The sequence below is a fragment of the Dreissena polymorpha genome, chromosome 6 (assembly GCF_020536995.1).
Source record: "Dreissena polymorpha isolate Duluth1 chromosome 6, UMN_Dpol_1.0, whole genome shotgun sequence".
Classification (NCBI taxonomy): domain Eukaryota; kingdom Metazoa; phylum Mollusca; class Bivalvia; order Myida; family Dreissenidae; genus Dreissena; species Dreissena polymorpha.
This window is the reverse complement of record NC_068360.1, coordinates 57,896,315-57,968,403: the sequence shown is the minus strand read 5'-3', so window position 1 is coordinate 57,968,403 and position 72,089 is coordinate 57,896,315. Positions and strand designations below refer to the sequence as shown.

General features: G+C 36.3%; 2 protein-coding genes and 1 long non-coding RNA gene across 4 annotated transcripts in view; all 3 read right to left on the bottom strand.

Annotated features, from left to right (window-relative positions):
• Nucleotides 1-32,849: 32,849 nt before the first annotated feature.
• Nucleotides 32,850-57,308, bottom strand: LOC127835708 (uncharacterized). Its single transcript, XM_052362146.1, has 6 exons — nucleotides 57,163-57,308; nucleotides 47,296-47,467; nucleotides 45,690-45,853; nucleotides 39,366-39,483; nucleotides 33,852-34,024; nucleotides 32,850-32,872 (listed from the first exon to the last, which is right to left on the bottom strand). The coding sequence occupies exons 1-6, from the start codon at nucleotides 57,203-57,205 to the stop codon at nucleotides 32,850-32,852; spliced, it is 693 nt and encodes a 230-aa protein (XP_052218106.1). The 5' UTR covers nucleotides 57,206-57,308.
• On the bottom strand, nucleotides 48,281-48,939 carry LOC127835145 (uncharacterized). Of its 2 annotated transcripts, none has more exons than XR_008028379.1 (3): nucleotides 48,813-48,939; nucleotides 48,381-48,632; nucleotides 48,281-48,344 (listed from the first exon to the last, which is right to left on the bottom strand). It is a non-coding gene; the product is annotated as an uncharacterized LOC127835145 (long non-coding RNA). The 2 variants fall into 2 exon arrangements; XR_008028380.1 differs by lacking the exon at nucleotides 48,813-48,939 and adding an exon at nucleotides 48,705-48,766.
• Nucleotides 57,309-59,911: 2,603 nt separating the features above from the next.
• Nucleotides 59,912-72,089, bottom strand: part of LOC127836511 (uncharacterized) — a 16,659-nt gene continuing 4,481 nt past the window's right edge. The window contains exons 3-7 of the mRNA XM_052363155.1: nucleotides 66,701-66,855; nucleotides 66,290-66,407; nucleotides 63,597-63,739; nucleotides 62,126-62,225; nucleotides 59,912-60,964 (exon numbers count right to left, since the gene is read on the bottom strand). Coding sequence (XP_052219115.1) covers nucleotides 60,781-60,964; nucleotides 62,126-62,225; nucleotides 63,597-63,739; nucleotides 66,290-66,407; nucleotides 66,701-66,855 — 700 coding nt within the window. The 3' untranslated portion in view covers nucleotides 59,912-60,780. The remainder of the gene's footprint in view (nucleotides 60,965-62,125; nucleotides 62,226-63,596; nucleotides 63,740-66,289; nucleotides 66,408-66,700; nucleotides 66,856-72,089) is intronic.

Here is a 72,089-nt window from a genome sequence, read left to right as displayed (position 1 = left end):
TTCATTGAATAGACAAACGCGTATAGTTTAAATAAAACATCATAAATTTGCGTCATGAGAATCGCGTTCCTTTAGCACATTAATTTTATTTGGGTATATCTTATCATAGGTGTGAATAGTAATCTGAATGCTTATATAGCAAATTCCATTAATATGTAAATAAAAGGCCCGTTTATCATTTCATGTAATTGACCCTATAAGATTTGCCAATGCGATACAAGTTAAGGAGAAAAGCAGCGCTCCTGACATCGTTGGCGTGGTTTGCCTGCAGCAACATGCGTTCATAACGCATTTGAGATCGTGATCAGATCTTAACACCCCGACAAAAAAGAATAATATGTCATCGACATACCGATATCTTCGACGACGATGTATCCGTCGGGAATCAGATGACGTAACAGACGACTTCAATTAGGATCCAACATTGTCGACATGGATCCAAATTGTGAACCAGCATCAGTACCATACAACGAGTGGACTGTTAATGGACATTTCACGCGTCGTCGAAAATGATTTTTAAAGATACGATGATATGAATGGACTTGATGATGAAAAATCGCGCGTACTTTGTACATATATTAGGTGAACATTTTATCGTCTATGAACTTATATATATATATATATATGTGTGTTACCTTTATTACATGTACATAAACACTAATTATAATACTACAGTCATGAATGCAGTCATTCTGCAGAACTTTTTATAATAAACGTTTGAAGTATTCTAAATCGTGCAACAGCCGAGGACCAACAGCTTCTCCGACCGACCATACTCGTCTTCATTCGGAAGCCGACGTCTTCAATCGACTGCATGTTACCATCTACAACCAGATGTCACATACCGGACGTCTCATCTCTTCACCTAGACGCCACATCGCCTCCAGCAAAGATGTCAAAAATGGACACTATTCGTATCGGATTTCCCAAATCAGTGACGCATTCCACGTCATTGTGATTGACATTGACTATTTAAATATTCCGACGTTTTATTATTTCAGCAGAAACATTCGATAAAAATTTTATTAATAATATGCAGATTTTCATCATATATATGTTTTAATCACTTATGTTTTCATGTTTGCGTGTTTGATTTTCTACATCGTATGTATTAATATGTTTTCGGTTATTTCCATACTTACATTCTTAAAGATTTTTCTGTATCCTAAAATACATAAAAATCAAATTGAGAGGATAAGTTGTGTCAAATAATGATGAGAAATTGGGTGAAATATTTGGGTTTTCTTTATGTACGAAATATTGACAAAAAGATTAAATATTTGGATCTGGTGTGTGTTTAACAACAAAGGGGTTACAATACTGTTGACACATGCCTTAGGCTGTATTTGCATTATTTATTATTTGTACCACAACGCTCATTAACGTGTGCATACTTGAATAGTGACTTCTCCAGATTGTAATTCAGCCAATTAGAAATAAAGACACATAGAACACTGACCAATGGGATTCATAACTGAGTTTCACGGGCCAGATGTTAGAGGGAAACAAGACAGTTAGCGTTTAGACTTGGAGGTGTACGGATCGAGAAAGATACGATCATGTAGCTATCAGACTGTATTTGTATAACCGAAAATATTAAGTATGTTAGACATTAAATTGGACTAGAAACTGATACATGGTGTTGTTGAATATTTTATCCTATATTATGCAGAGAAACCGATATAATAGAGAGGGACCGACTTGTCCCATGCGTGACACGAGAAAATGGTAGTTAATGCAAATCTCGTCATCTTGGCAATTCGCGCATGACGAGATATCGAATGATAGGCTACATACCGGTAATTTAAGAGTAATGAACATTGTTAGTAACTATGTGTCGTCTATGAACTATGAACGATTACGGGACAAATATTTAACGAAGTCATCATTGACTAAATAAATATATACATCTTTTCAATCCATTATAAACGGCCCTTACAGCTTTCTTTCATGTAAATATATAGAGAAATTGAGTGATTTTCGGTGATTCTGTGCTGGCGCGAAATTGCTTTTCGGCGGCAAATAAAATACTATTGTGCTTAATATTTAAACTTAAATCAATATTTAACGAAGCCATCATTGACAAAACAAGACTATTGCCAAGCAATAAAAGTCCCCTACCGGCTACACCGTTGTCAGAAATTCCACCATTGTCAGAATATTTTTTTATTTGTTGCCATAGCAACCAGAATTTTTGACGTAGGAACAAAATGAAATAACGTGCATAATGTCCATATTGCCATCTATCCATATTCCAAGTTTCATGAACAAATATTAAGAACTTATAAAGTAATCGCAGGATCCAGAAAACCACCATTTTCAGCATTATTTGTAGTATATTTGTTGCCATAGCAACCAATATTTTTAATGTAGGAACAAAATTAAATGACGTGCATAATGTCCATATTGCCATCTATCCATGTTTAAAGTTTCATGAAAAATTATTAAGAACTTTTAAAGTTATCGCAGGATTCAGAAAAAAAACACCATTATCAGCAGTATTTCTAGTCTATTTGTTGCCATAGCAACCAGAAATTTTGACATAGGAACAAAATGACATGACGTGCATAATGTCCATATTGCCATCTATCCATATTTCATGAAAAAATATTCAAATCTTTTAAAGTTATCGCAGGATCCAGAAAAAAAACACCATTTTCAGCAGTATTTCTAGTCTATTTGTTGCCATAGCAACCACAGTTTTTGACGTAGGAAAAAAATGAAATGACGTGCATAATGTCAATATTGCCATCTATCCATGTTCCAAGTTTCATGAAAAAATATTCAAATTTTAAAGTTATCGCAGGATCCAGAAAAGCACCATTTTCAGCAGTATTTCTAGTCTATTTGTTGCCATAGCAACCATAATTTTAGACGTAGGAACAAAATGAAATGATGTGCATAATGTCCATATTGCCATCTATCCATGTTCCAAGTTTCATGAATAAATATTCAATACTTTCAAAGTTATCGCAGGATCCAGAAAACCACCATTTTCAGCATTATTTGTAGTTTATTTGTTGCCATAGCAACCAGAATTTTTGATGTAGGAACAAAATTAAATGACATGCATAATGTCCATATTGCCATCTATCTATGTTTTAAGTTTCATGAAAAAATATTAAGAACTTTTAAAGTTATCTCAGGATCCAGAAAAAAACACCATTTTCAGCAGTATTTCTAGTCTATTTGTTGCCATAGCAACCACAATTTTTGACGTAGGAACAGAATGAAATGATGTGCATAATGTCCATATTGCCATCTATCCATATTCCAAATTTCATGAAAAAATATTAAGAACTTTTAAAGTTATCGCAGGATCCAGAAAAGTGTGACGGACTGACAGACGGACGGCAGGGTTTTTTTTCCACTTTTTGGGAAGATAGTCCATGGCTTTGGAATTGGAAATGTTATCGGCATTTTCATGAAATTGGGAAAATAAATTCATTAGCCTTTTTTTTCACACGAAAAGTCCACTGATTAGGGAAATACTAAATTTAATATAACTCTTTATAATCATTCAAATTAAAAGAACAAAATCATATAATACTTTGTTAGATGTAAATGAATTAAAATTGAGATAAAATACGCATCAGACACTTCTTTCTAAAAAAAAAAAAGAATTTTTTTTTAATTTTTTGGGGGGAAATTGGGAATTTTCTGCCACATTTTGGAAAAAAAGTATACTTTTTTGGGATTGGGAACATAGCCGCCGAATTTCGGCTATAAAATTGGGCAAAAAAAACCCTGGACGGATACAAAACCATAAGACCAGTGAAACCGGTAGGGGACTAATAAATATATACATCTTTTCAATCCATTATAAACGGCCCTTATACATGTAGCTCTTTTTCATGTACATATATAGAGAAATTGAGTGCTTTTCGGTGATTCTGTGCTGGCGCAAAATTGCTTTTCGTTGGCCAATAAAAATACTCTTGTGCTTAATATTTAAACTTAAAACAATATTTAAGAAGTTATTATTGACTTAACCCTTTACCACTCAGATACGTATTTTCACACATTTGCGGTCCCTTAGAAAGTTACATTGAATTAAAGACCTTTCTATAACTAGATTCAAGTTTTAAAGGCTTCATTTCTAACCCTCAGATACTGATGAGCAGCAAACAGCATAAAACCTGAACAGACTGCGATTTACTCACAGGCTGTTCTGGTTTTATGCTGGTTGCAAAAGCCATGTTCACTTCTTACGGGGGAAAGGGTTAATACATATCTACATCTTTTAAATCCATTAAAATCGGCCCTTATAGCTTACTTTTATGTATATATAGAGAGAAATTGAGTGCTTTTCTGTGATTCTGTGCTGGTGTCTTTATAGAGAAATTGAGTGCTTATCAGTGATTTTGTGCTGACGCTGGATTGCTTTTCGGTGGCCAAAAATACTATTGTGTAATATTTAAACTTAAATCAATATTTAATGAAGTCATTATTAACTTAATATATACATCTTTTCAATCCATTAAAAATGGCCATTATAGCTTACTTTCATGTTTATATAGAGAGAAATTGAGTGCTTTTCGGTGATTCTATGCTGACGCGGGAGAGCTTTTCAGTGGCGTAAAAATACAATTGTGCTTAATATTTAAACCTAAATCAATATTTAACGAAGTCATTATTGTCTAAATACATATATACATCTTTTCAATCCATTAAAACGGCCCTAATAGCTTACTTTCATGTATATATAGAGAAATTGAGTGCTTTTCGGTGCTATTCGTTGCTTTTCGATGATTGTATGGACCCAGTGGGGTGTATATTTAATACATGTATATTAAGCACTTTTATGTATGCTTGACTTAAAAGAGCCGTTTTTTTCTATATGATTTTTGATTAAAGTAACAATAAAGAGAACATATTGAGTGGGATTCCAAATGTGCATTTTGTATTTGGGTTTTTAATAATGAAACCAACAATTATATTATGTATTATTTTATATTCATTTTTTATTTAAATGGATTTTATGCTGAAAATTTGAACACAAGTGCAATATTCACTGGGACTTCTATTTTGCCGTTTGGACTCCTACTTTTTCCAAGTAAGGAGTCCAGGGACTCCTGTTTTAAAATCCTAGTGAGACCCCTGGCCCACCCACTAAAAAGCTCAGAGCATTCAAGAAGAACTAGGAAATAGATTGGAATTATTTTATCCCATCAAATATTATTATTTCTACAATTTTAATTAGCTATAAAAATTAAAAAATGATGATCTTATATAATAATATGATACTGTATTATACAATATCCCATAGCTATAAAGAGAGGATGAAAAAGCTTGGTGCCGAAAGAACATGCACCTGTTTACATGCCTGAGGAAAAAGAAATTCAGCTTGTGACAAGCTTAAGATAAATCTTTTTAAATCACTGTATGTTTTAAAACTAGGACGAAACGACACAGAAATTAGGGCGAAACGACCCAGGGGCAGGCGAACGGATATTAGGGCAAAACGACTCGGGCGAACAGGAATTAGGGCGAAACGAACCGGATTCCGTTATAATGGTTAATCTTAAACAAATTTGTTGTGCCGTTGCCCGGTCTACAAAATGCGCACATACCTCGTGATTGGGAACCAGCGACAAATCGGTATAGTGCATGCTGGGCAGCACGAGTTTGTACGGTCTCTTATGCACGGGTGGCTGATGCGAGTAGACGTATTTTCCCAAGCTGAGTATTGCTTGGAGTAATTGTGAGCCTGAGTGAGTAATTGTGAGCCTGAGTGAGTAATTGTGAGCCTGAGTATAGATTATATTGTATTATATTGTATTTTATGTGTGTTCAACACGTATTTACCTGGAAGGCCATTCCCAGAAGATATAAGTGAGTCTGTGACTGTGCATGTGAGTCTGTGAGTTGCCTGTGATTGTGTCAATGACACGCATTTCCCTGGAGGTGTATTCCCAGAAGTATATGTGTATGTAAGCCGGTGACTGTGTGTTTAAGTACGTATTTGCCTGGAGGTGTATTCCCAGAAGTACATGTATAGTGCCATTTTGTGACGTGCAACCGACGAGTATAGCCGACGAGTTCCCTTGACGACGACGAGGACGATTGGTGCCATCCTGACGAGCATTCCAGTTGATGCCCATGTGAGTAGTTTAGTATCTTGTCGTTGCTAGTAATTGCTTAGTTGTTGATGAACCCCCCAAAGAGCTAACCGTGAAAACACTACAATGGCGCCCAACGGGGGACAAAGTGAAAATTGTGTTTAACGGTTAGGCTAGTTGCAAAATCAATCGGCATCGCATAATTTATTTTTAATCGACGGATCAAATTTAATTTGAAGTGTATAGAAACTGTTTGTTTCATAAAACGTGATTTCTGTTGTTAACTTGTTGAACTCAGTGTTCGTCTATTTTAAGAAGTGTGTAACAAACAGACGGCATCATAGTTTTTTTTCCATTGTTGGCATTCGTCGACCATGTTATCAGTTGGTGAAATATTTCTTAAAAAACGTGATTCTCCAATGCTGTTTGTTACAGTGTAATTGCTTGTGTAATCAACGGATGGCCACGTGTTTTTTTTTATTTGGCAATTTTTCTCCGTGATTAGTTGGCGCGTATTCTGTGTGCAGCAGTTCATGAAAAACGTGTTTGGTTGACTGTTGTATATAGCAGTGTAAATTGCTGATATATCGGTAACTTAAGTCCGAGGAAATAGAAGTTTACACGCACGAGTTTTGTCCTTGGCATTTCTTTTTATAGCAGTGTTATTGCGAAAGTAAACTGGGTCCCGGGAAATTAGTGCTTAACGTCAAGTTAAAGCGACGTGTTTCTTACTTTCAGTTTTTATTGATTATTGATAGCAACAACAGTGATAGCGATTTTGTTAATTGGTTATTGTTTGGCAATTAAATTTTAATTGCCTACCAGTAGATACAAAAGTTTTTATTTCAGAATTTCTCGGCCCATTTATTTTAGGTTGATTATTAATTTAACTTTTTCATATTTACTTGTAAAGTTCTAAATTAACAATGGATATGGGAAGTGGATATACCCCACCATTTTTACTGGTAGCCCCCAGAAAAATTCGAGTGAACTACGACACTCCCACTAGATTATGCAATATTCTGGGTGTGGGCAGACAACTGGCACAGGCCATTGTTTTGATACGGGAAAATACGGGAAATTTGTTACCACATACTTTAGAGGCAATTATAGGGCGGCCGCTGACCTTTGGTGACATGACCGAGTTGGATTTTAGTACTAACCCCGCATTATTTAGAGAAGCCCTGGGGTATGGGGATGGGGCGGAACATGTTGGGGAGGGTGGAATGGGGCGGTCAATCGCAAATAGGCCCTTGGACCCACACGAAAGGTGGATAGATATGTCTGTGCTCGAGAAGGAGTCGGTAAGTCAGGATCACGAAAGGGCCCAACTAGAAGCCCAACTTTCGGCTCTTGAGGCGGACGTAGCTCAATGGGACGATTTTCTTCCCCAGATTGCAAAGCCTTTGCACCCAAAGCGTCTGTTGTTACAGCCGGACAATATGATGACAAGCATACCGAAACCGTTTAATGTCGCATCAAGCGTCCCCGCCCCGCCCCCTTTGTTAGGTTTGCCCCAGAGTAGGGACAATGGGCCTACGGGATCCCATCGTGCCTCAAAGGGCCCTCTTGCCCCGAATGGTCTACCTGTCCCAATTCCATCTACCATCACTATTCCCATACCCAGCAATGCACCGGTTTTCAATAATTTGCCCGGACCAAGCAACCCTCCTGGCCCAAGTATTCCCCCGACACAGAAAGATCGGGATGTTCTGACAAAATTGCCTAAGAGCTTGCTATATGATGGGCAGAGCAATTGGTTTGTTTTTCAGAGCAAATTTGAGCGCTACGCAAGGGTGCAAGATTGGTCTGACGCAGAATGCGCCGATTGCCTTGGTTGGTGTTTGACAGGAAAGGCGGTCGATTTCTATGCGTTGCTTACCGAAGGGAGAGGGACGGTACCTTACGCAGAGCTAATGCAGCGACTGCAGGAGCGTTTTGGCGCCAGGGAGCTTACCGCCACCGCGCAGGGCCGTTTCCACGTTGCCCATCAGGAAGTAGGCGAGTCCCTAGAAAATTGGTCAGATCGGGCGCTGAAGCTGGCAACAGCGGCGTTTCGTGATCTGCCCTATGCATACGCCGCTGAACAGGCAGTGACGAAGTTTTGTCACGGTTTGATTGACGAGGAGGCCGGCAAGCATGTTAGTCTGCAGTTACCAACATCTATGGGAGATGCGATGAACATGCTGAAGATATATTGCCATGTTCAGTCGGTTTGCGCCGCGGCTCCGAGGTATACCCAGGAGACTGAGCAAGAAGAGTCAATGTGGGTTCACGAGGTGAAGAAAGCACCCACTGCGGATGAGGTCAGTGTGTCGGCGGTCGACAAATTGACCCAGGTGGTCGAGAAGTTGCTTGATGCTGTGGAGAGATTGTCAAACTCTTTTGGAAGTTCGGCCGTTGATCCCTTTGTCCGACAACCGGGTAAGCCGTTTCGAAATAAAAAAGGCTATGCCGAATACCCTGTGGAGTGCTCCTACCCAGGGAAGGTCCGGAACCGGTGGTACAACGACCAACGCCAGGTTATGTATCCTGCGGGTGCGGGTGGCGGAGGTGCACGTGGGCATCGGAACCAAAATTCAAAAGTCCGCCCTGAGGGATCGTATCGCGGCAGATATGGTTCCAACTGGGGACATTTTCATGCCTTGTCCTTGCCCAACCATAAGGAGAAGGAGCCCGTTGTGGTAGCTGCGACGACTAAGCAGTTGGGCCAACCGGAAGTGGATCATGTAAACCAGCTAGGTCCGGTTTCCCAGTTCTGCATGAAGGTGCAGCATGCCAAGGACGTGCACGATGCAGTTCCCTTGGTGCTGCCAACAGTGCCAGATGTCGTCAGTGATCCAAGGATGGTCATTGGCGAGAGCACTGAAGGATACCATGGAGATCCTGTGTGCGATGATAAATTTTGCGTGCAGCGCGTTGCGGTTCAGTCTGCGGAGGCGGCTAAAAGCATGGCGACCGACAGGGCCGACCAGGTGGGGGCCAAAATAGCCCAACGAAAAGCTGCTGAAACTACTCCGGCCACCGGAAGGTCAGTACCTGTCAGACGGGCGACAGAAGTTGCCGCGTGTGACCGCCGTAAGGGCGGCGCATGCGGATGCCGAGTTACCCCAGATGACAGCTGGGAAGGTGGTGTTCGAAGACTTGTTAGGCGTGGTTCCAAAGGGTGGCGACCCTCTAGTTCTCGCCGCTGGGAGCGGTCCCAGCGGTGGAAATTAGGTTGGCGACCACCAGAGCGTCTAACTTCCAAAATCTGTACCGCCTAAAATTGTAAATGGCGAGGTTAATTGTTAGTAAAACTAGGAAAACAATGCAAAATACAAAAGACCCCCAATGTAAAAAAAAAAATTACAGTAAAGTTGCAGTGACATTCTATTCGCGGTGTTGATAATGTATTACGGTGTACGCGGAGTATAAAAGTAATAGTTCTCTTAAACATTTCGATAATAATAAGCATGTGAAATTAATGGTATACTCTAGTAGTAACACTAAAAGCAGCAGCAGTAGTAGTGGTAGTGGTAGTAGTAGTAGTAGTAGTAGTAGTAGTAGTAGTAGTAATAGTGGTAGTAGTAGTGGTAGTAGTAGTAGTAGTAGTAGTAGTAGTAGTAGCAGAAGTAGTAGTAGTAGTAGTAGTAGTAGTAAAAGCTGTTGTTATGAATATTACATGAAGTACGCGGTGTATAAAAGTAATAGTTCTCTTAAACATTTTGATTAGTTTGATTAGATTGTTTTGATATATATATATATATATGTCCTATTGTCTCAGTTTAAGCCCAGTCTTTTATTGCAATATTGTTGGAACTATAAAATTGAAATTAATCTGAGCAGTGCTCTGCGAAATGGGGGTTTAATGAATAGGCATAAAGTGTCGTCCCAAATTATCTTGTGCCGTCCGCGCTTAACTTCCTGTAATTTTTGTATTACCGCGCTAAGAAGTGTTTTGCACAGTCACAGATGTGTTTGATTATTTCCCGTGAAGTCTGTTGGGTTTTTTTTTCCTTATGGTCGGGTGTGACATTGTCGGACGACCTCTGTCACACCGCACCATCGGATGTGGAAACTACGCAGATGGTGAATAGGAACCCGGTTTCCCCTGCAATATCCCAGTCTTGGCACCTCCGTCACCTTTTATCCTTCCATGTTAAGATTTGTGAGTCGATCTAACTTCAATCACTTCGTCATTGCTGTATCATGTTATTTATTTCCGTAATTTTTCTATAAATGAATTTCTTTTCTACCAACCATATGCCGAGCAATGTCGTAGAATTTTGTCGCATGAGTTTGTTTTTCATAGGTGACAGTGCTTGACGACCACTGTCACACTCAATACTGTTGGCCGGAAGTGGTATTTCCCGGAGTTGTTCTTTTAAACAATATTTGCACGTCTTTTTAAATTTGTGTGTGACCGTGCTTGACGGCAACTGTCTCGTAGCGTCATTTTAATTTTTTGATTTGCCGGAGTTGTTTCCCGGTGCATGTACACTTTTATTTTGTTTTTATTTTTGTAAAGTACATTATTTCTCAGTGTGATCACCACATTCTAATACATAAGTGACTGTACTTGTTGGACGAAAGCCAACAAGAATGTTTTTTTCTTGATTAAGCAATTGTCGGACGATAGCCGACAATACTGTTTTTTTTAATTAACTAATGTGATGGAAATTTTCTTATGCAAGAAACATATTGGTCACTAACCGCTAGAATGCAGCGGTCTGTATGTACCCCGCTATGCGCTGGCACTCCTGTGCCTGCGGGAGGGGGATCATGGTCCCATTTGAGTCTTTGTCTCTTCTGCCTTGGGTGCGACCGTAGGGCGGCGGCCCAAGAGGACAAAAGTGGGAGGAATGTAGTGGGTACAATAGTTTTATTTTAATTGTCTTTCCCTCCATATAATGTCAATGATTATGTTGCAAAATACGTTCTCTGTATAAAATTAAAAGCAATTATATGTATTATTTGGACAAAAATAAGATTATTTTTATTCTTATATTTTTAACCTTTTTGTCACTGAGATATTATTTAAACGCATTTGTAGTGCCTTAGAAGGTTACGTTTCTTGTGATTTTTATTTTAATATAACCAAGCGGATTTTTATTGTATATTATGCAGTCACATGCAGAGGGCGTAGGCCTTCTCATTTGGGCTGCGAGGGGATGTATTTGTATGATATTTTATGATTTTATTGGATAAGTTATTTTATTTCTTAAAATTTGTGAAAATAGGTTGGAAGGTGGGTACACTTGTCCAATTATTGTGCAGACAAGAAAAGGAGCAAGAGTTACCGGACCTTATTGTGAACTTTCATTTTTAACTCTTTATTAACAAAGATTATGGCTCATATGCGTTCATATTTGTGCAAAGGTGCTAAACACAAATGGTCATTTAATGGAGATGCATTAACTTTAGTTGTGGTCTATGGCAGGCGTTGCGCCAAGAGAGAGGCCGGCATGCAGACCTAACTTTGAGGAGTTGGGTCAAGGTGCTTACGCAAGGGGCACTATTACTTCATCGGTGGCGCCGGTACGATTCCTTCGCTGTGTGGCGTCGTCCCAAAAGGACAAAAGTGGGAGGAGTGTTGTGCCGGTGCCCGGTCTACAAAATGCGCACATACCTCGTGATTGGGAACCAGCGAAAAATCGGTATAGTGCATGCTGGGCAGCACGAGTTTGTACGGTCTCTTATGCACGGGTGGCTGATGCGAGTAGACGTATTTTCCCAAGCTGAGTATTGCTTGGAGTAATTGTGAGCCTGAGTGAGTAATTGTGAGCCTGAGTATAGATTATATTGTATTATATTGTATTTAATACGTATTTACCTGGAAGGCCATTCCCAGAAGATATAAGTGAGTCTGTGACTGTGCATGTGAGTCTGTGAGTTGCCTGTGATTGTGTCAATGACACGCATTTCCCTGGAGGTGTATTCCCAGAAGTATATGTGTATGTAAGCCGGTGACTGTGTGTTTAAGTACGTATTTGCCTGGAGGTGTATTCCCAGAAGTACATGTATAGTGCCATTTTGTGACGTGCAACCGACGAGTATAGCCGACGAGTTCCCTTGACGACGACGAGGACGATTGGTGCCATCCTGACGAGCATTCCAGTTGATGCCCATGTGAGTAGTTTAGTATCTTGTCGTTGCTGGTAATTGCTGTAGTTGTTGATGAACCCCCCAAAGAGCTAACCGTGAAAACACTACAAATTGATTAAAACTTCTAAAAACTGCAGATATATAAAAGAGAAATACCAATGCTTATTTACAAGGAATGCTTTTACAGGCATGTGTATAACTGCTTACCGTATCACAAAGAAAAAACTGCTTAAAAAAGCTTCTTAACAAACGTATTCGTTTGTCTTTTGTTGTTGTTGTTGTATGGAAGCGGTCAAATGGTTAAAGTCAAAACGGTCCATAAAGTGCAAGGCTCCTCTTGTATGGTGTACGAACTGGTCCAAAACTATTCTAAACTGTCCGGGACAGTTTAAAAACCGTCCGGGACGGTTTGTAAACTGTCCCGGACAGTTTGCTAAACTGGCCCGGACAGTTTACAAACTGTCCGGGACGGTTTAGAAAAGTTTTGGACCGTTCGTGCGCATAAACCGTCCGGGACGGTTTAAACTGTCCGGGACAGTTTAGTAAACTGTCCGGGACGGTTTAAACTGTCCGATACGGTATTAGTTATATCAACCAATCAGAACACTCCTTACAATAATGCTTTACTTTAGAAGTTTTACGAGCGTAATGTAATATCGTTGTCATCTCGAGCGACGCTATTTTTCTCGGACAAAACATGATTTTTAAAATATTCAATCAATAATTGCTGCCAAAAACGCCAGAGTTGAAAATGAGTATTTAAAGTACTCGAAATAAATGTATTTGCCCACAAAGTATTTCTGACATTGGTAACGAATTTCATCTTTTACAGTGCATTTTTTATACATAGAAAGAAGCAGCTTTTAAACCGAACAGGTTTAATAGACTGAATAATAATTTTTCAAGTAAGCAATTGACAAAAATACCGCAAGCAAAGCCGGGGATTGCAAATGTAAGAATTCGTTAAAGAATAGTTTTTTTTTTAAATAGATCTAATTGAAATTTTAAATTTTGTGATAAAAATATACTGCACCTAACATAAATTTTTGATCATTCTTTTTTGTTTATTTGTTTTGAATTTCTAGCAATGACAAGAAAGCAATTAACGAGTGTTCTGATTGGTTGATTGACTCCTCTTCAGAACCTATGCCGTACTATAATTTATTGCCTGAAAACCGTCCAGGACAGTTTACGAAACCGTCCCGGACAGTTTCCAGGAAACCGTCCCAGACAGTTTCCGGGCAGTTTACAAACTGTCCGGGACGGTTTAGGAAAGTTTTGGACCGTTCGTGCGCATAAACCGTCCGGGACGGTTTAAATGGTCAGGGAAAAAACGTACCTCTTTCGATCTTCAATTGTTAACATCAACGAGTCGAGAATGGGAAACGGGTACACATACGTTGTGCATTCCGGCTTAACGCTGTCAAAGTGTTTAGACTAGATTCACATAAATTTGCATCTGTATCTTGCGTCATTAAACTTCTACATAAAAAGTGAACAATGCGAGTTGCTTCTTCTCGAAAACCTTCGACGTCCGCCATATTTTTCGAAAACCGGAAATGGATTAGAAATGGATTAGACCGGTCTCAGCAGTTACTAGATAATATTCATTACATAAAACGATTTTAGAATAAATACCGTAAAGTAGATACTTATGTTCAATTCTTTTCTGTTTCAAATTTATTGTATTTTTTTCCACAATTTAAAAAGAGATTTTGAACATTTATTATGAATAAATCTGAAGGAAAAGCGATTCAAGAGACGAGTGTTTTGATTGGCTGCTCAAAAAAATTGTACGTCGACGTACAAAATTGTACGTTGACGTACAATTTGTACATCGACGTACAAATATATACGTCGAAGTGTATTTCATATTTGTACGTCGACGTACAATTTTTGTAGGTCGACGTACATATTGTACGTCGACGTACATTTCTCTTTTCACCTAGTAGGTCTTGTTGACTTTCGACCCAAATGGTACGCCATAGTTTCCTTGGTGGCGGTGACAAACAGCCTAGTAATTTTATTGATAGCTTCCATAATCACCATTTTATATGTGCCGCTCCAAAATAAGTGATAATTGTTAATTTGTGACAAACTACATTCCCTTATGATTTGCTTCTGATTCGATTCCAATTATCATTCCTGCATTATTAATCACGCAATTGTTTCTAATGTAATGTTTTAACATTTCGAACACAAACATGGCATTTTGAAATGATTAAGCCTTCCCCCATTATATTAATAACCTTCCCCATTATATTGATAACCTAAACATATGTGACATAGCCATCAGGCGAATTACAACTAAAATAATTATCTAGGCAGAACCAGATCCGCTATTTGCTGAGAACTTATGAAAATACACCAGTACTTGCTCAGAGGAGTCCCCTCAGATCAGATATAGAATAACACAGGAGCCTGACGGAAAATAAAAAGTGGTGCGATAATAATAAAATCATAATACTTGTTTAAGTAAAGGAGTTTTGATCATCGCCTCCCAATGAGCGAATTCGTTCGCGCCTTTATCGCTGATGTTTTTTTTTCAAGAGATGCATGTTGCTGTCATTTATAATCCGTAATTAAAGAAAAATAAATCACTTACTTAGTGCGTGTTTTTATTTTTTAAGCACAAATTTAGACTGTTTTACGAACATTTAATAAAGACATACGTTTAGGAAATCTTGAGAACACAATTGGAACTATTAAAGTTTATTTAAGGCTCATTATTTTTCATGTTGAACATTTCAATCGTGAATTAAGATGTTATTAAGAAAATTTAATAATATTTCAGGCAACATTTAAAACGTTATTTAAATAATAATATAAGAAAGTTGTAGACAAAAGCTGATATGTCCTTTTCAATAAAAAAGTATGACATATCCTGACATCTTACACAGTTTTGCAAGCGAATAACTCCGATACTTGTTCATTTAAATCACTAAATTCATTTCCGGCTAGTTATTTTTGTATTAGAATGAGAGCAATTTTTAAATAAAAGATTGCTAAAAACCACTTTAGTTTTAGACTAAACTAGATACATAATTTTAATTAAAAAAAATCTCTACCTGAAAATCTAACAGAGTTTCGATAACAAAGATTTACGAAACAATTTTAGAATCACAAACTTCATTTCGGCTTTAGATTCGTATATTACCTTTAAAATGACACTTACAAGGGAAATATTAATAGCGAAATGGTAACTGTTTAGACAAACAAAGAGATGTATTATTCAATTAAAGAAGTCGTCCTAAGTCTTTAATCTTACAACGTTTCTTAATGAATATCTCCGGAAAGTATAGAAAGTATGACATTTAATAAGAAATAAAATAGGCTTAAACAAAGGCAGATATCAATTTAATTGTCTACATCGATCTTAAATCTATCTAATTAATATCAAAGATCTATCCAAAATATATGGTCTGAATGGATGTTTCCAATCTTTATATATTGATAGATCTTTGTTAATATCTCCGGCACTATTTACGCTAAAATCACAACGTTTACTTCACACTTCAGATATTTCTATACCTTTATAATTATGCTTGAATAATTTTATTCCATAAAGAAATAATTAAATTTTTATACAAAGGCATTATGCTGAAAGGTATGCTTAAAAATGCCAACTCGGCCTTTAACATTACGTGTTGTCACTGAATATTGTTGCAGAGACACATATTTAATGAATCTATCGTGTATATTTATAATTTAAATTATATTGATTTACGATGTGATACATATCGACACTTGATTTCATGTTTCACATGTTTTCAATCCTAATGTGCGAAGTCATAAAGTACTGTTTATTGGAATAAAGCGTAAACTGTCCGGGACAGTTTACAAACCGTCCCGGACGGTTTATCAACTGTCCCGGACAGATTAGAATAGTTTTGGACCAGTTCGTACACCATAATTTATGCCTGGAAACCGTCCGGGACAGTTTACGAAACCGTCCCGGACAGTTTCCAGGAAACCGTCCCGGACAGTTTCATAAACTGTCCCGGACGGTTTGTAATCCACAAAATAAATCGCCCGGTACGGTTTACAGACGCACGAGCGGTTCAAAAGTAAGAAACTGTCCGGGACAGTTTAGTAAACCGTCCCGGACAGTTTAGAATAGTTTTGGACCAGTTCGTACACCATACTCTTGAGCATCGCACTGTGTCGATGCTCCAGAGATAAAATGGCCTCAAGTTGGTTTAGACGGCAACACAAATCAAGAGATTTTTTCGTTGAAGTTCGTGGCAACTGACGAGCGAGTTACGTTACGACAACGTGTTAAACATTCACTGCTCTTTAAGTCTTTTCAAAATAATAGCATTAGTTATGAGCCATAACAAATTGAACGACGTTATTAATATCCTTTAATGTAGATACTAACTTGCCAGTGATGAAGCATGAGAAAGTTTAGACAAACAACGATTTATCAATATGATGATAATCAAATTTTGAATTAGAAACGATAACCTGACTTTAACATTTGATAGACGCACATACACGGAAAGCCTTGATGTATCCGTCATATATCGACATAAAGTTTAAAGCCAATGACCCGTAACTTAACAAAGGGGCCCACACTAATCACCAATAAAATCCTAAGATTACAACAAATAGTTTATCAATAGTGATTTGAAACGTGCACCTTTCAAAAGGAATGAATTATATTTTTTAAACATTTCTTACAGTAAAAATTCTCAGCATCGTCATCAATTAAAAATTAAATGCAAACACCAATTAAGATAGTTGTGTTGTTTGTATTATGTTCTCAGTATATTGCATGACAGGTAACACCTCAACAACTAACATCTGATAAATAATAAAACATTGTGAACGTATAAATCTTTAGCTACAATGGCCTTGTGCAACTGTCGGGGATCTCGGTACCAAAAGAGTCATACATTTTTGTATTTTAATCCCGCTACAGTTTAAAAATGTTTAAGGTGATTATGATATTGCTTGTCGTTTATATAGGTGTGAATCATTACGGAATTGCTCTAGCAGAAAGCTAAAATCTTTCAACATTGGTGTGATGTGATTGAGCTGATAACTCCCGATAATATTTTGTTAGCACCATTTGTAGTTTGATCAGAGTTGTTTTACATAAACCACTATGTACGAAGTTAGCTACAGTCCTCAATTATTTACGTAATAAAGGAATTTACAAGAGTTTGGTTGCATCTATGATAGGATTTTGTCTGATATAACCTATTGTGCTTAACTGGGCTTAACACGACCTGCAAACAGAGTTCACACGTTGTTCAATATCCGTTTCGGAATCCGGAGATGCCCATAGATACATGATGATATTTTGTTTGTCTTAATATCTTACACTTTAATTGTTATGTCTGCTAGACAAACTGCATTGTGCTTGGATTTAAAGTTCACGTGCCGCGATTTAAAAAACCCGTAAACACCACTATTTGTCGAATTTATTGCATATCTAAACTATTTCGCACCTCACTTCAATTCAAATACGGTGTTATAAGCGAGAACGAATAGAACAAAGTCGCGATTTTTCACACATTCCGATGTTCTCGCCATTTTCATTCAAACCGGGAGTGACGTCACATGCACTCATCAACGAACCGGCATTATAAAGCTTTGGATGAATTATCTCTCGAACGGATGTATTATCTCTCGAAACTTTAGTTAGAAAAATTGATTATTAGGTCTGTTTTGTGTGGGTTTTTGTTTCACCGTATTGTGGGGAAATCAAAGAATAAGAGCCGCGTTCTGAGCTAACCGTGCTTAATGCATGTACGTAAAGTGTCGCCCCAGATTAGCCTTTGCAGTTCACACAGGCTAATCAGGGACGACACTTTCCGCTTTTATGGTACTTTTTGTTTCAAGGAAGTCCCTCCTTACCAAAAATCATGTTAAGGCGGAAAGTGTCGTCCCTGATTAGCCTGTGCAGACTACACAGGCTAATCTGGGATGACACTTTACGCACATGCATTAAGCCCAGTTTTCTCAGAACAAGGCTCATTATATCTTTGAGGAAGGTTTCAACACGGGTTCGAATGATAGGGTTCAGTGGGTGTTATCGGCATAGAAATACTTGGTTTGATCCGCCAGTTTATACATTTTGCACATACTGTTTGGTGTACATGATGTAGTACTTGGGTCATAACACCTAGCCTTGTGGCACTTGTATTTCATGAACATTGGATGTGAAATGCATGCAGTTTTATACAGGTAGCTCAGATATGATGGTATACAACCATAATGCTTACATGACAGTTGTGTAACATAATCTTAACAATCTTAACATTTGTTGACATAATTTTAAAGTTACAAAAATTTGGATTCGGTTCTTGTTTGCACTTGAAATTTAATTAAATATCATACCTAGCCTAACATATCTGATAAATAATGAAGTGTCTGTTTATGATAATACTATGATGGCGGATGTGCCGTTTGCCTGATTACTTGTTGATGTTTAAACATAAGCATCCACATTTGATCATTCAAAATATTAATTTATGGACGTTTCTGTTGTAACATAGTCTTCGAAACACAATAAACGTACACAACTCCATTTCAGTGTTCAAAGCGATATATTTCTATTAATCTAATTCTAAAAGCACGTGTTCCAATGTTTGTAAAACATTCTGAACTACAAGCTAAATGCAGCGGCCTATCGGCCCCTTGGGCCAGCATTTTTTTTAATTTGTTTTAAGGGAAATGTTTCAAAAAAATTGAGTCGGGGGGATAAATAAAAATAAAAGCATGAAAAGTGAGCAGTCGACCAAAAAAAATAAAACTGTCTAAACCGATTATTTTTTTATTTTTGAAAATTTAAAATAAAGCCAATTTAACCTTATGTATACTTGCATTAACCTTTAAGTGTTTTATATATCTCATTACACCGTTGAAGAAGCTTTTTATAATAATAGTTAACATATTTTTATATATATTCATAGGTAAAAGCACCTTTCGCATATATTATACTATGTTGCTATTATAGTGATCGTTAAACTTTTGTTGTGTGCATATCATATGTATGTTTATAGCAAATATAGCATGCATTTGACTTAAATAAAAATGACTTGAACACTTTTTACATTATTTAATAGCTTTAACAATCAACTTTGTAACTTTCATCCATGGGTGGAATATGCACACTAAAAATACTCTTGAACCCTTTCCCACTTAACGGCAAAGTCAAAATTGCTATGTGCAAACAGCATAAAACCAGAACAGCCTGCGAGTAACTCGCAGTATGTTAAGGTTTTATGCTGTTTGCTGCTCATCAGTATCAAAGAGATGGAAATGAAGCCTTTAAAATTTAAATCTAGTAAGAAAGGTCTTTGATTAAATTTAACTATCTAAGAGACAGCAACTACGTGAAAATACATATCTAAGTGGTTAAGAGTAATATACAACATACTTGCTTTATATCATGATATTTTGTATCAATCATGAGAAAAAAATCAGCCACGTAGGGGAAAATGGACCTTAGGGCGATTGCGACCATTTTGGCTCCAAAGCGAACAATTTGGATCCTGATCAGACTGCGCTTGAATTTATCTTGATCAAAACTTTGTGTAGTGAAAGTACATAAAAGCATGTTTAGTTCTAGTACATAAAATGTACGGTTCTCATAAAATGTACGGTTCTAGTACATAAAATGTGAATATTTTATTTAAGAAACCGAGAGTTAAAGACTTATAAAAACTGATGCACTCATTTTATATTCAGAAAGAGTTATAGTGTTTATATATGTAAAGTGAACACACAATATATAATGTTCATATCCATTCATATCCACGATTAAGAAAACTATCAATATAACGATGGCTTTAAGAACATACATATTAATTTTACTATGTCCTAAATTAACAAAACAATAAAAACACAATGACTTACAAGGAACTCAATATAAGATACCATACAACAGTTTGTGTTGCAAGCGTGCTTCCACCTATATCTCCCACATATAAACATCTCTGAATTCGTAACATTAAATAACAAAATTTGAAATACAAATGCAATAATTATAAAAAAAAATGAAAACAACATGTTTGATGACAACAATACGTCCCACAAAACAAAATCAAAGTCGAAATGTATTTAACGTTTGTATTTGTAAATGTCACACAACAAGAGTGCAAAAATGATACTAGAAAATCTAGAGAGTAAACGGTTGGACATTAATTGCATGCACATGTTTAATTATTTCACAATTTGTTTGATTGGCAACATATACTATTTTTAAATGTTATGAATAATAAGAGAATATGGAAAAATGTTACCGGAAATTATTATCATGATATGTTACGTTCTTTTTAGAAAAAGAGTTGAAGATTGGGACAGGCAGGGGAGGCCCTGACTATTCCCATTCTTGCAGACCCCTTTTGTAAACAATCATAAGGTTTAATAATATAACTAATTATATCAAGGAATAAATTACAAACAACAGTCAATGACCGCCTTCAGAAATCAATTCTTATTTAACAAGAAGGGGTAATGAAATATGAAACATCCGTCCTTCATGGTATAATGAGCGTCCTTCATGGTATATTGTTTGTTTTTTGTCAGCCACTTTATCTATTACCACGGGGACATATTTGATAGCTGTAGTAAAATTATCATGTATACATATAACTGCAATTTTATAAATAAAAACAAGAAATGAGACCATGCAACGAAAGAAAATTTTCAACTCTGTTCAAATGAATTAAGTTCAATTAAATTGACTTTGAAAGCATGGTCTGCATATATATAAGATACCTTAGCACACATTTTAATCTCATTCAAAATAGAAACCGTTTTTCAATTTTTGGTAACAGTAACCTTGACCAAACCAGTCCAAAATGCAATCCTACTTATTAAACCACAATACCTCCATCTGAAGTAAAGTTATTGTGCAGAAAATATTTTCCCAATTTAAGTATTAATGACCCCACTGGCCCAAAATGCAAGTCCTGGCTAGGTACCTGTTGTTGGCCGAAAACCTCAACTTTAATGTCTTAGTACAAAAAGTACAATAAGGGGCATACTTCTGCTAAATGACAGGTTATATATACACTTGGGGACACTTCTAACGCATAACTTTTCAATCTTGAATGTCTCAGTTAAGAGTAAAGATATTGATTTAAAATTTTACATGCGATCATTTGACCACATTCTATGCAAGCTCAAGATAAAATCATTATTCCGTGACGATTGGACGCTTTAGCACGTGGGGTAAGTGTGGTTCCTTATTTTTGCACGTGGAAATGGTATAACGCGACATTATTGTAAAGTTTTTTCAGTTTCAGCCTTCTGGAAGGGTATTTACACCAGAAAAACATAAAATTAATTTAAATAAGCAATATGGCTCGGATAAATATAGAGGCGCGCAACCGCGCAATAGACATGTTGCATGCCGGTCAGTCATTAAGACTTTATGCGGTTTATTGATACTCTGTAAAATATTAAATTTTATGTTTATGCATCCTAACTGTATTAAATATAACTATTTAAATTTGTCGTTATGTTTAATGAAGAAAGTTGTGGATGTTTTTGTTTTTTAGGTTGCACGTGGGTTTGGTAGAAATATGTCCCCCATAGTAAGGCTTTGGCAGAAATTCCAAAATACCGGCAGAGTTGCAGATGTACCAAAGCGCCTCGCAGGAAGGTTACAACGGTGTATCAAGATGCCCAGATTATTGCAAATCACATTGAAAACCGCTACAGGACTGCAGCAGATACAGCGAGGGCAACTATTCGAACGCATGGAGACCCGTATCTTCTAAAACAGTTGTAAGGCGGCTCTGCGCTCAGGGACTGCGAGCTAGGCGGCCTTTTCGGGGACTCATTCTGACAACACGCCTTCGTCAGCTGCGTTACCGATGGGCTCGTCAGCACCAGCGTATTACACGAACAGACTGGGCACACGTCCTGTTCACTGACGAGAGTCGCTTCAACCTGTATCACAACGCTGGACGGATGCGCGTATACAGACGTCGTGGTGAACGCCTAAACGATGATTGTGTGTTTCAGCGTGATCCCTATGGAGGTGGCTCCATTATGGTGTGGGCTGGAGTGTCGTTACACACCCAGACAAATTTGGTGATAATCCACGGCAATCTAAACGCTGTTAGATATCAGCAGGAAGTTTTGCTCCAAGTTGCAATTTCGCACCTACGGGCCGACGAACGCGGAATGGTTTTGATGCAGGACGGAGCACCTGCTCATACAACACACACGACGCAGGCGTTACTACAACAACAGAACGTTCGTCTGCTTCCTTTCCCTCCAAAGTCACCCGATCTAAATGTAATCGAACACCTTTGGGATGAATGGGACACGCGAGTACGCAGAAGACCAGTGGCACCACTCACTTAACGTGAATTAGAACATGCCCTTGTGGTAGAGTGGCGTTATATCCCTCAACGTTTAATTATTAACTACGTTGCTTCCATGAGAAATAGATGTGCACACGTTGTAAGAGACATGGGAGGACACACAAAGTATTAGCCACTCAAATGCATGGTATTCGTGCTTTTCACATTGTTATTATTTTACGGTTTACGAGTTTGCGAATTTGACTTTTGAAGTAACGTTTTTAATTTGTTAAGTTTTATATTTTGTTATTTTTCAATTTCAATTAAATTTACAGGAATTATCAGATATGTGTTGAATTATTTTTGGTCCAAATTTCAACGCAATACGATCAAAAATAAGAGAGCTATATTGATATGATTAAGTGATGCGTTAGAAGTGTCTCCAAGTGTATATCAAAGGCCTTGGAGTGTGTCTTATCATGGTGATCTCGAAAACATGTATTAAGTTAATGAAGAATAATAAGCATGTTAATTTGCTACTGTGTAAAAAAAAATAATTTAAACTTTCTTGTGACTTTGACTGGCATACGAACATCCGGACCCAATGTAATTTTCTTCAAAAGCTGTGTTGCATACTGTTTTTCTAAATAAAGAATATATATGGGTGGGTTGGGAATGGGATTATTGATGCAAGTACCTGTGGTTCAGTCCTCATGTTCATAATAAAGAAACGTAAAGTAGTAATTCTTTGACATTTTCGGGATGCTGATTTTTATCTATAAAAAATATTACAGGATCTACATTTTAATAAATACGCATATTCATTAAACCTACCCAAAACGTTTTAACACATCCAAATGGTGTTCTGAAGATTAGTTAGGAATATAAATATCAATTTAATCCAAGTATTTTTGTACTTAAAAAATATATATACTTACAAGTGTAAAATTATCAAAGTGTTATATCAATGGTATTTAATAACATGTTTTGGTGGGTGACATACTTATCGCTGACCTACCTTGCATTTATTCCTCAATTATGGTAATTTAAAATTACTTTGACTTTAAATGATCAAAAATGAAAATAAAACAAATATGCTGCCTGGCCCTTGTGAAATCTAAGTACAATGTGCAACATGGAGAAATCATTGCTGATGCCAGTGACGATAATGTGCACCTGAAAATTATAATTGAGAAGGTGGCAACAGTTGGCTGTTCTAAATTTTTACATTGTATGTTCTAGTTGATTGTTTAGTGTTTTAAGGAGGTTATGCCAAGGACATACATACTTGATTAATATCTATGTCCTTGGTATATACCAATCTTTGTTTGCTGCACAATTTGTTTATAGTTTCATGTCTTACAGCAACTTTCACCTTCGAGATATCTTCTCTTCGGGTATACATAATTATAGAAGTATAGGTCACTTTATGGTTTAGATAATTACTTATAAAAATATTAGAGTTATTTAATTACAAGGACTGTTCTGTTGCTCTTATCCGCAGTTTGTATTCGAACCATATATATTTTACCAGATTTGTGCAAAATAAGGTGATTTTATCTCAACTATACACAGTCGGCAATTAGCACTATTTTTACAAACAGAAGCTTTTGTGGGCTTTTCAAACATTACCTCATGTGAGCTTTTGAACTGACAATATTCTGTTCTAAATCATAACAAAATATCAATTAAATGTAATTCTTTGTAAATTTTTTCTAAGCAAGGTAATCATGCTATTATACAGCATTGCAGTTTACCGATATATTTTTCAAAAGTTCATATAGCTTAATTGGTAGAGCAACCCAGGCCAATATCATATGATCAATATCATCAGATGGCTCATGGGTGGATTCGGGTTCGAATCCCGATCTGACCTTCGTAGGTAAACCTGTGGTTGCAAGGCTGGCAACTGATAGTGTGACAATCTGTTTTCGGAGGGGTTTTGGGCTAAAAGTTCTGTTCATCAGGTCACATGAAACCCTTTAATATGGCCCGTTTGTTGTTTAATTTCTGATTAACATAATAATTAAAAGTTCATTTCCTTATTTTTTTTATACCAGTGCCTATATGATTACCAGTCTTTACGAACTCCACGTTCTTCTGTTAGGAAGTGCCTATAATAATTGAATTTAAATAAAATCTTTATTAACGTTTTTTGTTAGTTTCTTCTATTTAAAATTAATCGAGCTCGCTTTGAGGCTTTGCCTTATTTCATATTTAATTTGATATTAAAATATGCTACATTTGTCTCGTTGTTGTTAATGTCCGCCATTTCGGAAATGCAATATGAAAATCATTTGCTAAATACTCACCGATTGGCTCATAGCGTGAGGTATTGGCTGCAATAGCCAATGAAAATCGCTGACGCTTTACAAGTCGACTTGGCACAACGAAACAACCCGTATTATAAACAAATTTTTAACAACACTTTCGGCAATCTGCGAAATTTTTTTCTAGTTTAGGATAAAATTCCAGGTCGGCGGGTGAAATGTAAATAAAAAAACGAAAGTGACTTTTATTTTTTAATTTGTATTTGTCGAAAAATAGGGTCGGGCGCTCCCGTAATACAAATAATAAACAAGAGCACCGCCTTGCGGGTGCAGACCGCTCATCTATTTTTCTTTTTAAAGGTGTAGGGACCTATCTCAATTTCAATCACAAAGGAGGGAGGGTTGGAGTGGAGAGGGGTGTATAGTGTGGGGGTGTGGTCATTTATTACATTAACTTCCAAAAATGCAAAAACAATGCAAACAAAAATATTTTAATTTTTTTTTGGGGGGGGGGATTCTTGGGTGGGATGGTTGAGGGGTATTTCAAAAATAAAATAATAAAAATAAATATTTGTGTTTTTTAACCATGTTTGAAAAAAACAAGAGATGTGTTTGTCAGAAACACAATGCCCCCTATTGCGCCGCTTTGAATTTTTTTACTGTCTGGGTTTTTTTACCTTTGACCTTGAAGGATGACCTTGACCTTGAACTTCCACCACTCAAAATGTGCAGCTTTATGAGAAGGCCGCTATGAAATATTATTTTTTTACCTTTGACCTTGAAGGATGACCTTGACCTTGAAGGATGACCTTGACCTTGAACTTCCACCCCTCAAAATGTGCAGCTTCATGATAACGCCGCTTTGAAATTATTATTTATATTACCTTTGACCTTGAAGGATGACCTTGACCTTGAAGAATGACCTTGACCTTGAACTTCCACCACTCAAAATGTGCAGCTTCATGAGAACGCCGCTTTGAATTTATTTTTTAATTTTTTACCTTTGACCTTGAAGAATGACCTCGACCTTGAAGGATGACCTTGGCCTTGAACTTCCACTACTCAAAATGTGCAGCTTCATGAGAACGCCGCTTTGAATTTTTTATTTTTTTTTGACCTTGAAGGATGACCTTGACCTTGAACTTCCACCACTCAAAAACTGCAGCTTCATGATAACGCCGCTTTGATTTTTTTTTATTTTGTTTGACCTTTGACCTTGAAGGATGACCTTGACCTTGAAGGATGACCTTGACCTTGAACCTACACCACTCTAAATGTGCAACTTCATGATAACGTTTTTTGAATATTTTTATTGACCTTTGACCTTGAAGGATGACCTTGACCTTGAAGAATTACCTTGACCTTGAACTCCCTCCACTCAAAATGTGCAGCTTCATAAATGCCGTTTTGAATTTTTTTATTTGTTTTTTACCTTTGACCTTGAAGGATGACATTGACCTTGAAGGATGACCTTGAACGGCCACCAATCAAAATGTGCAGCTTCATGAGAACGCCGCTTTGAATTTTATTTTATTTTGTTTGTCTAGAAGGATGACCTTGAAGGATGACCTTGACTGAACTTCCACCACTCAAAATGTGCAACTTCATGAGATACACATGCATTTCAAATATCAAGTTGCTATCTTCAATATTAAAAAAGTTATGGCCAATGTTAGTTTTCGGACGGACAGACGCCATATATTTGACATTTGACCTTGAAGGATGACCTTCACCTTCACCTTTCACTACTCAAAATGTTTAGCTCCATGAGATACACATGCATGCCAAATATCAAGTTGCTATCTTCAATATTGAAAAAGTTATGGCCAATGTTAAAGTTTTCGGACGGACAGACACCATAAATTTGACATTTGACCTTGAAGGATGACCTTGACCTTTCACCACTCAAAATGTGCAGCTCCATGAGATACACATGCATGCCAAATATCAAGATGCTATCTTAAAAAGTGAAAAAGTTATGGCCAATGTTAAAGTTTTTTTCGGACGGACAGGCAGACTGACTGACACCGACGGACAGTTCAACTGCTATATGCCACCCTACCGGGGGGCATAAAAATTTTTTTTTGGGGGTGGGGATGGGTGGTATAGTGTGAGGGTGTGGTGGTCATTTATTAGACGATATTTAATTTTAAAAAAATGGGGGGGGATTGAGGGGGGATTCGGGGGGGGGGGATTCGGGGGGGGGGGGGTCGGGGCGTGGGGGATGGTTTGGACGGAGTCAATTGTGGTATGTCAGGTAAGAGTTGTTTTATCAAAGTATCAATCGAATCTAATCATAAATAAAGAAGTTATGGCAATTTTAGCAAAATTTAATAATTTGACCTTGAGAGTCAAGGTCATTCAAAGGTCAAGGTAAAATTCAACTTCCTAGGTACAGTACCCTCATGATAGCATGAAAGTATTTAAATTTTAAAAGCAATAGCCTTGACACTTTAGAAGTAAAGTGGATCTAAACACAAAATGCAACCATATATTCAAAGTTATTAAGTCAAAAAAGGGCCATAATTCCGTAAAAATGACAACCAGAGTTATGCAACTTGTCCTTTACTGTCCCCTTATGATAGTTTGCGAGTGTTCCAAGTATGAAAGCAATATCTCTGATACTTTAGGGGTAAAGTGGACCAAAACATAAAACTTAACCAAATTTTCAAATATAAAGGGCCCATAATTCCGTCAAAATGCCAGTCAAAGTTACATAACTTTGCCTGCACAGTCCCCTTACGATAGTTAGTAAGTGTTGCAAGTATTAAAGCAATGGCTTTGATACTTTAGGAAAAAAGTGGACCTAAACACAAAACTTAACCAAATTTTCAATTTTCTAAGTATAAAAAGGGCACATAATTCCGTCAAAATGCCAGTCAGAGTTACATTACTTTGCCTGCACATTCCTCTTATGATAGTTAGTAAGTGTTGCAAGTATGAAAGCAATGGCTTTGATACTTAAGGAAAAAAGTGGACCTAAACACACAACTTAACCAAATTTTCAATTTTCTAAGTATAAAAAGTGCACATAATTCCGTCAAAATGCCAGTCAAAGTTACATAACTTTGCCTGCACAGTCCCCTTACGATAGTTAGTAAGTGTTGCAAGTATGAAAGCAATGGCTTTGATACTTTAGGAAAAAAGTGGACCTAAACACAAAACTTAACCAAATTTTTAATTTTCTAAGTATAAAAAGGGCACATAATTCTGTCAAAATGCCAGTCAGAGTTACATAACTTTGCCCGCACAGTCCCCTTATGATAGTTAGTAAGTGTTGCAAGTATGAAAGCAATAGCTTTGATACTTAAGGAATAAAATGGACCTTAACACAAAACTTAACCAGAATTTTCAATTTTCTAAGAATAAAAAGGGCACATAATTCTGTCAAAATGCAAGCCAGAATTATCTCACTTTGCCTGCCCAGTCCCCTCATGATAGTAAGTAAGTGTACCAAGTTTGAATGCAATAGCATTGATACTTTATGAGAAAAGTGGACCTAAACGCAAAACTTAACCGGACGCCGACGCCGATACCGACGCCGACGCCGACGTTAAGGTGATGACAATAGCTCTTTTTTTTCAAAAAATAGATGAGCTAAAAATGCTGGCCTTAACATATGGTGTATGTTTGCATATCTATTGAAGTAGACACCTAAGACACGATATTGAACTTGATGCAAAACGAATATAAATTAATACTTTCCTTAGTAATATATCCAAGGCACTATGTGACAATGTGAACAGTATTTGCTTTTATTGTAAAATGACCCAAGCTTATAATTCAACATTTTGATGTTCCTAAACGGCAATATTTGTTTTTGGTATAAAATCTTCCGATAACCGCATTTCAATATAAAATCAGGCTACATTTTATGTAAAATAGTTCGGCTAGATTCAGAGAGCAATCGATACAAATTTCATTTCTTATAGACGGGGTCCGTAGGGAAGACGGGGTCCGTATGGATCTCGCCCATGTGTTTATTTTACTTAAATAATTTATTAACTTGCAACTTACCGAATGATTTCTGTTGACTAGAATATTTGGTGGAATTATATAACGTCGTGTTAATTAACATACTTAACATACTATAAGTCAATGAACAGTTCCTCGATTTATGTACGTAATTATTCCACCGAATTACGACTCACTTAGAAAGTCATGTTTTAGACGATAGAGCAAAGTGCTGTGATTGATTGGGTCTAAGGCAGCGGAGTGCACCAGTGATACTTGAAAGTAGCTTGTTCTGATGTCAAAGACTGAAAGAAGTCACTTTGACTTTGAGAACAAAGCTGTCACCGTAGAGTTAACATTTTTCTACACTGAATGTTATTTATCATGAAGATTATTACGCTACAAATGCTTCCCAACACGTATGTCGACTACCTGCTATAAACCCTTTGCAATCGATTGGAGATTGGACAAAGACCTGTTCTTTTGAAGTGTGTTTTGATACAAATTTGGCTTTTCAATGAGATGCCATATACGTGGATATTTAAATAACGTTGGTACGTATGCCGAGAGATGAGTTGGTTAGTTTATTAAGAAGTAGTTATAGTTAATCCAGACATAATTTGTTTGTTTGTGTGTGCGTGTGTGTGCGCGTGCGTGCGTGTGTGCGTTTTGAAAGCAATTCTAGCGGTTCGTGTTGGAAATGATCTTTTTAACAGATGTTTTCTACGGCCCAAGTGTTTTAGTTGTCATGACTTGACATAAAAGATACACTGCTTGAAACATTTCAAATTGCGTTCAGGCTGCACTACATTTGTGATTGTTGTTCGATAGTGTGTTTGTTTTCATGGTAATTATACGGAAAAGGAACAGCAAATCAGTTCAACATCGGTCGGAACTAAGTTCATTAGCGTATCTTCCAATTATACTTATTGAAACTAGAAATGTGCCAATCGGACCCGGACGGCCCCACCTTTGCAACCACGTCTGTGATGTTACACAGTCTATGCAGGTTTTGTTTTGAAAATGAAAATATTGTTAGGAGCTAGATTAGCTATAGTGGCTTGGATGATTCATCAAGCGCAAGCTATTCGGGTACACAAACACCTTATTGCATTTACTATAGAAAGAGAAAAAAGAAAAACATTTAATGAGCACCGTCATGCGAAAATGGGTCTTATGCCACATGTGGCCAGCGTAGTTCTAGACCAGCCCGCCCATCAGTCTTGTAAACAGTTAGTCTATTCTTTACAAAATCACGCAGGGTTTCGTAATCTCATGACCGGACATAGAATCTTCTGACCAGACTGTGCGATTGTTCAGGCAAGCCTCAAGCTACGCTTGTCGCACATGGCATAAGATTCATTTCCGCATGACGCGTCTCAAAACCATTTCCAAAAACAAAATCAAAATATGTCTAGTTTCTTTATTTCATTGGTATAATGCATTTCTGTATATGTCATACCCTAAGATACACATTCATGTACTATTTGTTTTAAAATACTTATATCTTGAGAGTGGTTCTATCTGGGGATGAGATTGTTACTTAAATTGTTGGAACTGATTAGGTTACATGATACACAACAATGTTCGGTCTACGCTTGTTTTGCATTAAATGTACACGAATTTGTTTCTTATATCAATAATTTGTTAATACACAATGTAGACAGTTATAATTAAATATCATTGGCAGTTAAACAATATTAATATATATATGTTTAAAAAAATGTAAATAATATGCAAATAAGTCTATCAAATTTTATCAAAGAAAAACGTTGCCTATCAGCCTTTTTGTTACAGAAGATCCCCATCAGCATGTGCAAACAATTGTAGAAGTGGGACGGCAGATTAATGGGATTTTTCTTTAGCAATAGGCGAAAAGGTTGAATAATTACATGTATCGTTTACTGATAAATTGTCAAATATTTTCGTAAAATGGATGAATGACAATATGAATGTAAACTGTATTGTGAATTATCTGCAAGAATAATTTGACCAAAGGTTTCTTGGAACACAACAAACAAAAATACAAACATCGACGTTGACAACAAATAATTCCATCATATCATCCCTGAATGTCCACTAGAGGCGTGCATATTGCTTTTGAATTTCAATTCATTCATTCAAGTTAACCCATTTATGCCTAGCGTCTAAACAAAAGGCCTTGGCAAACAGTGTAGACCCAGATGAGACGCCGCATGATGCGGCGTCTCATCTGGGTCTACGCTGTTTGCTTAAAGGAATTTCTGAAAGAAATATTCTAAATATAGAAATACATATACTAGACATCCCTTATTTTGAAAATAAATTGATCCGATTTAGAAGGATGGGAGAGTCTACTAGGCATAAATGGGTTAAATATAAATCATTTATGGCAGCACACGCAAAAAACAAACGAGCGGATTATGCATTACGAAAATACATCGACATGAGCAGTGAAGTGCAGACGGTAGCAACTGTTGCAATAGTTACGGTTGCCGAGGAACAAGTCGTATCCTTGATTTTGTTCTTAGAAAACACGTTAATGGCGTCGATAAAGTAGTCCATGTCACCAGGCGGACACGTGCTCATGTAGATCTCGATGCACCTCCGCATGCTGAAATAGTGCCAGAGTTGGCATTTTAGCGAAGTTTGAAAGACATTGTTAACAGCTTTAAAAAAAAATATGGATTAATTGTTTAACGACTTTGTTAAAAAGCACTGAACAGTGTTTAAAAGGCTTACAGGTAATTGACTTTACTATACTGAAATCGATTTACTTAAAAAACGAAGACAAATATAACCGAAAGGCGAGTTACCGATGTCTGTATATTGGTTAAGTGACAATGAGGGATTTATAATCGCACATTAACCTAGGGTAAAGTCCGACACATGCATTTTAACGAATGTGTTGCAAATCGTGACTGTAAAACATGTACATTTTAGTCTTCCCAGTGGTTACATTTATTGTCAATCTTATCTCGTTGAAATGGCGATTGGCACACGTTTGCAGACTGGGACTCGTTTATCACATACACAGCTCCAGAAACAATAGCTTTTTAGTGATATTTGCCACTAACATATAACAAGTAAAATGCGTAGAATTGATATCCCCAGCAATAACTAAAAATTGTGTGACGGACGGACTGACAGACGGAAGGACGGACTGACAACGCCAAAACTATATCCCTCCGCTTATGGCCGGGGATAAAAGTCGGTCCGATGCCATTTTTTTGCGTTTAATTATGCGGCTTCTATACCAGCAACAGCTGGCTGTGGATAAATCAAGTTAGCATGTTGCTATCAAACACACATATCAATTAAAATGTTGGTCTTTAAAACCGGAATAATTGTCAATGAAATGGACGCCAGTTTTCTTTCGCTAGTTCTGGCGCATTTTAAAAATGCACTTTCCCATTTTTTGATTTATGAGTGGATAATGAAATCGGTCTCAATAAATAATGCGTTAGCATCAGAAAAAATATAGCTGATCAAACAACAAACCACAGCAAGATGCAATCATACACTCCACAGACAATAATAGGAATAAGACAGTGTTGTGGAAAATATTTTTGTTGTCGTATTACTTTTTCAAGTTTTGTCAGAACGCATGGAAAGATATTCATTTAATTTCAAATTACAAACCGAAATTCCCAATTTGAAATGAGTTCGTAATGATAATTTACACACATCCGCGAAGAATATGGACTCATTTGATGTAAACTGTGCAAGTGTAAAGAACGGGATTTGTATGTGTATCATAGAAATCATTGTTCAATGCTATATAGATAAACTGAATTCGATCACACACGTACACATAGACATGAACAATAAGAATCGGCTGAGAAGTGTGGTGCCCTTGAGATCAGATATCGCATACATAAACAATTTAAAATCTGACATCAAAACGCATATCCTTCCATGAAAGACTGTGAAAGTTTTTTTAAACCCGGATAGTATTCACTTACCCGCATTTCCGTTCCTCCTCGTCTTTGAAATTCTGGGCGAGGTCGGTGCACCCCGCCAGTGAATGCCAGCGCACCCTCTTCTCCGTGCACCTGTGGTTATCTGAAAGACGCGACATGCATGTGAGGTTGTGATCGGTATGTCGTGAACAAAATACTGATGATATCAAAGGATATGATACGGTGTGGCACGTTGTGGTCCGGTATTGTACGGTATGGTTTTGTTAGGTGTGACCCGGAATGGTACGGTAGAGTTAAACAATTCTATGGGATCTGATTTGATGGCGCTGACATAGAAATGGCATACATTTAACCATACTCAAAGACGTGTTTGGAAATTTCCTTAGTTGCAAAAAATGTTCGATGAAAATTTGCCGAATTATACGTAAATCGCGAGTTTCGTTACTAATACCGATATTCGAATCGTCAAGTTAATCAAAACGATCATGTTGGCGAGTCTACTGTATTGCACGCGCGTGTCTATAGTTCCCTACATGGCAGCCGACGATGACATTATTTGCTTTGTACAAAAATTGTCATGCTTTAAATTGAAGTCTTATCGTCGGGCCATTCCTTGGAAAAATGAATAATTTATATGTATTTGACGAAATCAATTTTACCGGTATCAATAAAAAAGCTGATTGTCCTTAAAGTCTGCATACTTTTGCAAATAATTCGAATTGGATATGCCGCCGGAGGTGAAGCCATTCTGGGAAATAAGATTTTTGAAATGGAATGGAAAACAGATATGTTATTTCGTATTTATTTAAACTCAATAAAAACTGGGTATCGGGTTTCAACATGCATATAATTTGTTGGATAATGAAGTGACTGTTGTCAGGCAATCCTGCATTAAACGCTGTCGTTTATTTTTTGTCTTCCTCCTCATGTGAACATTGGTTTCGCCTAGTGGGAAATGACATGATAGGAAACGAGAGGGAAACAACAAATGGATTGATACAATAGGATAGAATCGACCTTAGGATAGAACGGAGGACGTTTTGGTGATAATTGACTTGAATTTGTATGTGGTGGTTCGTTCAAAACAAAACCAATTACATACTTTATAAACATCATAAATGGAATTAATCAAATACACAACAATTTGTGAACACATACCTTATTAAACAAATGAGATGACTAGAAATAAAAAAGATTGGGGGTTTCATGTGTAGTGACATTAAAAACAAACCAAGTCTTACATGTCTTAATTATATTCAAAGATTTGAAGAATAACATACAACCGTTGCTTAACGTCGTTCATACCTTTTGACCAAATCCTGCACCGCTTCTCCGCAAATGTATGAGCGTACTCGAGGTCAGCAACATTTACCCAAGCGACCTTGGCGTCCTGGACGGTCCGGTTGTACTTGTGCTGTAGATACAGGGTACACACGGGCAGCGAGCGACCAACACAGTCGATGTTTCTGAGACCCCGCCTGTGAACGGACGGCATCGTATATTAGTTGATTAAATTGATTTGATATAAAAAAATATGTAACCGATTTGATAAAAAAAGTATGTTTTAAGATTTTGCATGAATGATTGAACGATGAGTGTTGAATCTTTATTGATGTGGGTATAAGCATGTTGAACTGTGATGTTATGACCTACCGCCACCACTTAGTAGTCACAGTACTGGTGTGACGATGCTTTTGAGAGGATGGATATAAAAGCATCAAGTTAAGTTTATCTACATCACCACAATTGTGTATGTTGGTACGAAAAAAAATTTGGTTCAAAAAATTTTGCGAAAAAACTTTGGGTACGAAAACAAATTTGGGTACGAAAAAAAGTTTGGGAACAAAAAAAATGGGTCCGAAAAACATTTGGGTACGAAAAAAAACTTGGGGATGAAAAAAAAATTGGGTACGAAACAAAATTGGGTACGAAAAATTTTAGGTACGGAAAAAAAATTGGGGGAACGGGAAAGTAGTACCTGTGGGGAACTTGACCCACAATCGCACATTTTCGGCCCTTTCCGTCAAACATCAGATAAGTTCCTCGAAGGCAATAGTATGAATACACATTTCGGAAGCGGTAATGCGGTCCTACCTACGCGCGTCAAAATGTAAGCGAAATATGTACACAAGTCTGTCAGGCATGTTTGAATTAACGAAGAAAATCGTGTATTGATGTAAGTTTTTTGAAGAAATGTGCAGAAAAAATATCAAGCAAGAGCTGTGTTCGTGAAACACAATGCCCTCTGCTGCGCAGCTTTGAAGCCATATATTTTACCTTTGACCCTGAAGGATGACCTTGACCTTTCACCACTCAAAATGTGCAGCTCCATGAGATACGCATGCATGCCGAATATGGAGTTGCTATCTTCAATATTGCAAAATTTGACCTTTGACCTTGACCTCGAAGGATGACCTTGACCTTTCACCAATCAATATGAGCAGCTCCATGAGATACGCATGCACGCCAAATATCGAGTTGCTATCTTCAATATTGCAAAGTTTGACCTTTGACCTGGACCTTGAAGGATGTCCTTGACCTTTCACCACTCAAAATGTGCAGCTCCATGTGATACGCATGCATGCCAAATATCGAGTTTATATCTTCAATATTGCAAAATTTGACCTTTGACCTTGAAGGATGACCTTGACCTTTTACCACTCAAAATGTGCAGCTCCATGAGATACGCATGCATGTCAAATATGGAGTTGCTATCTTCAATATTGCAAAATTTGACCTTGACCTTGAAGAATCTTGACCTTTCAACACTCAAAATGTGCAGCTCCATGAGATATGCATGAATGCCAAATATCAAGTTGCTATCTTAAATATTGCAAAATTTGACCTTTGACCTTGACCTTGCAGGATGACCTTGACCTTTCACCACTTATATCATTGTATATCAGGTTTAGCAGCCTTTTAGATAACAAAGTTGGCTAGTTTTCAATGTTGCTTCTGGGGATCAAACCCGTAGGGCTTTTAGGAAGATTCTGAAATTTTTCGATCATTCGAGAGCAACCAAACCAAAAATTAAGTCAAATATTGCCGACTCGGTTTTTTGAGTCGGTTCATGAGAGATAATGGAGCTTCATTGGTCATTGTCGGCTCTGTGTACTACTTACATGTACCCCGGGTACTCTTAAGTATACTTACATGTACCCCGGGTACTCTTAAGTATACTTACATGTACCCAGGTACGGTAAATATACGTAACTGTACTCGGTCCATATTAGACTGTACCCGAGTTGTATTCGCGCTCAAAATCCGATGTCGTAAATCGCGCAACCGATTATCTTAAACAAATTTCTCTTAAAAAAACACTGCATCAACATGCTTTTTGCGTATGTGTTCCGATAATATAGAGGCCATTCTACAGAAAATTGACATAAATGTGTATATATAATTAATACAAAAAAAATAGTCGACAACGACTGATTTAGGGTTAAATTTCCCGGGTACATTTTAGTACATTTACCGTACCCAGGATACATGTAAGTATACTTAAGAGTACCCGGTGTACATGTACGTAGTACCCGAGCCGACAATGAACAATCGAGCGATAATGGAAGGTGCAACATCTCTCAGGCTCCCTAGCATCGCCTTAAGCAGTATTCAATTCTCAACAGGAAAGTGCTGGAGTCATTGATCCCGAGGGACAAGAAACAAAATTGATTAATGTTCGAAAAAAATAATTTTGATTAATGACAATTCTATTATTTGAGCCAGGTCACAGGAAAAGCGCAGTCCAATCAGTATCCAATTAAACTATTTCTTATTGTCAGAAAACCGCTTTTAAGCAAACAGCTTTCAAGCGACTGCAGGCTGACCGAGATCCAAACTGGCCACAATTGCCTTAATGACTCTTTTACTGTGACACAGTTCATTTAACTTTAAAATGATAAAAAGTACTTACAAGGAAGAAAGAGTACAAACCAGTAAAGAGTTTGAAATCAATGTTGAATTTCGGGACAGCTTGGTGATCTGCAATTCCCCGATGAAATGTTGATATCGGGTATCATAGTCATTCAATAAGCGCAAAATGCTCGAATACAATTTATAAAGCAAAATGTGACTTAAATTGATAACTAAAAATACCAGTATGCCAGTTTTGCCGTGTCAAGCTGTTACGATCCAGAAAGTCCTTCATTCACATCGAGTATATATCCTTTGAATCTCATCTATTGTTGTCATAAGCGGATGTTTAGTGAATAAATAATTCATATATCCTAAATGACAGCTTCTATATAGCGAAACAAGCATATGCTGAAACAGCATCGTCAAAAATCTTTCATTATCGAATACTTCTAAAATTATACTGTACTGTAACCTAATATAAAATAGAAATAGAAATACACGATTTACCTTTGCAATAGATTAGGCATGACAGTCGTTCGCTCGTGTTTTAGACATTCCATTTATAATAATTTAGTGACGTGTAATTAAAAATCAAAGTAACCATAGGCGGCTCAAAGGGGGGGGGGGGGGGGGGGCAGACGCGGCGTTCGCCCCCCCCCCCCTAAAATCGCCAAAGTAAAGTCAATTCATTTGATGTTTCACACTTAACTAGATCTAAATCACCTATTTAAACTCATTTTTCTTCTTGTTCGTACACAACATTTCCCAATTATCACAGACAATCGCTTAATGTTTTAATTTTTGACTATTTTTCGCCCGGTTTTTTCAAGTCGAACTTTGATGAAAGTACATAAGGCGTGACATGCTCGAGAAGTGGTTGTCAAAGCATTCAAAATCACTAAAATCGTGGAGCTTACGGGGGGGGTCGCCCTCCCCCCACCCCCTGAACCCCCTAGCAGGGCTTTACGCTGCACCCACCAGAGGCCATAGCGCCCCCCTGGACCCCCAGCAAATCTTTCAATATCCCGCCCCCCCCCCCCCCCCTGACAAGAAATCATGGATCCGCCCCTGGTAACCCGTCAGTGATTTTGTTACATTATGTCAATTAAGAAGTGTAAAATGTCTCGGTGTCTTCTCCATCAATCATCCATACCGAATATTGTTTTTTTTTTTGAATGCTTAGATCTTTTTTATGAGTACAAACGTACAGCTCAAAGTTCTTCTTGATATGGAAAAAATCTATGTATCGATACTAAAATATGCCTCACGCATGCCTATACAATCGAGTTCTATCAACCTAATACATCGTAAAAAAGTGAATACCTTTCACAATCGACATAGACTTGCCTGTCGTATGTGAAGAAATGATCAAAACAAAAACAACGTTAGCGGAAATTTTGAATTGACGATTCGATGCTTTTTACGGATGTTCCGGAAAAAAGCGGCGTATCAGTGTTGATTAGACACAATGTTTATGTTGCGGAGGATTCCGGTGATAATCGATGCATATTTTCAGAGACGTAGATAAGTTATCTACGTCTCTGATATTTTCAAAGTCGGAAAACTCGGCGTTGTCCATTGCAAAAACCTACACATTTTCACGAACCGTTGACGTGTTTGAAACTTGGATTAATATCTTTCTTTTGCGATCACACCATATCACGTTAGTCATTTTATTTGCGCATTAGGTAAATATTTATTATCTATTTGTGTTTAATGTATGCCCAAAACAGTTTATGTGGCTCATCTCATCGATAAAAGTGCCGCATGGATTCCAGTCGGCGTGATTACATGAAAAGATCCTTTACCAGTTGCAACTCTCAGCGACACTGAGGGTCAATAGCTGGGATTTAAATTATTGAAACTACCAAATATTGCAGTGCAGTTTGCTCCCTGATTTCTGTTTGTCATTGGCAACCTTTCAAACCCGATTTGCCGCAGTAATATTCCATAAGCTTCTTATTTAGATAATGTACATCCAGTTCCACAAAGTATGACCAGCGTTATTTTTAAGAAACAAACAATGCGACTTTGTTTAAATTTGAACTTCTCTTTTTATTTCAATTTCTCAAATAAGAAAGTAACTGTCCTGTATTCACTTTGATTTAAAAAGGCATGCGTACGCGCGTTAGCCGGTAATTCGAAATTGAGTTTGAAATTGAGTTTGAAATTGAGTTTGAAATTGAGTTTATGTTTTATGTTCTAAATTTAAAAAAAACGTATATGTTCAAGTTTAAAAAGTAAAGCGAAACCGATAAGGCGCCAAAACTTGCGGTACGACAGCCCTTGACCAATCGTAACTTTTCGAAAGATTTTTTGTGCGAAACGCTGAGTATTTCTTACGCATTTCGTAATAATTATTTCGTCAGAATCAAATATTCGAACTCGTGTTCTGAAACGAACCCAATATGAACAAAAATAATTTTACAATAATTCTTTCAGTAAAACCCCCAGACAGTTGTGGGAGTTAACCCACATATATATTTCGGGTTGGCTATACTCATCCAAGGTTCTTACCCACGTATATACTTCGGGGTGGCTATGTTATCAAAGGTGCTTACCCACATATATATTCCGGGTTGGCTATACTCATCCAAGGTTCTTACCCACATATATATCCCGGATAGGCTATATTCACCAATATGCTTACCTACATATATATTCAGGGTTTCTATCTTCATCCACGTTTCTACCCAAGAATATACTCTGGGTTGGCTATTTTCATCCAAACTACTTCCCCACATATACATTCCTTGTTGGCCATGTTCATATAAGATGTTTACTTACATATATATTCCTTGTTGGCCATGTTCATATAAGATGTTTACCCACATATATTATATATATATATATATATATATATATATATATATATATATATATATATTCCAGTTGGCTATATTCATTCAAAGTACTTACCCACATATATATTCCGGGTTTGCCATGTTCGTATAGGATTCTTACCCACATATATATTCCGGATTGGCTATGTGTTTCCATGGGTACTCGTGCTTCAGGTCTAGTTCTTGAGCCATCTGATTGAAATCGAGCTCGGACAAGCAGTGATGAGTCTTCGCGCACTCTGAAAAACATGGGAACGATGTGTGGTATACATTGATAATTATTGTTGGTTTTCGTTGATATATTTTAATTCACGAATGATCAGATATAACAACATATTCGGGAAAAGACTGGGAATGAAAAAAGGATATTCGGTGAACAAGGTGCCTGAACCACGTGAATTTTTCGGCTATGTGTGGGACAATCGGATGTAAACAAAACGTCGCTTCAGGTAACGTTTTTGATAATTTCTTTATTATTTCAAAACCATTTTCAAAAAAAACAAAGACGAGTGCCCGGTCATTGTCAAAAGACACAACTTTGGTAAGTTTGCGCTAAATTAATTAAGTAATTTTTCCAAAAAGTGCAACCGCGCGCTTGAAAACACACGAAGTGAAATGCTATGTGTGGTATATTTTTTATTCGATCAACAAAAACGTTGATTACAATGTTGTCGAGGGTTTAAAAAAATAGGGCGGACATTGTAATTCTGCATAGAGAAGCTTCATACATTGTATGTTTGCGCAAAAACATCTGATTCGGAGTGTGTGTATGAAAATGTAATGATGCTATGTGTGGGACAAATTTTTAAAATGCTATGTGTGGTAAACAATCTAAACTAGAGAATCGAAAGATTGACATTAACGTCAATAATATTTAAAGTCTGTCTGGATAACAAAAATTGGTCAATAAACATTGTTGGTAGTGTTTTGCGCGCCTTAAATATGATAATCCTACGTTCATGTTACTCGAAATTATCATGATTGTCGATAACTTATATTCATATTCTGTTTACTTTTAGAATGCCATTTGTTTGCGAACGGTGTGGCACAGAGGTCAAAACACGGTCGGGGATCTCCTAACACAAAGCCATTACGCACGAACAGGAAAATAGTTCCGTTGGGCAAACTTTATCTTGTTTCTATAAAATTGATTGTTACAAAATGTTGAATTTTCAGTGAATTGTTACTGCCAACTAATGCACTTGTTTAATACACAAAATCGTAAGGATTGTTTGTGCAAGATGTCATGTAAGTATTGAAGCAACAAAACTACAAAAAGTGTTAGATGTGTGTTTTTGAGCAGGAATGTGTAGGCATTTTTGACTGTATGGCATGTGACACGTGACATGGTGTAAACGTGCACGAAAATTCGTGCTCCGATATTTTGGTTCTTTTTGCTATTTCTCTGGACATTTTAGTGACTAACAGTGTTCTAAACTCTGAACAAGGGATTTTTATTGGCAGTGCTTATACAAAATGAGGGGAAATCCGCGTAAAAAAGGCCAAACTAGTCAGGAAATGCACGACAACAAAGGACGTGGCAAGGACAATGGCGGCCATAATGGTCAAACGTGTCAGGCAAATCAAAACTCAAAAAGAAAACGGAGATCCACAGGTGGAACATTTGACACTATATCTGAAAATACTATCAATAAAAATACTGTGTCCAAAGATGACTTTATGCGAATGAATACTGATGAGAAATTAGTTACAATTTTCGATTTGTTACACAATACGAACTCGTTATCGGAGAAAATTGACAGCATAGAACATGAAGTCAAGTCATTTAAAATGGAAAGCGAGAGCACGTGCACCAGGCTCAAAATACTGGAATATAAAATCATTGACAGTGAAGCAAAAAGCAGAAAAAATAATCTTATATTTCGTAACTTCCCTGAACGTAAATGGGAAAACTTGGAAACACTCTCCACGATTATTCTACAGAGGAAACAGTGAAAACACAAACAAAACGCACATTTCTGACCTAATTCCAGGGTTTACACACAGATCAGCGAAGCGCTGCAGACAAAAATAAATTAACCAATCAAATACACCGGGTTTTAAATAGAACCGAATGGAAAAACCATAACTATAGTCTGTATCAGTAATCCATGTAAACAAACAGGTTATTCAGGCCAAAGGCAAAAAAATGTTTATTTCTCAGGTCAACATCATCATTCCCCCACTCAATTCAAATGTATGTCTCATATCTTTTTTCATCTCCACTTCTCTTTCTCTTTACTATTTTCTATGTAAAGTTTAACACCATGTCACAATTGTTAATAACTCTTTGTAAAAGATGCATTGTCACTGTATACTCATGTGTCACTATATTTGTGATTTGAGCTTAATAAAGGTTATGTTGTTGTTGTTGTTGTAACGATAGTTATTAAATAAGCATAAAGAGATCATACAGCATTTTGAAACAAATAGACACTAGGATCAATAACATTTTTTTTTTGGAAAATCACGTATTTGTATCTAAATCCTATTGAGCTATTTGATATATCACGCATGCTATTTTTTTAAGTTTAACAATTTATTTCATTTGTATTTTGTTCTTTTCAGGGAGATTAAAGTATTTTTGGAAGCACCTTCAAGAGACGTCCTGATGTCTTGATCAATGAAAAGTTGTTATATACAAACATGTATAGTAAATGTTCCAAAGTTTAAATGACTGTTTGTTTTATTACCAGATTGTGCAAGTATTGCAGTATTTTCATTAAACATCTCAAACTATTTTCAGTTATTCAGATTTCGTTTGAATTTGAGTAAATGAAGTATTGATGCATTTCAATATGTTTGTTGGTATAATAACCCCCACAAGTCAAGACGTTTTGGCGATGATCATTTGTTATGACTTAATTGGAGCATTCATATGTTTGAATAGCAAGATTTGCAAATTCATAAATTGACTGATTACAATTTCTTTGTGAATACTAATGTACTTCTTTATGTATTTGTTGCTTTAATTTCTATTATTACATGTGCATGCTAGTTATAAAGTAATGTTTTTATTAATGACGTGTTTATTTTGATATACTGAAGATATTCATATGGAGATAATATTGGAATAGACAACACACAAGCATTATTGGATTCGAAGATGTTCATATGGAGATGATATTGGAATAGACCACAAACAAGCATCATTGGATTTAAATTGTTATTTGTTCTAAAACACCTGTTTTATCAACACACATAATCAGATTTTATATTCATGTAATCAATTTTAGTAATAACATAGATACAAAACCCAGAAATATACACACATATCAATACACACGCTTTGTTTTGCTTATGCAAAAATACATGTTAAATGGTATGTCTGCATAGTTAGTTGAAATAGATTTCCATAAACATCACAGAATGAAGCGTGGTCCCTGTCTCTGTCACTGTGGTTTTGATAATTAACTTGCCACATATCACCTTCCGTGTGGTTTGATGGTGTTCATGTAGTTCTTACACAGCTTCGAACCTTAAAAGCGTTACAGATCTTTCGACTAATCCTTTTCAAGTCTGAAAAACAATAGAAGTAAAACCCATTTTAAAGCATGTGCTCTTATTTTCTATGTCATTCATTAAAAAATGGACCAAATTCAATAATCAGGCAGAAATATCAATCATTATATTTTTGAAAGACAATAAGTAAAACAAAGAAATATTATATTTCAACATAACATGTATGCGTTTATAAGAATTATGTTCAGTTAAACATAAATTGTTTAATCATTACAAGATTACTTCAGTATTCAATAATGTAACATTTGGTAAATTTGATATATTTTCAGGACATACTAAAGTTTATGTTCTAGATTCTTACAACACTGTGTTTAGATTACCGGTAAATGCAGAAATGACGGGCAAATTCTTGTATACCACACATAGCATTTAAAAAATGTGTCCCACACATAGCAGTATACTATTTATATACACACACTCCGAATTAGATGTATTTGCGCAAACATACAATGTAAGTAGCTTATCTATGAAGAATAACAATGTCCGCCCTATTTGTTAAACCCTCGACAATATTATAATCAATGTTTTTGTTGATTGAGCCAAAAATATACCAAAAAGAGGTGGAATTCATATAAGCGCATATAGAGAAGGTTGACATTATCATCGTTTTTATTGATAATCATGAACAGCATCAAATATTTTTTACTATTTATGTCTGAATAAAACATAAGCATGCGTAGAAATTCATTTTTGGAACGATTATATTGTTGTTATTATTTGTTTTTACTAAAAACGAGCTCTGGAGTGGAACGTACACTATCTACGAGCTCGGTATGTGGTTACCACAAAAAAAATCTCTACTAACCGCATTTTCACGTCCATTTTAGATACAAAATTTCATAAATGGAAATTCTTTTAGACTAAATTAAATTTAATGAAAGAACACAAATAAGGATGGAAACAAACAACAAATAGATCGCTTTTTGTTCGCAACATATAGTAACTGATTTTAATCTTAATATATCTGTTCAAACTTACCTTGTTACACAACAAATAAATTCATAAATCAATTGTTTTATTTAATTGTGCACACCAATTTCGACACTTGTTTCAGCATTTCTAACCTGGTGTTTAATTGCACCGTTGTTCGTCACAAGCATATTATCTCGTTATGATCGGAGACTGCCCAGCCAATTACACAGAAAACATGCCGGTGTCATAAACATAGGGACCTATACTTTAATTGGGTCCCTGCATAGACCACATGTGGCAGACTTTATGATACCTCCATGTCATCTCTTGACATATTGAGCAGTCATATTGAGCAAGCCAAATATTAAAGCCAAAATACGTAACATTTGCTTTAATAAATAATTTAACATATTAAAAAAAAGAAGATATTTGTCCGAAACGGATTAACAGGAACATGTGTATTTATATGTTAGCCAGTTTAATCATAATAATACAGTGCTTTATAACTTTAAATTTAAAATATTGTTCAATATTACTGCTACACAATTGATGTATTTACCGCGGGTACCGGCAAATGTAAACTCGTCAATTTAGTGTAAAGATTATACGTTCTTGCATTGCACGTAACACCATCATGAAACCAAGCAATCACAATGGATAAACAATTTTTGCGTAAAATAAATTAAATTAATATATATATCTATCATAAAATGCTAGATTGTTAAATGTATCACTCCTTAGTACTTGTTAAGAGATTTCAATATACATGCAAAGACAGTTCAATTTGCACAAGATGCAGGTTTTATTTTCATTTGTATATTACAATTTATTAATATTGTAATTCAATGGAAACGAAACGAAAATTCATTCTATGGAAAAGAAAATTACCACAACATTTAACGATTGTTAATGTATTCCGTTTTTTATGGCTTTGTTTTATAATTGATTAAATGCGCCTCTTATAATACACTTTCGGTCGCTGATGAGCAATAACAATATCCACACCGTTTATAGTTATAATCAAATTAATATATGTATTATAAGTTTTGAAATATCATTTTTTAAAGTCTTGCTATAAAAAAGAATACGGCTAATTTATTGTTTTGTTGTGTGGTATTGTCAGTATTTAGTCTTCCGACCACGTTTACTCTGATGCTAATAACTAATTTGTATTTTTATAAAGAGGAAATTATATATATGATGATACATTTATTAGTACTAAATATGATATATTTGCACTATTGTTTAAGAGTTGTAATGTTTATTTCGGATTTTTTATCGTTTAATTGACTAAACAAAAGCCCTTTATACATGTTTTACGTGACTGTAACCAGTGTTTTTGCCAACCAGTCAGTGCGCATGCGCGGAAAATCCCGAATGTAAACAATAACAATTAACTCGTCTATAGCATTTCACTTCATGTGTTTTCAAACACGCGGTTGCACTTTTTGGAAAAATTACTTAATTAATTTTGCGCAAACTTTACAAAGTTGTGTCTTTCTACAATGACCGGGCATTCGTCTTTGTTTTTTTGAAAATGGTTTTGAAATAATGAAGAAATTGTAAAAAACGTTACCTGAAGCGACGTTTTGTTTACATCCAATTTTCCCACACATAGCCGAAAAAGTCACGTGGTTCAGGCACCTTGGTGAATGAGTCGAGAATACCAATGCACGACAATCGGATTATATCACTAAATTATACTTCCAGCACAATTATAATATTATATTTAGCATTCATTTTGTTATCGTTGTATTATAATAATAAACATGATAACATTAGTAATGATAAATAATCATCATCATCAGCGGCAGCAGCAGTAACAGATACATCATCATAAATGTTTACAACTCATACTAAAAAACAAACCGAACGTTATGATACAATATGGGATTTGTAAAGGCAAGAATCCAATATTTATTATGAGTCGTGTTTAAAAACAAATTAAAACATGCATAAATCGAAGAACTTGTGTAATTATATAACGATCAAAATAATTGCATGCATTTACCACAAAACTCGTCAGCGGATCGGAGATGGAACAAGTCTTCGGCGTAAAATTGTGCGCCGACATGTCGAAGCATGGTTAGGAATTCCGCCGGTACGACTTCCTTGCACTCCCGGAAATACTTGATGACGCAATCGAGGCGCTCCTTCTGTGTGGCGCTGGTGGCGCTGCAATACAGGGGCACGTTTTAGCAAGGGTTTTAACTTGATTGATAACGTGTTCTGGTTGTGAATTAAACAAACAACCTTTTAGCGGACATAATAAGCATAACAATTTGCATTTTGTCGCCTTTTTAAAGCATTGGGACAATTGTTTTCATTCTTAAAGTAACATTTCTACTCAAAATCAACGAATATTTCGTACACTATTTCGTAAAATAAACTTAACCAATTGAAAATCGGTGTTCCTTATGGCAATTGCCGAAATTTCAACGCCAGATGTGGTCTGGTAAAATAGATGTTTGTAGTTACAAAATGCTCTTTGTTTTTCCATTTTAATCTCCCGCAACGATATCTATTAATACGACACATGAACACTAACATGGTATTCGTGTGTCGTATGAATATATATATTCGCGGGAAATTAAAATGGAATTGTGTCACAAATAAATAAAAACGAGCATTTTGTATCTACAAAAATCTATGTAATCATACCACATCTAGCGTTGAAATTGAGGCTATTGCTATAAGGAACACTGATTGTTTAGGTGTTAACTTTATTTTACGAAATACTTTTCAAAATTTTCGTTGATTTTGAGCGTTATAGAGACTTTAAATAAGTTGAAAACGAATTAAGTGTTCTAAATTTAAACACATTTATTGGCTGCATTTGCAATTTTCAGTGGTAACTCGAAGAGCCGTGAAAGAAAATATTTAAAAAAAAAGAAAAATAATTAAAAAAAGCAGCAATAATAGTTTTTCGTCACTATTTTATTAAATAAATAAGCTAAACGACACGGTAAAAGTTATTAAGCATTGGATTCACATAGGGTTGGATGGATGGGAGGCGACAATTCTACAGAGGAATCCACGTGTGCGCGAAATAGCGGTAACCCAAAAAGGAAGCATTTGCGATGGCGATCATCAGACAAGCGTTTTTAAAAATTCGCTTCTTTGCGAAGAAAAGTTAAATTTGTGCACAAAAACTTATTTGTTTTTAAAGTTTTGAACGAACAAAAAAACAGACATTTTTGAACCGGGCAATGCTAAAACGGATATGTCGCGGTGTATGTTTCCGCACAAATTAGAATTCCAACCAGTGAGCAAATTAGAAATAGATAAAAAACTGCACCGATAATTGGAAGACAGGTTGTTTGCCGGATCCAAAATATTAAAAATGCCCCCAATACGCGTTTCTGATTTCCCACTCTCAATAGGCGGTGGCTACAGCCTACAGCCCACACATATACTAGCATTTCGTCCTCGCCAGCGTTTTGATAAGGTTTTAGTGAGAGACATTCCGCTTTTATCCGACAGATATTACTAGCTGTTATTGCATCATGAGCAATAAGTCTGGATTTCTGAAATCTTTCCGAATAACCGTATTCACTTCATAAAATCTTTGTGTACTTAGTAAAATTACAGGAGACGTTAAAACGTTACCCGCTTACTCGCACAGGAAGTTGTTAACGTCAGTCGTTTTTTTCGACACAAGGCCCGTTCTCAGCTGGTTGATACAGCTCTCAACCTCCTTGCGCTTAGTGTCCAAGCAACCGTTTGTCGGTGGCGGCTTGGTGGTTTGCGGTTCAGAGGTGACGGCCCCTTGTGCCGCGACGTCTTGACCTGAAAATTCATCACATGCCCACCGACTCTGTTGAGCGATAAACTCTGTTATTTTACTTCTACTATTTCTTCTGTTGCTGCGACTGTATTAAAGGGGCCTTTTCACGTTTGGGTAACTTGACAAAATTGAAAAAAGTTGTTTCAGATTCGCGAATATTCGTTTTAGTAATGATATTTGTGAGGAAACAGTAATACTGAACATTTATCATGCTCTAAAATAACAATTATATGCATCTTTTGACGATTTAAAAACCCGAAAATTATAAAGCGTTGCAACGCGAAACGAATTAATAATTTGTAGAGTTCTGGTGTTGCCGTCATATTTTGTGAAACTACGAGGATTGCTTATATTAAGTATAAAATACCCATGACATTGTATCCGGAAGGATGGTCGAATGGTCAAAGTCGTAGACTTTTTACTCCTGGACTCCAGGGGTCAGTGGTTCGATGAGGTTACAATTTTTTTACTTTTCTAAATTTTATTTTTGATTTTTTACTGGAGCTTTTTATATCCAATGTTGTAATTTATCAATATAAAGCATTTAATGACAAACTTCAAAATATGCCAAAATCTGTGAAAAGGCCCCTTTAAGTACTACTCCATTTTCTACTACTTCTACTGCTTCTTTTTCTGCTACTGCTTCTTCTAAAATAACTACTATTTCTTACAATATTAAATTGATTAAATGTCATGTTTTGCTTCAGCTAAACATTCTTAACGCCTTACTTGAAAGAAATCCATATTTCATATTCCGTATTGATTAAGCAACATCCAGTTTCTTAACAAATCAAATATAACGTTAACCTGTATCTAGCGATTCCTTGCTCAGTCAATGTTAACCTCTATCTAGCGATTCCTTGCTCAGTCAATGTTAACCTCTATATAGCGATTCCTTGCTCAGTCAATGTTAACCTCTATCTAGCGATTCCTTGCTCAGTCAATGTTAACCTCTATCTAGCGATTCCTTGCTCAGTCAATGTTAACCTCTATCTAGCGATTCCTTGCTCAGTCAATGTTAACCTCTATCTAGCGATTCCTTGCTCAGTCAATGTTAACCTCTATCTAGCGATTCCTTGCTCAGTCAATGTTAACCTCTATCTAGCGATTCCTTGCTCAGTCAATGTTAACCTCTATCTAGCGATTCCTTGCTCAGTCAATGTTAACCTCTATCTAGCGATTCCTTGCTCAGTCGATGTTAACCTCTATCTAGCGATTCCTTGCTCAGTCGATGTTAACCTCTATCTAGCGATTCCTTGCTCAGTCAATGTTAACCTCTATCTAGCGATTCCTTGCTCAGTCAATGTTAACATCTATCTAGCGATTCCTTGCTCAGTCAATGTTAACCTCTATCTAGCGATTCCTTGCTCAGTCAATGTTAACCTCTATCTAGCGATTCCTTGCTCAGTCAATTTTAACCTCTATCTAGCGATTCCTTGCTCAGTCAATAAAACCAAGTTTTTGGGTATTTAGTGACCACTGTAAACATTTGTTATTCCTTAGTGGATTCTTATAACAACAATATGTTTGCATTAATTGGATTTCAAAGTCACCGATTATAAATCGTGCTCAATTTAACCCATTTATGCCTAGTGGAATCTCCCATCCTTCTAAATTGGATGAATTTATTTCCAAAATTAGGGATGTCTAAGTATATTTATTTCTATATTTAGAATATTTCTTTTTTTTTGTTATTCCATTTTTTATTTCCATCGTAATATTTTTATTACATAATTTCAGAACATATACTGTATGAAATACATAGTTTTTAATATATTTGTTTCACATTTTTCTCGATATAATTATGATACAAAGCATCAGTGAAGACTATGGTTGGTGTGAATAAATATGTTTTAAGTTTCACCAACATGGAATAGAATCACAAAGTTACATAAATATATGGATAGAAAAAAAAACAAACTAAAAATTAAAAAAAAAAGGAAAGTGTATGTTGCTTTTGGGTAGGTGTACCTATGTTACAAATGTCCAGTGAGTATAAAATATATGTAATTTATTTTGTGTTGTCGCTATTAATTCCTCGAGTTTAATTCGATTATTAAAAAAAGATACAAAAGCATCTATTTGCGGTGTTGCTTTTTCCTGTTTGCATTTAAAGATAAAGTATTTAGCCAATAATATTACGGAGTTTATAACGTGTGCATTTTTGGAGTCAGCTATGGTGAAATTACAGAATGATATTTTTGCAAAATTTAGTTCAATGTTTTCTAACCTGTTTGATTTGTTGTCAATAAAGTTTTTGATATCCATCCAAAATTTTTGAATGAGATGACAATCCCAGAATACATGAATATTCGTTTCTGAGTACATATTACAAAAATCGCATAAGGTTGACGGAACAAGATTGCATTTATGTAGGTAAGTGTTGTTTGGTAAAATGTGCATGAGATATTTATATTGGAAATTTCTAAGTTTGGTGTCAATAGTTAATTTAACTGATTGACTGAAGATAGTTCTTTGATTAATTTCTGGATTATTAAGCGTGTCTTTCCATTTGTCAAATTGTTTGAACTTTTCAGGTTTGTGTTTTAGTAAAAGAGATTTATAAACTAGTTTGCAAGCTTTTGTATGTTCTGTTATTTTGTTAAGCATGTATTCCGGGGTGGTATAAATGATATCGTTTACTTTTAGTTTATTTTTCCAATCGACGGGTATGCTTTTGACAATTTGATGGTATTTTATAAAATCTGCTTTATCTATTTCATAAAGAATTACTATATCTTGGAAACTGTAAAATTCTCTTTTTCTAAAATCATATATATGTTCAATATATTGAATACCTCTTTCGAACCATGTTTTAATAAAAAAAGTTTTATTTTCGTTTTTTATAAATGTATTATTCCAGATAATTTGCTTTTGTATTGGGATTTCATTTTTTTCTAATGAGACACTGAGCCATCCACAGAGGATGTTTTTTAAGAATTCGGATTTGATGTTAAGGTCTCTAACATCTTTTTCATGGTAATTTGATTTGAAAATTAACATTCCTCCATAGTTGTTTAGCATATTGGTATATATTCTAATCAGTTTTGAGTCGGGTTGAAATATAAATCTTTTCACCCAACTGGCTTTGAGGGATGTTAAGAATAGGTCAATGTCTAACATTTTTAAACCACCATCGGCATAATCTTGTATGATCTGCTTTCTGGCAATTTTATCAGGTTTTTCATCCCACAGAAATTTGAAACATAGTGTATTTATTTTTGAAATGATTTCTTGGGATGGATTTGGTAAAACTGTAAATGGATATACAAGCTTGGGTATTGCAAAGTTTTTTAAAACTGTGATTTTTCCAATTAACGATAGTTTCCACCGTTTCCATTTATTCAAACAAGTTTCAAAAGCATGAATTTTTTCAGGAAAATTTAATAACATTATTTCTGTTGGTTCGTTACTAAATTCTATCCCTAAAGTTGAGGCGTGTTTAGAGTTCCAAATGAATTGTTTATGTTTGCAAAACTCGATTGGGTTATTTTTGAATGCCCCTATTTTAAGTATTTTACATTTCTGTCTGTTTAATGTAAGTCCGGATATTTCTGCAAAATCTTCTATGATTTTTATTAATGTTTCGAACGATGTACGAGAACCGTCTAGTATGAAAGAAGCGTCATCAGCAAAAAGTGACTGTTTTAGTTCTACATTATTAATTTTTATTCCTTTTACTTCTGTGTTAAGTTCTATGTCTATCGACATTAATTCAATGCAGATAATAAAAAGGTACGGCGATAAAGGACATCCTTGCCTCACCCCTCTTTTGATACAGAAAAACTCCGAAAAATGTCCATTATTTGTAACACGCGATGTTGCATCTTTATAGAATAACTTAACCCACTGTAAAGTGTGTTCGCTAAAACCGAAATGGCGCAGGCATTTAAACATAAATTCATGATCAAGACTGTCGAAGGCTTTATTAAAATCAGAAAAAAATATTAGGCCGGTTTCGTTAGATTCATCAATTCGTTCAATAATTTCTTGTAAAAGTCTTACATTTTCGCCAATGTACCTCCCTTTGATAAAGCCGGTTTGGTTTGTACTAATTATGTGATTTAAGAAAGGTTTTATGCGATTGGCAATGGCTTTTGTAGCTATTTTGTAATCCACATTAAGAAGTGAGACAGGCCTCCAGTTATCGATCAAAAGGGTGTCTTTTCCGGTCTTGGGTAGTAAAGTAATTATGCTTTGTTTTTGCAGTTCTGTAAGGTTATTTGTGTCTAAAGAGTAATTAAGAGAATTAACAACATATTCCTTAATATCTGTCCAAAATATTTTATAAAATTCTGCAGAGATACCATCAGATCCTGGACTTTTATTGTTCTTCATGTCTAACAATGCTTTAGCGCATTCATGCTGTGATAGATACTTTTGTTCATTTTGCGTTTGTTCTGGACTTATCTTATTGCCTATATTCGTAAAGAAACGTTCATAATTGTTTTTTTCTATATTGGTGTCCTTTTTATAAAGATCTTTATAAAAGTTTGCTGTGTGATTTAGTATGTCTTTTTGGTCTTGTATTATGCTATTATTTTTAGTTTTGAGTTGTTGTATACTTTTGGCTTCTGCTCGTTTTTTTTTCCAGATTTGCAAAATATTTTGTGTTTTTTTCGGAGCCTTCAATCCACTGTGCCTTAGCTCGTAGCAGTATTCCTTTTATATTATTTTCAATTAGATTATTTAATTCACTTTTTGAGTCGATCAGTTGTTTGCATTTATCTAAATCATTGCTATTTATTATTAGTTGTTGTTCTAGCTCTGTAATTTTCGATTTAAGTGTTTCTTCCTGTTCCTTTTTCTTCTTATTTATTTTGCTGGCATATTTAATTGTCTCGTCTCGAATGCTTCCTTTAATTATTTCCCACAAAGTATTTGGATTAGCTTCGCGATTGATGTTTGCGATTTCCGATATAGACGCCCGGATACAACTTTGATATTCTTGTTCCAATAAATATGAATTATTTATTTTAAAGTATCCTGGACCTCTGCAATATACATGTAGATTTAATTTAATTGATATTATTGAGTGGTCCGATTTGAACCCTGTGGAAATGTTGCAATCTGCGAGACAATTTACAATGTCCTGAGATATTAAAAAATAATCTAAGCGACAAAATATAGGCGGTCGAGTGTTTGAATGCCATGTGTAAACTTTTTTATGTGGATTTTTTAAACGCCATATATCACATAGGTCATTGTTTTCTATTATTTCTTTTATTTTTTCGTTACATTTTTTATTTGTATCTGATCGACCGTTTAGTTTATCTAACTTATAGTTAATAACAGTGTTAAAATCCCCACCAAGGATTAGTGAATGATCATTATATTTCTGTATATGTATATCCAAAGTGTTAAAAAAATCCGTATTATCCGTGTTTGGACCATAAATATTAAACAAAACAATTAGTTTCCCTTGTATTTCTATTTTCAATAATTGTAGCCTGCCTATTATAATTTCCTCATATTCTAAAATGTTATATTTAAAGTCTAAATCTTTCTTGATAAAAATGCCAATGCCTAGAGAGTTAGAACTATTTCCGCTCAAGAAAAGGTCTCCTCCCCATTGATTACCCCAAGGTGTGTTATCTACATCTGCGTTACAGTGTAGTTCTTGAAGAAAGCATATTTTAAATTTGTTTTCCTTAAGCCATTGAAACATAATGGTACGTTTTGCTGATGATGCTAACCCTTTTGTGTTATAACTACATATTTCGACTGTCATTTAAAAAAAAAATGTATTCGTCGTTCTCATCTTTTCAACGACACTGTGTTATAAGTATTTGTAACTCGACCCTTAAAATAAAAGTTTTGGTTACATCCCGAAAAGCAACAGGTACACATGATAAATAAAACTGTTTACAATAACAAAAAGGGAAGGGTTTTGCCATAAAAAATATATATATATACAAAAATTGTATAACAGACACATTCAATAAACATATGAACTAATACACTCGGACTAAACTAAATAAACTAATTAGAGCGAGTATGTGTGTGCGCGTGCGTTTGTGCGTGCGTGCGTGCGTGCGTGTGTGTGTGCATGTGTATGTGCGTGTGTATGCTTTTGTGTCCGTGTTCTTATGTGCAAGTGTGCTGAACTTAATATCTAAGAACAGTCCCGTTAATTTTAGCCCCCTAGTGGAAGCTAGATTGCCAAACAGTTACAGAAAAAGCATTATTTAACCTTGTGTATTTATTTAAAGCTGCCCCTGTTTGGTCGTCTAAAACACGAGAACAAAAGTTTAGACAGCCATTATGGCAAATTATAAGAAGATGTGTCTATGTATGCTACAAAACAGTTTTAGCGTGTATGCGTCTTGTGCGCGTGTGCGTGTGTGAGTGTGTGTGTGTTTGACTCCTCTTATCATAACATGCATACACACAATTCTATTCCTCATCTCCAAAAATATCTTATTTATCTTGTAATGTTTCACTTCATAAAACATTTCATATTTAAATTGAACTCGAAAAACTGTAGATCCATATAAAAATAATCTTCAAAAAAGAACAAAAAACAAACAAACAATATTGTGTTATAACAATCACAAGTAAAATAAAACATATACAAGACGAGACAGCAAAGAGATGTGCCTATATACAGTCCTTAAATATTCACAAAGTCTGAGTAATACATTCGCTTCAGATATAGTAAAGCTATTTTTAGGGGAAAAAAAACAAAAAAAAAACAACAACTGCTAACAATACAATCTTAATCGGATTACTCGTTAAACTTTAGAAGGTACACATTTTAAGCGGTTTTAGTTATATATATGTAGTACACATTTATTCTGACCTATGCACTGCAAATACCAAGATCTATAACAAAGTATCTAGTTTTTCTAAAAGAAAACAAATGTTATTAAAAACAGCAGCAACAACATTTATACATACATTAGACGTTTTCATATCTTAAGTATTTCTATATCATAATCACAAACTTGTGCATTTACTTTTTACAATAAAGGCGACAATTACGAATGAAGAAAGACATCAACATATTTACTAAAATAACGTGTTGCAGTTGAGAGTTGGTCTTTTTCATTTATAAAAGTATGCGTACTCTCTTTGTGCGTGCGTGCGTGCGTTTGTGCGTGCGTGCATGTGTGCGTGTGTGTGTGCGTGCGTGTGTGTATGTGTGTGTGTGTGTGTGCGTGCGCGCGCGCGCGCGTGCGTGCGTGCGTGCGTGCGTGCGTGCGTGTGTGTGTGTGAGTGTGTGTGTGTGTGTGTGTGTGTGTGTGTGTGTGTGTGTGTGTGTGTGTGTGTGTGTGTGTGTGTGTGTGTGTGTGTGTGCGAGTGTGTGCGCGTGTGTGTGTGTGTGTGTGTGTGTGTGTGTGTGCGTGCGTGCGTGCGTGTGTGTGTGTGTGTGTGTGTGTGTGCGTGTGCGTGTATGCCTTTGTGTCTGTGTTCTTATGTGCAAGTGTGCTGAACTATTTATCTCTAAGAACAGTGCCGTTAATTTTAGCCACCTAGTGGAAGCTAGATTGCTTTAACGGTTACAGAAAAAACATTATTTAACCTTGTATATTTATTTTAAGCTGCCACTGTTTGGCCGTCTAAAACACGAAAACAAAAGTTTAGACAGCCATAATGGCAAGTTATAAGAAGATGTGTCTATGTATGCTACAAAACAGTTTTTAGCGTTTATGCGTCTTGTGTGCGTGTGCATGTGTGAGTGTGCGTGTTTGACTCCTCTTATCATAACATGCATACACACAATTATGTTTTTCATCTCCAAAAATATCTTATTTATCTTATAATGTTTCACTTCATAAAACATTTCAAATTTAAATTGGACTCGAAAAACTGTAGATCCACATAAAAATAATCTTTAAAAAAAAACAAACAAAACAAACAAACAATATTGTGTTATAACAATCACAATTAAAATAAAACACATACAAAACGAGACAGCAAAGACGTGTGCCTATATATAGTCCTTAAATATTCACAAAGTCTGAGTTGATACATTCGCTTCAGATATAGTTAAGCTATTTTTAGGAAAAAAAAACAAAAAAAAAAGCAAACAACAACTGCTAACAATACAATCTTAATCGGATTGCTCGTTAAACTTTTAAAGGTACACATTTTAAGCGGGTTTAGTTATATATATGTAGTACACATTTATTCTGACCGATGCTCTGCAAATAACAAAATCTATTTGAAATATATAGTTTTTCTAAAAGAAAACAAATGTTATTAACAACCGCAGCAACAACATTTATACATGCATTAGAAGTTTTTATATCTTAAGTATTTCTATATCATAATCACAAACTTGTGCATTTACTTTTTACAATAAAAGCAACAATTACAAATGAAGAAAGGCATCAACAAATTTACTAAAATAACATGTTGCAGTTAAGAGTTGGTCTATTTTATTTATAAAAGCATGCGTTCTCTCTGATTTTCTCATTTTTTAAACCGATGGCTCGTTTAAATGGTTTGTTGCTCAAGTTATAAAAAAAACAAAACGATTAGATGATCATTATCACGAATGTATGTCCTTTATGTGGTCATTTATGTGTTTGGTATGTTAAGCTAGATACAAATGATTAAACGATATATTAATTATTTATATAAAATATAAACACCTGCTTAACAAATAAGTTTAAATAATTTAAGTAGCCCAAACTATGTTATAAATATTTAATTGCTTCTTAATTCTATAGTATTTATCACCGCACTGTCAAAACTAACGTCTCTGCTTCGGGAAGTTTCCTCGTGGTTTCCGTGGTTTGTTTAATTTACCTGTGGTTGCAAGATCCCCCGAAAACAAACACACTGTGTTTCTGATAGTGTATAAAAAAGAAAAGGTTCTGTTAACACTTTGCGTTCTCAGTTTGGCCAGGGAAGGTCCAACCAGAAACGATATTGTTCTGTGTTGACTTTGTGTGTCTGTTCATTGACATCCCTGTAAAAGATGGCTCCCTCACGTGTCCATGTTGATTTGACAATGTCTGACTGCTTCCTTCTTACACTTGCGAAGACTTCCGCGTTGAGCTTGGTCAGATGGTCATTTACGTAGACTGGTTGTGCTTTCTTGCGTAGTAGTTTCGCCGCCTGCATAATTTGGTGCCTTCTCATTCGGGAAACCATCTTTACTATTATAGGCCTTTTTTTCTGTCGCTGAAAAGGACCAATCCGATGACTTATGTCGATGTCAATCTTTGATAAATTCAAATCTGGAATTTAGAATATTTCTTACAGAAATTCCTTTAAGCAAACAGCGCAGACCTTGATGAGACGCCGCATCATGTATACGCTAGGCATAAATGGATTAAACTGAAAAATTAATAAAAGTGGCAATTATTGTATTCAAAATAAACTGATCACTAACTCATTCAAAATGTCAATATGCATAAGCAATCTAACTTGTTATAGTAAAGGCAAACGTGCATTATGTAAGATGTTTGTCTACGAATTCGGTCGCGTCATGCGAAAATGGGGTTTATGCGCTATGCGACCAGCCAAGCTGAAGACCAGCCTGCAAGCTTGTCAGGGGCTACCCTATCCGCTATAAAGTCACACAAGGTTTTGTGGTCTCAAAAGCATACAGGGTAGCTCCTGACCAGACCGCGCTAAGAAACATGCTGTTATGGAGATGCGATTTTCGCACATGGCATTTGACCCATTTTAGCATGACACGGCTAGATTATTTAATTCTTACAAGTATAACAGAACGTCTTACCTAGTAGGAATACCGAGAGTAGCAAACTAGTCAGGAAACACATTTTTATCACACCAAACTGCCGATTCAAGGTCGCAACAAATACTTTTCTCGATGCTGGCTATCGATTAATCCTAGGCCACACCACTTAGTAGAACATCCCGGGCGGACTGAATTATACTGAGAAACTTGTATGTTGAACTGTGGCATTGACAAACTCGTGCACGCAGAGAAAATCGATCACTGTTTGATGGCGAGATTTTCGTGTCTTCATGAACTCTTCGCATTGAATTGAGGTGATGTGTTGTAAAATTAAATATGATTGCATTGGATGGCTTATAGCTGTTTATACAACGTTTTGATTTACAGTTATGTGTGAACAAACTGTGAAAGTGTTAATTTTATTCATTGGCATTAAGCAAATTTTAATATGATCCTCGTACAAGGCTTTCAACAATTGTTTTACGGAATTCAATGATTACTTTTTTCGCACGTTCGCACGAGGTACAAATAATAAAAATCGAATTTCATTTCTTTATGTTTTGTAATACATCCTTAAGTTACACGAAATATTTTGCCAGTATGCAAATATTCATACCAGTAAAATAGTGTTTGTACACAGGGACTCCGATTTCCGAATATGTACAGGATAGACAGCGAGCAGAAGTGGTTAGTGGAATATATATCCTAGCACGTTTAATTACATCTTATTAATTACATCTACATTTTTATAACAGTTCATTTTACAACCTGAACAACAACAACAAAGTTCATCTTTCTGCGCCGCAGTTTTTAATTTATCACCAATATTGACCGGATTGCTAATGATTAAGTCATAAGGTAAGGCTCGATATTTGCAAAATACACTTAATTTTGTTTTATGCTTTACAATTTATATCATAAAGCATAAATAAGACAGGCCTTTGTAACTTGTACTTAATAAATTTACTTGCATTCTGGATACAGTTCTTGCCTTTTAACTGTCATCCAATTACTCACGAATGATTAAGGAAAGACATTTAGAAAATATGGACGTCACGGATATATCGGTTCTGAAGTATACATTAATCTTCGGTACCATATCGATCGACAAATTTCCGCATGCATATTTTAAAAGTTTGAATAATTTGGATACTGAATGTTTTATGTCGAACCGGAATGCGAAATGAAATCAGAAAGTTGTGCGAAGATGACCATTGGACGAGTTCAGTTTCAGGTATGCATGGGTATGCTGATCGTGTTATGAACGATTTCGAAGTAATGAAGGAGTCCCCGAATGTACACAGGAGGAACGACAATGAAGATATATATTTTCCAAGCTATGTCAGCTCTTCATTGGAAGCTTAACCGTATGTCAACTGATAATAAAGTAAGTTACGAAACCCGCAATAATGGAACCCTACATCGTGATGCAGCGCAGGTTTAAAGTACAGAAGACGATATTCAACTTGGCATACACCCGACTTAAGTATTCAAGTATTAAAGCAAATACCATGTATACATAGGCAACATGGACCATCTGTTCTATGTCTTCAATGTCTTCGTATTGACATATAACTTGTTAAAGTTGCCTTTCACAGATTTTGGCATGTGTTGAAGTTTGTCATTAAATGCTTTATTTTTATACATGTAAACATTGGATCTAAAAAGCCCCAGCACAAATAAGAATTAAATTAAACAATAAAAAATGTAACACTCAACTGGGCTCGAACCACTGACCCCTGGAGTAAGAGTCTATCGCTTAGACCACTCGGCCATCCGTGGTCATTTTTTTTTTAAATCAGAGTTTATTTACAGGTCCTACCGGCCTCTTCACGAGGTCTTTGAGGTCCGACCTGACCTGACCGTGGTCATACAATTAGTGATGCATTTTGTACTTTGTATAAGCAATCCTCGTAGTATCGCAAAGTATAACGACATTAACAGAACTCTCCAAATTATGAGATCGTTTCGCGTTGCAACGCTTTATAATGTTCAGGTATTTAAATCGTCAAAAAGGGCATATAATGGTTATTTATGAGCATGGTAAATGTTCAGTATTACTGTTTCCTCACTAATATCATAACTACAACGAAAATTTGCGAATCTCAAACATTTTTTTTCATTTTTTTTAATTTATCAGAACGTGAAAAGGCCCCTTTAAACTTATTGTTCCAAGCATTTGATTTTGAAATCAAATAGATATTGACATATTATGAATTCAATATTTGTTAATGAGGCTCTAACGGTATCTAAGTAACGTACATGCATTTTTAAGGGTGTGTTCTTAAATGTATCTACAACACTCACGTAATAATTTGTCACATTTCGCTTGATTATGTACAAATGTAAAAAAAATGAGCTCATAAACGTAATAATCGGAAACCTAATTTTACGCTATCACCTTACATTGACGTTTTAAGGCATTATGTCGATAAAAGCGCTGAAGTCCCCGCAGTTGTTTGCTACTTAAAACTGTTAGATACAGCTCATTTAAATACATTAAGATATATAAGTTACAAACATACAATTATTTCTTTTCAGCTCTGAAGTTTATAAAGCACAATCCATTCACATCTGTTCATACGCAAAAATATAGACGTTAAGCAAGCATGGCATCCAAAGCTAACTTAGTCCACACATCACCTATAGGTTCATGGCTTTTGGTAGTTGCTAAGCGGCTAAATCGATTACATTGGTACATCGGCTATTTTCAAATACATGATGATTCAGGCATGTTGCCCAACAGGGGCATTTTATTTGTCTAAGCATAGATACATTAACATAATGATTACATTTGAGATAAAATAGTATAAAACTAAAACATCAAACACATACAAATAAAGTGGTGCTCCTAAGCGTTTTTTGACAAGATTATATTATATTTAAATTTAAAAGAAAAAAACGATTTTTAAATTATACAAGAAATCACAAGCATATCTCACATATAGCTCTAGCCTATACATCATAGAATATTTCCTCAGTACAATGTATTTTAAAATGATATTCAATAGTTTTCTTTGTAGTACAAAACATTGATTCCTTTTAGTGTTATTAATAAATCTATTGACGTATACTTTGTAATATGACAAGTACAATGCCACGGTATCTCGAAAACATTAACCCATTTATGCCTAGCGTCTAGAAAAAAAGTCCTTAGCAAACAGCGTAGACCCAGATGAGACGCCGCATGATGCGGCGTCTCATCAGGGTCTGCGCTGTTTGCTCAAAGGAATTTATGTAAGAAATATTCTAAATATAGAAATAAATATACTAGACATCCCTAATTTTGAAAATAAATTGATCCAATTTAGAAGGATGGGAGAGTCCACTAGGCATAAACGGGTTTAATACAAAACGTTACATATTTAGCTACCTTCATGAAATGGGCGCAGACTTTTACGACAACAAACATTATTTGTTCGCAGAAAACATTAAATATTGACAAAAAATTATACTTAGATAATATGTTACACAGCAACCAAAACACAAACAACGATATATACAACAATTACACACTAAACGCAAACGCTCAATTTAATCTGCCATGATATAACGCTGAAATAATGTTATTATATATTGTTTTATAATTTCTTCCAATTCATGCAACATTGTTTTATATGTAAAAATTATTATATCGCACGCTACGCGCAGATTATTTCAAACTAACATCGCCATTAGCATCGAACCGCAGATGGTAAAAATCGTAGCCATGGCTGCGTTTGCTGAGGAACAGGCCTTGTCACTTATTTTATTCTCGGACAACACGTTAATGGCGTCGATAAAGTAGTCCATGTCACCCGGTGGGCACGTGCTCATGTCAATCTCGACGCACCGCCGCATGCTGAAATAGTGCCAGAACGGACCGCAAAGCATAATTTCATGTTTCAGTAAATCTTAAAGCTAGGAATGAATTGTTTACTGACATTTGAACAAACACACAGAGACACACAAACGCACGCACGCCCTCATACACATACACACATTATTCTTCTTCTTCTTTCCCGGAGTCCGGAGGAAAGGATAAAACGGGTAATCTTTTGTAGAGCCTTCACCTGTTCGTGCAGCTTTTCCTGCAGGCTCAGCGGTTCGGACCCAAACAAACGATCACAACACCGTTCAATAGACCTACAGGTTAGTCTAAATGTTATTTAATACCACGCCGTTCCCTTAGATAGGCTCAAGTCCGGCATACAACCGTTTGCAGTTAATGACTTAGGCATACTGCAATGGATATAACTCAACTACTTTGGACAAATAACAAATAGGTGGAACGATACAATTCTGTCTGCTGGTTTGCTGATGAAACTCATTCGTTAAAAACCTGACTTGCATACTTGTCATAGAAGAAAACATTTGCATTGCACATGAAAACTAGATGTGATCAAGAGTTCTCAGAAAAGAAAGAACCGAACAACAACGGTTACACTCAATTAATAATCAATACTGATAATAATGATGATGATGATGATGATGATGATGATGATGATGATGATGATGATGATGATGATGATGATAACTAAGAAGAAGACTGTGAAGATGATGATGATAATGATGATGATGATGATGATGATGATGATGATGATGATGCTGATGATGATGATGATGATGATGATGATTATGATGATGATGGTAATAATAATAATAATGATGATGATGATGATGATGATGCTGATGATGATAAAGAAGAAGAATATGATGATGATGATGATGATGATGATGATGATGATGATGATGATGATGATGATGATGATGATGATGATGATGATGATGATGACAAAGAAGAAGAATATGATGATGATGATGATGATGATGATGATGATGATGATGATGATGATGATGATGATGATGATGATGATGATGATGATGATGATGATAATGATGATAAGATTAGCAAAATCTCAATATCAAAATATGTGAACAATAAGATCCTGCCGCGTATTTCATTTTACCCTGAATAGAGAAATATATAATTTTCAAAAAAATGCATTTACACTCCCTTTACCCGCATTTGCGTTCCTCCTCGTCTACAATATTCTCGACGAGGTCATAGCAATGTGCCAGGGATCGCCAGCTTACCCTCTTTTCCGTGCATTTGTGATTATCTGAAAAAACGAGACATGCATGTGTCGTTTGAAATGGCGGAAGGCATTCAATATGTCGGTAAAAGACGGAATGATGCGGTGATGTAGGACGAGGTCACACGTAAATGGGTATGATTGGATATATGAGTCGCGTTCTGAGAAAACTGGGCATAATGTATGTGCGTAAAGTGTCGTCCCAGATTCGCCTGTGCAGTCCGCACAGGCTAATCAGGGACGACACTTTCCGCCTAAATTGGATTTTTGCTTAGACGAGACTTAATTAAAAAAAAATGTCAAAAAAGCGGAAGGTGTCGTCCCTGATTAGCCTGTGCGGACTGCACAGGCTAATCTGGGACGACACTTTACGCACATGCATTATCCCCAGTTTTATCAGAACGCGACTCATATAAACACGATTCGGAATATCGTAGCGTGTAAGTTTGGTTGGTAGTAAGCCACATCGGACATGCGAGGTTTCCTCCGGCTACTCCGGCTTCCGCCCACAATACAAAACAACACGAAATACACAATCTTTCAGTAGCAACTAAAAAGCTGGACAATGCAGTTTTTATAGAAAATGTGTCCCAACTTTCATGAGTCTAATAAGCAAATAACGTATGGCTGATTGGACACACTCCAGATCCAAACGTAATGCAGCCCTAGGCAGAGGACTTCATTAACTTCAAAATACACATACAGAGCATGAAACCAGGTTGTCCGCTTAAAAATTCACCTATAATTCAATTTGCGTCCAAAGTTTTGTTAGTCAATTAACCCATCTATGCCTAGCGTCTAGAAAAAAAGGCCTTGGCAAACAGCGTAGACCCAGATGAGACGCCGCATGATGCAGCGTCTCATCAGGGTCTGTGCTGTTTCCTTAAATGAATTTCTGTAAGAAATATTATAAATATAGAAATAAATATACTAGAAATCCCTAAGTTTGAAAATAAATCGATCCAATTTAGAAGGATGGGAAAGTCCACTAGGCATAAATGGGCTAAGTCAATTAGGTAAGGGTGCTGGGACACACTGCGGGTCATCACATAATGCAGCCTCACACACATAGCATGGAGCGATATAATTGAACCGAAACAGGTTTGGCAGCATCATAAGAACATTTTCGAGACCCTTGACAATTTCAATGATTGTTTGTTCGAAACGATCTAGTTAACTTATTATACAAACATAACATGATATTGAAATGTACACCAAAACTTTAAACGCATATATTATATTCAAGTTTTACTACGAGATAATTAGCGATAAAACACTTTTGCAGTTTTCGTATTACTATCATGCGAATTTAATCGTTAAAATGTGAACTAAAATGTATGGAAATTTATTAAGATGTTCGGAGAGTAATTTACGAACTTTCCGCTACGTCTGTCATACCTTTCGGATACGTTTTGCACTGCCGTTTAGCGAACTTGTTGGCGTACTCTGCGACCTTGACCGCGGTGTCATTGTGCTTGTGCTGTAGATACTGGGTACACACGGGCGAGTGACCCACGCATTCGATGTTCTTGAGACCAAGCCTGGAAACGGGCAACATGATGTTTAATTAAATAAATTGTATCACGACAACCTCCGCCCAGATATACAACTAGTTCTGACCTGTCATATTCTTGTCGCCAATTCATACCACGTGATGGTGATCTATTAAAATATTCTTTTTATTTTGTATGATTATATGGTTTTAAGTATTTATTAAATGTTATTTTCTATGTTTGACTGTAAACCATCCATAAACAGTTATACTATGTAGAAAATATACAGATTTGAAAAAAACACACGATAATTTCAAACTATAAATCCTTCCAAATCTGGCATAAATTCAGTTGCGAATACTGATTTTGTCATGAAACTCAAACGGAGGTACTATATGAGGAGTTTGGAACTCTTCAAGGTAGGTAACTCAATTTGAAAATGGCAAATTGTTTATCCATAACTTACCTCCCATGAAATAACATTTGTCAAAAGTACATATCATTACCAATCCGGATTCCACCATCGATAATATCTTGGTTCAAATGAAACACTCCGTCATTGCCGGAAATTTCGAGGTAATTTCGTTCCAAAATGATGATTGACTAGTATTTGCACCGTACTTTCGAAAACAGTAACTGAACATTGTATCGCATGATCGAGGTAAACATGGACATGTATGCAGTATTACCTGGAAACCGGCGATGCAAATCAATTTACCGGATAATGGTGAATATTCACCTTTCGGCGTAAACACAGTTATGTTTCAGGCAACACACATAGTCTAAACTCACCGAGTCTGTTATACTGTATTAAATAGTCAGAATCGTTGTGTTGATTTAAAAGTAAATAAATAATAGTTTTATTAATATATAATAATCAGCTTCAGAACAAAGTTTATGAATATTCGAGGCGTTCGTGGTAAGTATATTGGAGTCCCGTTCTGAGAAAACTGGGCTTAATGGATGTACATAAAGTGTCGTCCCAGATTAGCCTGTGCAGTCCGCACAGGCTAATCAGGGACGACACTTTTCGCTTTTATGACATTTTTCGTTTAAATGAAGTCTCTTCTTAGCAAAAGTCCAATTTAGGCGGAAAGTGTCGCCCCTGATTAGCCTTTGCGGACGGCACAGGCTAATCTGGAACGACACTTAACGCACATGCGTTATGCCAAGTTTTCTCAGAACACGACTCAGTATATTGATTCAGGTTAACTGACCATGTTGATCAATAATCAATTCAAAATCATTAAAAACCTTCACAACTTTTTTAAAACATGCAACCTAACAATTTAACGCCTTACTTGCGCTTAAAAACAGACTCGAGACAGTCGAATTAAGCCAGAGACTTAAGCCATAATCGGGGATATTGCATTACATAAAATACAGCATAGCTTATATATACTTTTTTATTTGTAGAAAATATTTCATGAAAATACTTGTGCAGGTGTGTTTATAGAATAAATATACGATAATCGATGCGATAATGCCACATCTTCACTTTTCAACGTGGTCTATTTAGAACATAGTGCATTCATAAGGCAGCTTGGTTTGGTTTATTGCTTTACTATTGCATAATGTATAACCTACATATCTGGACGAGCCAATTCTCCTACCCACATATATAGACTTGGTCAGGCCATGTACCCACATATATAGGATGGAATGTCGATGTAAGTTGCACATCAAAATGGCGTACCCAAAGTCATATGCGGCATTGGCTAAATGTACATCAAATGTATATGTATGACGCATTCAAGTGGGATACCAAAATCTATGTGTGGACCGGGCTATTTATGTAACACAACTACATGTACATGATTTGAACATATCACACACATATATATACATCAGGTTTGCTGCATGCATGATCTGCCATGGGTTTGCACACAAATACAGAATGCGTTAGCTATATTTGTCAAGGGCGCTTACCCAAATATATTGGCGGGGTTGGCCTTATTCGTCTAGGGCGCTTACCCACATATATAGATGAATTGTCTATATTTATTTAGGATGCTTTACCCACATATGTAGGCGGGTACCCTATAGTTATCTAGGGTGCTTACCCACATATATAGGCGGGTTGGCTATATCCGTCTAGGGTACTTATCCACATATATAGGCGGGTTGGCTATATCCGTCTAGGGTACTTATCCACATATATAGGTGAGTTGGCTATATTTATCTAGGGTGCTTACCCACATATATAGGCCGAGTCGGCTGTATTTGTCTATGGTGCTTACCCACATATATAGACCGCGATGGCTATATTCGTCTAGGGTGCTTACCCACATATATAGGCCGAGTCGGCTGTATTCGTCCAGAGTGCTTACCCACATATATAGACCGCGATGGCTATATTCGTCTAGACTGCTCACCCACATATATAGGCCTCGTTGGCTATATTCGTCTAGGGTGCTTACCCACATATATTGACCGCGATGGCTATATTCGTCCAGGGTGCTTACCCACATATATAGACCGCGATGGCTTTATTCGTCTAGGGTGCCTACCCACATATATAGGCGGGTTGGCTATATTCGTCCAGGGTGTTTACCCACATATATAGGCGGGTTGGCTATATTCGTCTAGGGTGCTTACCCACATATATAGGCGGGGTTTGCTATGCTCTTCCATGGATGCTCGTGCTTAAGCTCTAGTTTCGTTGCCATCTGATCAAAATCGATTTCGGACAAACAGCCATGAGTCGGCAGACACGCTATAACAAAAACAAAAACGCATTGATTTGTACTCTAACATAAAACTATTCCTACATTTAAATGTTTACATTTTACAATAAGTCGCAAGTCTTGTTTTAAATCTCTAAACAAAAATATACTTGTCGATGTCCAAACTTACATAAACTCACAACACATATTTTTAATACATTATTTAATTAAGAATTAATAACGAAATAGCATGGGCAGGCATCTTATTATTGTGAACACATCAATCAACACTGATCAATTAACCCTTCGAACGTTTAAGAACCAATTAATTAAATAAACCTACTGCAGAACTCTTCCGCGTTCTTGATATGGAACAAGTCCTCGGCATAGAACTTTGCGCCCACGTGTCGCAGCGTCTTGATGAAGTCCTGCGCTATGAGGTCCGGGCATTGCCGGAAGTGCTGGATGACGCAATCGAGACTCTTCCTCTGATCGGCTCTACAAGACAGTGGTTTGTTTAAACTTGTTTTATATAAGCTCGATTGCATCGAAAGCCTAAGACATATTTTAACGCTTTCGCGTCCATTTTCTGGTACTAGAAACAGTACTTTGTGTCTTTGGGGAGATCGAAAGAACGCTCCCACAGTGGGGATTGAACCCGTGACCTCTGCACTATATTCATTACGACCCGGCGACCTTTCAATACAGCGGTTTGTTTAAGTAATGCCGTAAGCTGGTCTGGAAACATCTTGTTGTATAGTTTTTTAACTTTATGAATTTATAACATATGGTAGAACAAGAGCAAAAATATTTACGTTTATAATGATACCTTTTAACTAGATATAACCAGATGACATTTGTGATTTATTGACGTATACTTACAATTGTTTTAATTCACAAAAAAACTAATCATGATTATAGATTGATCTTTTTTAAACGAACCCTATGTTAAACAACTGAACTTAAAATATAAGAAGTTTTTCTGTATTCTTTAGAATATGACTGTCGTCCTCATTGAATGCAATATTAAACTGGTTACACATATTTATGGAATAGTATTATTGTCGATTGCGCACGATCATATCCCCTTGATTGTACTTGGAGACACTTCTAACGCATCACTTAATCATATCAATATAGCTCTCTTATTTTTGATCGGATTGTGTTGAAATTTGGACCAATAATAATTCAACACATATCAGATAACTCCTGAAAATTTAATTGAAATTGAAAAACAACAAAATATAAAACTTAACAAATTGAAAACGTCACTTCAAAAGTCAAATTCGCAAACTCGTAAACCGTAAAATAATAACAATGTGAAAAGCACGAATATCACGCATTTGAGTGGCTAATACTTTGTGTGTCCTCCCATGTCTCTTACAACGTGTACACATCTATTTCTCATGGAAGCAACGTAGTTAATAATTAAACGTTGAGGGATATTACGCCACTCTACCACAAGAGCATGTTCTAATTCACGTAAAGTGAGTGGTGCCACTGGTCTTCTGCGTACTCGCCTGTCCAATTCATCCAAAAGGTGTTCGATTACATTTAGATCGGGTGACTTTGGAGGGAAAGGAAGCAGACGAACGTTCTGTTGTTGTAGTAACGCCTGCGTCGTGTGTGTTGTATGAGCAGGTGCTCCGTCCTGCATCAAAACCATGCCGCGCCCACCGGCCCGTAGGTGCGGAATTGCAACTGGGAGCAAAACTTCCTGCTGATATCTAACAGCGTTTAGATTGCCGTGGATTATCACCAAATCTGTCTTGGTGTGTAACGACACTCCAGCCCACACCATAGCGGAGCCACCTCCATAGGGATCACGCTAAAACACACAATCGTCGTTTAGGCGTTCACCACGACGTCTGTATACGCGCATCCGTCCATCGTTGTGATACAGGTTTAAGCGACTCTCGTCAGTGAACAGGACGTGTGCCCAGCCTGCTCGTGTAATACGCTGGTGCTGACGAGCCCATCGGTAACGCAGCTGACGATGGCGTGTTGTCAGAATGAGTCCCCGAAAAGGCCGCCTAGCTCGCAGTCCCTGAGCGCAGAGCCGCCTTACAACTGTTTTAGAAGATACGGGTCTACCATGCGTTCGAATAGTTGCCCTCGCTGTATCTGCTGCAGTCCTGTAGCGGTTTTCAAGGTGATTTGCAATAATCTGGGCATCTTGATACACCGTTGTAACCTTCCTGCGAGAGTGCCTTGGTACATCTGCAACTCTGCCGGTATTTTGGAATTTCTGCCAAAGCCTAACTATGGAGGACATATTTCTACCAAAGACACGTGCAACCTTAAAAACAAAAAATCCACAACGTTCTTAATTAAACATAACGGCAATTTTAAATAGTTATATTTAATACAGTTAGGATGCATAAACATAAAACTTAATATTTTACAGAGTATCAATAAACCGCATTAAGTCTTAATGACTGACCGGCCTGCAACATGCCTATTGCGCGGTTGCGCGCCTCTATATTTATCCGAGCCATATTGCTTATTTAAATCAATTTTATGTTTTTCTGGTGTAAAAACCCTTCCAGAAGGATGAAACTGAAAAAACATTACAATAATGTCGCCTTTTACCATTTCCACGTGCAAAAATATGGAACCACACCTACCCCACGTGCTAAAGCGTCCAATCGTCACGGATGAATGATTTTATCGTGAGCTTGCATATAATGTAGTCAAATGATCGCATGTTAAATTTTAAATCAATATTTTTACTCGTAACTGAGATATTCAAGATTGAAAAGTGATGCGTTAGAAGTGTCTCCAAGTGTATGTTGGATGGGTTAGTTTCATTTCAGACGGTTATGACAACATGGTTTGTTTAACCAGATATACGAGGAAACAACTGTGTTCCGTAACGTGCCAAAAGAAGTAAATCGATGTCATAATGCGCACATCATTGGAACAGTGAGCTACATTTTAAAGTTGATAGTTTCCGTTATCAGATGCCGATAAATCAGACTTACGTCTCAATAAGCTAACATACGTTGTTTTGATAACTCAAACCGTTTAGTAGGGCTTATATCATACAGTTCCCTTTACAACTACGCTCCCGATAGGGAAAAACAACAAAAATACAACATATTTTTTGGTAAGTCATTGGTATGACCGACTGGCTGATACCGTGTATTACTATTTCATAGTCATCAAACATACATAAAAACATGAATACACACAAAAGCTTTGTTACAACATACAACATAGTCTACAACAACGCCAGGCATACTGTATGCCGGCACGAGTCCCTCCTCGTAGGCAACTTATAAGGCAGCCACGCCTATCAACAGACTACTACGACACTAGGCATACTGTATGCCTACACGAGTCCCTCCTCGTAAGCAACTATAAAGGCAGCCACGCCTATCGTCTCTTCCGGAGACCGAATCCACCAGTGGGATAAATAATAATTATTATGATACTGGTATACATGTATAAATTGCATACATTAAATGCGTACGCAATGTGGATAAACGCATGACCTGTTGTAAAAAACACAATCCTAAATTTCAAAAATTAGCTCGTTCCAGGGTAAAAAGCATGTAGATTACACATTTAAACACTAACGTTTGTAATGTTACTCTTAATGTTATTCAAAACAAATTAAAAAATTAACACATGTATCGATCAGTCAATCCCAACGCTGAATGACTTAACAGAGTAACTCGGCCACGAGTAAAACGCTCTCTTACAGAGCCACCTATCGGAAACTACATTGACAAGGGAAAGTAGTTTTCACGTGCTCAAACGACGAAAACAATATTTCCATTTGCAACTACGCTCCCGATAGGGAAAAACAACAAAAATAAAACATATTTTTTGGTAAGTCATTGGTATGACCGACTGAATTAAAAGAACGGGCTTGCAAGTATAGTACTAATAATAATTGGCTTATTATAAAATGCATTGGTGGTTATAATCCAAGTGACATTGAAACCCTTAACCTCTCATCAACGGAGCTTTTAACATAGCCGTCCTTAGCTGTTTCACTCAGCCATCCACCATGACGTTTAAATAACCTGTCAGGAATGCCATTATTAGCCACAGCAGTTGCGCCACCAGCTCTCAAAGAATGAAGGCAATATTTGCTTATGTCTTGAATATGCGGTTTAAACGCAATCAAAAACAATTCTCTAAATTTACTGTATGACAAATGCTTGTTTTCCTGTCTGAGCCTATGTCCACATTTCGTTGAACTTAACCGACGAAACAAGTAACATTCAGATTCCGAAGAAAAATCTGTCCAAGTAAGATATTTCTGTAAATTGACTACTGGACACAACTGTGTGCATGTCCTAGCAATAAGCACACATGCTCCCTCACGGAACTTATCTGTCTTGCTAGATTCAATAAATACACTTAAGTAACTACTGTTAATACAAACATCACTCCTTCTCAACTTTAGTACCTCTGCACTTCTTAATAACCCAGCATATGGTAAAAGGCATATACAAATAAATCTTTGATTCATAACATCATTTCCAACATACATATGTGTGTACATTTGTTGCAGTTAATCAACAGTCATTGGTTCTTTCTTATTCACAGGTTTCGCTAAACGCCGTTTTGCAGCTCCTAACATATAAATAACAAGTCTTGAATCAGTAGGTGATACATAATCAAATAATTCATGATAATATTTAATACTGTAAAACGCATTTATAATTGGACTTGCACTAATAGCTGTTTGAATAATTGACGCTAAATATAGCGCAACTTAAAAAGCCTTGGCGGGCAAGGCATCCCCGCTTGAAAGCCCATTAGCATACCCCCAACGACGCCATCGATTGAAGCCCCTTTTGTAACTGAGGTGCGTGTTTTCCGCTTTGGTGACTTTAAGCAACTCGGAAAGCAAGGGTACCTTCTCCGCCAAGACCTCTGGCAAGCCATCAACTTTACTTCCATATCTCTGAAAAAATAAATGTGTAACAGCACTAAAGTTGACACAGTTTGTTACTTAACACATTATATTTACAAACAGTAAGCGACAATATCAATGTTCATGATTCACAAATGATATCAAAAGTGCTAACATGCGAAATTTAAGATTTTCAACACCAAACAACCCAGAACCATTCTTACAACGTATGTAATAACTTATTGCCGTAGGTAAAACCATACAGTCTATTACAAACGACTTAAAATGTCCATCACTTTTCCAAATCATAGGCGAAAAATTAGCCGACTTCCATTCTGGGACAATCAAAACACCTTTTGCCCCACAAGATTGCAATTTTAGTAATACCCTTGGTATTAATATTATAGGTGGTACACATAAGCCAAAACTATGCGTCCATGGGTAAGTAAAAGCATCAACTCCTTCAGACTCTTTACACCAAACTCTATAATAAAATCGCTGTAATTTGGCGTTATGTTTAGAGGCAAAGAAATCGACCTCTAAATTTCCCCGTGATGACTGACAGAATGTAAGGGGAAATACCCCAGTCGTCTTTTTCTACTATTTTGGACAAATAGTCTGCCACATAATTCTCTCCCCTTGGTATCCATTCAACCTCCAAATGAATAGAATGAACTAAAGAATACCCGAATATTTTCATCGCTAAATCTTGTAATTCAGGCTTCATGGAGCCCTTAGCAACAATGCTGCATACACCTGTTTTATCAGTAAACCACTTAACTCTTTGATTTACCAATACATGCTCAAGCCAAAACAGTACTCTATAAACAGCACACAATTCTCTCCGTTGTTATTCTTG

Bases quoted from the DNA above. Each gene is read 5' to 3' on its own strand.
- LOC127835708 (XM_052362146.1), bottom strand. From the start codon at position 57,205: ATGTGTTTCCTGACTAGTTTGCTACTCTCGGTATTCCTACTAG. The intron at 34,025-39,365 runs GTAAGAATCCTA...GTCCGTTCACAG, and splicing joins AATCCGGAATATATATGTGG to GCGGGGTCTCAGAAACATCG. The intron at 32,873-33,851 runs GTATGAACGACG...TTTCTATGTCAG, and splicing joins GTGCAGGATTTGGTCAAAAG to CGCCATCAAATCAGATCCCA.